Below are 72,089 nucleotides of genomic sequence, written 5' to 3' on the forward strand. Positions count from 1 at the left end.
AAGGGAGCAGGCCCTACTGTCGGGAGAAGGAAGGAGGCCCTACTGGGGAGAAGGAAGGGAGCAGGCCCTACTGTCGGGAGAAGGGGAGCAGGCCCTACTGTCGGGAGAAGGAAGGGAGCAGGCCCTACTGTCGGGAGAAGGAAGGGAGCAGGCCCTACTGTCGGGAGAAGGAGGGCAGGCCCTAGCAGGCCCTACTGTCGGGAGAAGGAGGGGAGCAGGCCCTACTGTCGGGAGAAGGAGGGGAGCAGGCCCTACTGTCGGGAGAAGGAGGGGAGCAGGCCCTACTGTCGGGAGGGAGGGGAGCAGGCCCTACTGTCGGGAGAAGGAGGGGAGCAGGTCCTACTGTAGGGAGAAGGAGGGGAGCAGGTCCTACTGTAGGGAGAAGGAGGGGAGCAGGTCCTACTGTAGGGAGAAGGAGGGGAGCAGGTCCTACTGTAGGGAGAAGGAGGGGAGCAGGTCCTACTGTAGGGAGAAGGAGGGGAGCAGGTCCTACTGTAGGGAGAAGGAGGGGAGCAGGTCCTACTGTGGGAGAAGAAGGGGAGCAGGTCCTACTGTCAATCAATCAAGGCCCTACTGTCGGGAGAAGATTTATAAAGGCCCTACTGTCAGGAGAAGGAGGGGAGCAGGCCCTACTGTCGGGAAACCACAAACAGCAGGCCCTATGTCGGGAGAAGGAGGGGACAGGCCCTAGTCGGGAGAAGGAGGGGAGCAGGGAACCAGGATCTGAGGGGTGGGCCAGTCCCTTCTGGCTGTGCGGGTGGAGATTATAGGGGAGAACATGCCCTACTGTTCGGGAGAAGGAGGGGAGCAGGCCCTACTGTCAGGAGTGGTTGTAGAGGGAGCAGGCCAGCACTGTCGGGAGAAGGAGTTGGCTTTTCAGCAGGTCCTACTGTCAGGGAGAAGGAGGGGAGCAGGTCCTACTGTAGGGAGAAGGAGGGGAAAACAGCAGGTCCTGGGACTGGTAGGGAGAAGGAGGGGAGCAGGTTCCTATTGCCGGGAGAAAGGAGGGGAGCAGGTCCTACTGTAGGGAGAAGGAGGAGTCATCAGGCCAGGTACTGTAGGGAGACCCTAGGGCTCAGGTCCTACTGGAGGGAGAAGGAAGGGAGCAGGCCCTACTGTCGGGAGAAGGAGGGGAGCAGGCCTTACTGGCCCTACTGACGGGAGAAGGAGGGGAGCAGGCCCTGAGACAGGTATGGACACTGTCGGGAGAAGGAAGGGAGCAGGCCCTACTGTCAGGGAGAAGGAGGGGAGCAGGCCCACTTTGCCAAGAAGGAGGGGAGCAGGCCCACTGTCGGGAGAAGGAGGGGAGAGGCCCTACTGTCTGGACAAGGCTGGGAGCAGGCCCTACTGTCGGGAGAAGGAGGGGAGATCAGGCCCTACTGTCGGCAGAAGGGGTCAGGGGAGCAGGCCCTACTGTCGGGAGAAGGAGGGCAGTTCGTCGCAGTGCCCTACTGTCGGGAGAAGGAGGGGAGCAGGTCCTACTGTAGGGAGAAGGAGGGGAGCAGGTCCTACTGTAGGGAGAAGGAGGGGAGCAGGTCCTACTGTAGGGAGAAGGAGGGGAGCAGGTCCTACTGTAGGGAAAAGGAGGGGAGCAGGTCCTACTGTAGGGAGAAGGAGGGGAGCAGGCCCTACTGTAGGGAGAAGGAGGGGAGCACGTCCTACTGTGCCATCAGAATCTATCAATCAATCAATCAATCAAATGTATTTATAAAGCCCTTTTTACATCAGCCGATGTCACAAAGTGCTGTACAGAAACCCAGCCTAAAACCACAAACAGCAAGCAATGCAGGTGTAGAAGCACAGTGACTAGGAAAAACTCCCTAGAAAGGCCGGGAACCTAGGAAGAAACCTAGAGCGGAACCAGGATCTGAGGGGTGGGCCAGTCCTCTTCTGGCTGTGCCGGGTGGAGATTATAACAGAACATGACCAAGATGTTCAAGTGTTCATAGACGACCTGCAGGGTCAATAATAATCAGAGTGGTTGTAGAGGGAGCAACAGGTCAGCACCTCGGGAGTAAATGTCAGTTGGCTTTTCATAGCCGATCATTCAGAGATAGAGACAGAAGGTGCTGTAGAGAGAGAGAGAGTTGAAAACAGCAGGTCTGGGACAGGTAGCACGTCCGGTGAACAGATCAGGGTTCCATTGCCGCAGGCAGAATAGTTGAAACTGGATCAGCAGCACGACCAGGTAGACTGGGGACAACCAGGAGTCATCAGGCCAGGTAGTCCTGAGGTATGACCCTAGGGCTCAGGTCCTCCGGGAGGGGAAGGAGAAAGGGAGAGAGAGAGAATTAGAGAGAGCATACTTAAATTCACACAGGACACAGAATTACACCAGATAGGACTTACTGACCCTAGCCCCCCGACACATAGACAATTGCAGCATAAATACTGGAGACTGAGACAGGTATGGACACTGTGGCCCAGTGGACACTGTGGCCCAGGATCCTGGACGATACACCAGGACAGGGCCAACCAGGCAGGTTATAACCCCACCCACTTTGCCAAAGCACAGCCTCCACACCACTAGAGGGATATCAACAGACCGCCAACTTACTAGCCTGAGGCAAGGCTGAGTATAGCCCACAAAGATCTCCTCCACCGTAGGAGCACAAGGTGACACAAAACTGGACAGGAAGATCACGTCAGTGACTCAACCCACTCAAGTGACGCACCCCTGTTATGGGGTCAGAGGCAGAGAATCCCAGTTGAGTCGACCAGGTAGAGACAGCAAGGGCAGTTCGTCGCTCCAGTGCCTTGCTGTTACCTTTGCACCCCTGGGCCAGACTACACGCAATCATAGGATCTTCTGAGTCTTCAGTAAAGACTTAAAGGTTGAGACTGAGTTTGCGTCACTCACATGGGTAGGCAGATCATTCCATAAAATTGTAGCTCTATAGGAGAAATCCCTGCCTCCAGCTGTTTGATTAGAAATTCTAGGGACAATAAGGAGGCCTGCGTCTTGTGACCATAGCGTACGTGTAGGTATGTACGGCAGGACCAAATCAGAAAGATGTAATGCTTTGTAGGTTAGCAGTAAAGCTTTGAAATCAGCCCTAGCCTTAACAGGAAGCCAGTGTAGAGAGGCTAGCACTGGAGTAATATGATCAAATGTGTTGGTTCTAGTCAAGATTCTAGCAGCCGTGTTTAGCACTAACTGCAGTTTATTTAGTGATTCAACCACACCCCTCTACTCCCACCACCCCCACACCACCCCCCACCACCACCCCACCACCACCCCTCTACCACCCACCACCCCCCACTACCACCACCCTCTACTCCCACCACCACCACCCCACCACCCCTCTACTCCCACCACCACCACCACCACCACCCCCACACCCACCACCCCCCTACCCCACCACCACCACCCCCCCCACACCACCACCACCCCCCTCTACTCCCACCACCCCACACCACCACCCCTCTACTCCCACCACCACCACACCACCACCACCCCTCTACTCCCACCACCACCACCCCCACACCACCACCACCCCCACTACCCCCACCACCCCCCCACACCACCACCACCCCCACTACTCCCACCACCACCCCCACCACCACCCCCCCCCACACTACCACCACCCCCACTCTACCACCACCACACTACCACCACCACCCCCCACCACCCCACTACCACCACCCCTCTACTCCCACCACCCCCACACTACCACCACCCCCCACACTACCACCACCACACCACCACCACCACACCACCACACCACCACACTACCACCACCCCCCACACCACCACCCCCACCACCCCCACCCCACACCACCACCCACCACCACCACCCCCCACACTACCACCCCCCCCACACTACCACCACCACCACCACTACCACCACCACCACACCACCACCCCCCCACACTACCACCACCCCCACTACCACTACCACCACCACCACACTACCACCACCACACACTACCACTACCACCCCACACTACTACCACCCCCACACTACCACCACCCCCCCACACTACCACCACCCCCACACTACCACCACCCCGACACTACCACCACCCCACACCACCACCACCCCACACTACCACCACCCCCACACTACCACCACCCCCACACCACCACTACCACCACCACCACACCACCACCACCACACTACCACCACCCCCACACTACCACCACCCCCACCACCACCCCCACTCTACCACCACCCCACACTACCACCACCACCACCCCCACTCTACCCCCCACCCACCACCACACCCCCACACTACCACCCCACCACCCCCCCACTCTACCACCACCCCCACACTACCACCACCCCCCACCACCACCCCCACACTACCACCACCACCACCACCCCACTCTACCACCACCCCCACACTACCACCACCCCCACACCACCCCACCACCACCCCACACTACCACCACCCCCACACTACCACCACCCCCCCCCTCTACCACCACCCCACACTACCACCCCACACTACCACCACCCCCACACTACCACCCCCACCCCCCCACCCCCCACCCCCACTACCACCACCCCCACCACCCACCACACTACCACCCCCCTCCACACTACCACCACCCCTCTACCCCACCACCCCACCCCCACCACCACCCCACCACCCCCACACTACCACCACCCCCCCCACACTACCACCACCCCTCTACTCCCACCACCCCCACCACTACCACCACCACCACCCCCTACTCCCACCACCACCCCCCCACTACCACCACCCCCACACTACCACCCCCACCCACCACCACCCCTCTACCCCACCCCCACCACACCACCACCACCCCACTCCCACCACCCCCCACCACCACCACCCCACCACCCCCACACTACCACCACCCCCACACTACCACCACCACCACACTACCACCACCCCCCACACTACCACCACCACCACACTACCACCACCCCCACACTACCCCCACACTACCACCACCCCCCACACTACCACCAAACTACCACCACCCCCACACTACCACCACCCCCACCACCACCACCACCCCCACCACCACCCCCCACACTACCACCACCACCACACCACCACCACACCCACCACCACTCCCACCACCCCCACACTACCACCACCCCCACTCTACCACCACCACACTACCACCACCACCCCCACCCCACACTACCACCACCCCTCTACCCCACCACCCCCACCACCCCACTACCACCACCCCACACTACTCCACCCCCACACTACCACCCCCCCACACTACCACCACCCCCACTACTCCCACCACCCCCACCCCCACTACCACCACCCCCACACTACCACCCCCCCCCACCACCACCACCACACCACCACCACCCCACACCACACTACCACCACCCCCACCCCCACCACCCCCACTACCACCACCCCCACCCCCCACCCCACACTACCACCACCCCCACACCACCACCACCACCCCCACACTACCACCACCACCACACTACCACCACCACCCACACTACCACCACCCCCACACTACCACCACCCCCACCTACCACCACCCCCACTACCACCACCACACTACCACCCCCCCCACACTACCACCACCCCCACACTACCACCACCCCCACACTACCACCACCCCCACACTACCACCACCCCACACTACCACCACCACCACACCACCACCCCCACACTACCACCACCCCCCACACCACCCCCCACACTACCACCACCCCCCACACCACCACCCCCACACTACCACCACCACCACCACCCCACCACACTACCACCACCCCCACTACCACCACCCCCACACCACCACCCCACACTACCACCACCCCCACTACTACCACCACCCCACACTACCACCCCCACACTACCACCACCACCCCCACTACCACCACCACCCCCCACACTACACTACCACCACCCCCACACTACCACCACCCCCACACTACCACCACACCACCACCCCCCACCCCCACTACCACCACCCCCACACTACCACCACCCCCACCCCCACACTACCACCACCCCCCCCCACTATCCACCCCCACACTACCACCACCACCCACCCCACCCACACTACCACCACCCCCCCACTACCACCACCCCCACACTCTACCACCACCCCACACTACCACCACCCCCACACCACCACCCCCACTCTACCACCACCCCCACACTACCACCCCCACACTACCACCACACTACCACCCCCACACTACCACTACCGCCAGTCTTTTTATGCTATCATGCCAGCTCCTTGTCACTCATTGTCATGTGACAAGGAGCAATAGAATTAGCTGCTGCTAGCTACTTTTCAGAACTGCTTCCAGTACCTGTCAACCAAGAAGATCCACACCAATAGAATGACTACACCTAAACTGAACTGTACTGTTTGTCAGGGTTGGGGTCAATTCCAGTCAATTCAGGAAGCACACTGAAATTACAATTCCATTTATCTTCAATGTTATTCAATGAGGAAAATGTGGAATTGGAATTTGGTTTATGTTTTGAATTGACTGAAATTTAAATGGAATTGACCCCAACCCTGACAAACAGTACAGTTCAGTTTAGGTGTAGTCATTCTATTGGTGTGGATCTTCTTGGTTGACAGGTACTGGAACCCAACCCTACTGTTAATCTGACAGGTACTGGACCCCAACCCTACTGTTAATCTGACAGGTACTGGACCCCAACCCTACTGTTAATCTGACAGGTACTGGACCCCAACCCTACTGTTAATCTGACAGGTACTGGACCCCAACCCTACTGTTAATTTGACAGGTACTGGACCCCAACCCTACTGTTAATCTGACAGGTACTGGACCCCAACCCTACTGTTAATCTGACAGGTACTGGACCCCAACCCTGCTGTTTTTCTGACAGGTACTGGACCCCAACCCTACTGTTAATCTGACAGGTACTGGACCCCAATCCTGCTGTTTTTCTGACAGGTACTGGACCCCAACCCTACTGTTAATCTGACAGGTACTGGACCCCAACCTTGCTGTTTTTCTGACAGGTACTGGACCCCAACCCTACTGTTAATCTGACAGGTACTGGACCCCAATCCTGCTGTTTTTCTGACAGGTACTGGACCCCCACCCTACTGTTTATCTGACAGGTACTAGACCACAATCCTGCTGTTTATCTGACAGGTACTAGACCACAATCCTGCTGTTTATCTGACAGGTACTGGACCCCAACGTTGCTGTTTATCTGACTGGTATTAGACCACAACCATGGTGGTTATCTGACAGGTACTGGACCCCAACCCTGCTGTTCATCAGACAGGTACTGGACCCGAACCCTGCTGTTTATCTGATTTTATCCATATACAGTATTAGATGTGTAATGATCAAATTAGTCACATTTTATTCATCACATGCTTGATAAACAACAGGTGTGGACTAACAGTGAAATGCTTACTGATGGGCCCTTCCGAATAACGCAGAGAGAAACAACATAGAAATTGAATAGAAAAACAACAAAAACATAATAATACAAGTAACAATAGATACACAATGAGTAACAATAACATGGCTACATACAAAGGGTACCAGTCAATGTGCAGGGGTAGGAGGTAATAACATGGCTATATACAAGGGGTACCAGTACTGATTTAATTTGCAGGGGTAGGAGGTAATAACATGGCTATATACACAGGGTACCAGTACTGAGTTAATGTGCAGGGGTAGGAGGTAATAACATGGCTATATACACGGGGTACCAGTACTGAGTTAATGTGCAGGGGTAGGAGGTAATAACATGGCTATATACAAGGGGTACCAGTTACAGTCGATATGCAGGGGTAGGAGGTAATTGAGGTAGATACTGTATATACAAGGGGCACCAGTTAGTCGATATGCAGGGGTAGGAGGTAATTGAGGTAGATACTGTATATACAAGGGGCACCAGTTAGTCGATATGCAGGGGTACGAGGTAATTGCGGTAGATACTGTATGTATAACTAGGAATAAAGTGACTGATAATAAACAGTAGCAGCAGCATATGTGATTGAGTCAAAAAAGTTAGCGCAAAAAGTGTCCATTCAGATAGTTAAATAGTTAACCAAATAGCTACACGGGCTAACTATTTAGCAGTCTTATGGCTTGGGGGGTAAAAGCTGTTCAGTGTCCTGTTGGTTCCAGACTTGGTACATCGGTGCTGCTTGCTGTGCGGTAGAAGAGAGAACCGTCTATGACTCGGGTGATAATGTAGTAGCAGAGAGAACAGTCTATGACTTAAGTGATAATGCAGTAGCAGAGAGAACAGTATATGACTTATGTGATAATGTAGTAGCAGAGAGAACAGTCTATGACTAGGGTGATAATGTAGTGGCAGAGAGAACAGCTATGACTGGGGTGATAATGTAGTAGCAGAGAGAACAGTCTATGACTAGGGCGATAATGTAGTAGCAGAGAGAACAGTCTATGACTAGGGTGATAATGCAGTAGCAGAGAGAACAGTCTATGACTAGGGCGATAATGCAGTAGCAGAGAGAACAGTCTATGGCTAGAGCGATAATGCAGTAGCAGAGAGAACAGTCTATGACTTGGGCGATAATGCAGTAGCAGAGAGAACAGTCTATGACTAGGGCAGAGAGAACAGTATGACTTGGGCGAGTAGCAGAGAGAACAGTCTATGGCTAGGGCGATAATGCAGAGAGAACAGTCTATGGCTAGAGCGATAATGCAGTAGCAGAGAGAACAGTCTATGACTTGGGCGATAATGCAGTAGCAGAGAGAACAGTCTATGGCTAGAGCGATAATGCAGTAGCAGAGAGAACAGTCTATGACTAGGGTGATAATGCATACCTGCTGGATTTCAATTAGGACACAGAATGCTGTATGCTTTATATGGTGCTAACTTACAATGGCAGTCATGCACTTTCTGACCGTGTGTGTGTGTGCAAGTGAATGTGTGCGTGTGTGCGTGCAAGTCAATGTGTGTGTGTGTGTTTGAGGTTTTGACTGCCCCCCTCCCTCCACCCCCACTTGAATGTCAGGGAGGCCTCACTGCACTGCCCCTCTCAACAGCACCAGTCATCTATTCCTGCCCGTCTCCCAAATGACACCCTATCCTATATAAAGTGCTAACATTTTCACCAGGGTCCATAGGGCCCGAATCTGGTTAAAGGTAGTGAACTATATAGGGTTTAGGATGCATCCTATTTCTGCACTATGTTTAGCTTTTTTATAATCATCATTATTATCAATGATTATTATATTATTATGACTATTGTTATTTTCTTAATTTGAGTTTAAATTAACTTATATTTTTTTATACAAAGAAAAAAAAAAGATGTTGGAGAGAAACAGAATGGTTTAGACATGTTTTAATAATTGTTATAAGAATGGTCTAGTACATGTTATAACTGTTATATGAATGTCTAAGACATCTTATGATGACTGTTATACGAATGGTCTCGATATGATGTAACTGTTATAAGAATGGTCTCAACGTGTCTTAAGAATGGTCTAATACATGTTATAGCTGTTATATGAATGGTATCAACAAAGGTTATAATAACCGTCTTAAGAATGGTCTTGGACGTGTTATAGCTGTTATATGAATGGTATCAACAAAGGTTATAATAACCGTCTTAAGAATGGTCTTGGACGTGTTATAGCTGTTATATGAATGGTATCAACAAAGGTTATAATAACCGTCTTAAGAATGGTCTTGGACGTGTTATAGCTGTTATATGAATGGTATCAACAAAGGTTATAATAACTGTCTTAAGAATGGTCTAATACATGTTATAGCTGTTATATGAATGGTCTAATACATGTCTTAAGAATGGTCTTGGACGTGTTATAGCTGTTATATGAATGGTATCAACAAATGTTATAATAACCGTCTTAAGAATGGTCTAATACATGTTATAGCTGTTATATGAATGGTATCAACAAAGGTTATAATAACCGTCTTAAGAATGGTCTTGGACGTGTTATAGCTGTTATATGAATGGTATCAACAAAGGTTATAATAACCGTCTTAAGAATGGTCTTGGACGTGTTATAGCTGTTATATGAATGGTATCAACAAATGTTATAATAACCGTCTTAAGAATGGTCTTGGACGTGTTATAACTGTTATATGAATGGTCTAGACATGTTATAATAACTATTATAATAATTGTCTAGACATGGTATAACTGAGGAATGACTCAACGTGTTATAACTGTTATATGAATGGTCTAGACATGTTATAATAACTATTATAATAATTATTATTATTAGTATAACTGAGGAATGACTCAACGTGTTATAACTGTTATATGAATGGTCTAGACATGTTATAACTATTATAATAATTATTATTATTAGTATAACTGAGGAATGACTCAACGTGTTATAACTGTTATATGAATGGTCTAGACATGTTATAACTATTATAATAATTATTATTATTAGTATAACTGAGGAATGACTCAACTGTAAATGTAAGAGAGCAGGAATGAGGATGAGTTTTATAAAAAATATTGAAAAAATATTGAAAACACTCAATATCATTTCCTGTGTGAGTTTTTATGACTGTTTTACAGTGCTTCAAAACTGTATGTCTGTTTTAGCTATTAAAAAACGAGAATGATAAGCTGTCGCACGGCGTGCAACCATTCTGGAGGGACACCGCTCATTGCAAACTGGGATAAATCAAATCGTATTTGTCACATGCTCCGAATACAACAGGTGTAGTAGACCTTACAGTGAAATGCTGAATACAACAGGTGTAGTAGACCTTACAGTGAAATGCTGAATACAACAGGTGTAGTAGACCTTACAGTGAAATGCTGAATACAACAGGTGTAGTAGACCTTACAGTGAAATGCTGAATACAACAGGTGTAGGTAGACCTTACAGTGAAATGCTGAATACAACAGGTGTAGTAGACCTTACAGTGAAATGCTGAATACAACAGGTGTAGTAGACCTTACAGTGAAATGCTGAATACAACAGGTGTAGTAGACCTTACAGTGAAATGCTGAATACAACAGGTGTAGGTAGACCTTACAGTGAAATGCTGAATACAACAGGTGTAGTAGACCTTACAGTGAAATGCTGAATACAACAGGTGTAGGTAGACCTTACAGTGAAATGCTGAATACAACAGTGTCGTCAGGTGTAGTAGACCTTACAGTGAAATGCTGAATACAACAGGTGTAGTAGACCTTACAGTGGAATGCTGAATACAACAGGTGTAGTAGACCTTACAGTGAAATGCTGAAAACAACAGGTGTAGTAGACCTTACAGTGAAATGCTGAATACAACAGGTGTAGTAGACCTTACAGTGAAATGCTGAATACAACAGGTGTAGTAGACCTTACAGTGAAATGCTGAATACAACAGGTGTAATCAATTTTTCCATTATTGAAGTGGCTGGAGTTGAGTCAATATGTTGGCAGAAGCCACTCAATGTTAGTGATGGCTGTTTAACAGTCTGAAGGCCTTGAGATAGACGCTGTTTTTCAGTCTCTCGGTCCCAGCTTTGAAGCACCTGTACTGACCTCGCCTTCTGGATGATCGCGGGGCTAACAGGCAGTGGCTCAAGTGATTGTTGTCCTTGATGATCTTTTTGGCCTTCCTGTGACATCGGTTGGTGTAGGTGTCCTGAAGGAGGTAGTTTGCCCCCAGTGATGCGTTGTGCAGACCTCACTACCCTCTGGAGAGCCTTATGGTTATGGGTGGAGCAGTTGCCGTACCAGGCGGTGATACAGCCCGACACGATGCTCTCGATTGTGCATCTGTAAAGGTTTGTGAGTGTTTTTGGTGACAAACCGAATTTCTTCAGCCTCCTGAAGTTGAAGAGGCGCTGCTGCATCTTCTTCGCCACGCTTTGTCTGTGTGGGTGGACCATTTCAGTTTGTCCGTGATGTGTACGCCGAGGAACTTTAAACTTTCCACCCTCTCCACTACTGTCCCATCAATGTGGATAGGGGGGTGCTCCCTCTGCTGTTTCCTGAAGTCCACGATCATCTTCTTAGTTTTGTTGACGTTGAGTGTGAGGTTATTTTCCTGACACCACACTCCGAGGGCCCTCACCTCCTCCCTGTAGGCCGTCTCGTCGTTGTTGGTAATCAAGCCTACCACTGTAGTGTCGTCTGCAAACTTGATGATTGAGTTGGAGGCGTGCATGGCCATGCAGTCGTGGGTGAACAGGGAGTACAGGAGAGGGCTGAGAACACACCCTTGTGTGGCCCCAGTGTTGAGGATCAGCGGGGTGGAGATGTTGTTACCTACCCTCACCACCTGGGGGCGGCCCGTCAGGAAGTCCAGGACCCAGTTGCACAGGGCGGGGTCGAGACCCAGGGTCTCGGGCTTGATGACGAGCTTGGAGGGGACTATGATGTGAAATGCTGAGCTATAATCGATGAACAGCATTCTTACATAGGTATTCCTCTTTTCCAGATGGGTCAGGGCAATGTGATTGCGATTACGTCGTCTGTGGACCTATTGGGGCGGTAAGCAAATTGGAGTGGGTCTAGGGTGTCAGGTAGGGTGGCGGTGATATGGTCCTTGACTAGTCTCTCAAAGTACCTCATGATGACGGAAGTGAGTGCTATGGGGCGGTAGTCATTTAGCTCAGTTACCTTAGCTTTCTTGGGAGCAGGAACAATGGTGGCCCTCTTGAAGCATGTGGGAACAGCAAACTGGGATAGGGATTGATTGAATATGTCCGTAAATACACCAGCCAGCTGGTCTGCGCATGCTCCGAGGACACAGCTGTGGATGCCGTCTGGGCCTGCAGCCTTGCGAGAGTTAACACATTTAAATGTTTTACTCATGTTGGCTGCAGTGAAGGAGAGCCCGCAGGTTTTGGTAGCGGGCCGTGTCAGTGGCACTGTATTGTCCTCAAAACGATCAAAGAAGTTGTTTAATCTGTCTGGGAGCAAGACATTGTGGTCCGCGACTGGGCTGCTTTTTATTTTGTAGTCTGTGATTGACTGTAGACCCTGCCACATACAGTGCCTTGCGAAAGTATTCTGCCCCCTTGAACTTTGTGACCTTTTGCCACATTTCAGGCTTCAAACATAAAGATATAAAACTGTATTTTTTTTGTGAAGAATCAACAACAAGTGGGACACAATCATGAAGTGGAACGACATTTATTGGATATTTCAAACTTTTTTAACAAATCAAAAACTGAAAAATTGGGCGTGGCAAAATGTGGCAAAAGGTCGCAAAGTTCAAGGGGGCCGAATACTTTCGCAAGGCACTGTACCTCTTGTGTCTGAGTTATTGAATTGCGACTCCACTTTGTCTCTATACTGACGCTTAGCTTGTTTGATTACCTTGCGGAGGGAATAGCTACACTTTTTGTTTTCGGTCATGTTTCCGGTCACCTTGCCCTGATTAAAAGCAGTGGTTCGCACTTTCAGTTTTGCATGAATGCTGTCATCAATCCACGGTTTCTGGTGAGGGAATGTTTTAATAGACTCTGTGGGTACAACATCACCGATGCACTTGCTAATAACCTCGCTCACCGAATCAGCGTATTCATCAATGTTGTTGTCCGCCGCTATTCGGAACATATCCCAGTCCACGTGATCGAAGCAATTTTGGCTTGGAACAACAAAATGGAGTCGTGGTCAGCTTTTCCAAAAGGAGGGCGGGGGAGGGCCTTATATGCGTCGCGGAAGTTAGAATAACAATGATCTAGGGTTTTGCCAGCACGGGTTGCTCAATCGATGTGCTGATAGAATTTAGGAATCCTTGTTTTCAGATTAGCCTTGTTAAAATCCCCAGCTACAGTTAATGCAGCCTCAGGATATGTGGTTTCCAGTTTACATAGAGTTGAATTAAGTTCTTTCAGGGCTGTCAATGTGTCTGCTTGGGGGGGGGGGAATATACACGACTGTGATCATGACTGTGATCGAAGAGAATTCTCCTGGTAGATAATGCGGTCGGTATTTGATTGTAAGGTATTCTAGGTCAGGTGAACAAAAGGACTTGAGTTCCTGTATGTTGTTATGATCACACCACGTCTCGTTAATCATAAGGCATACCTCCCCGCCCTTCTTCTTACCAGAGAGATGCTTGTTTCTGTCGGCGCGATGCGTGAAGAAACCAGGTGGCTGTACCAACTCAGATAACGTGTCTCGAGTGAGCATGTTTCTGTGAAACAAAGAACGTACAGTCTCTGATGTCTCTCTGGAAGGCAACTCTTGCTCGGATTTCATCTACCTTGTTGTCAAGAGACTGGACATTGGCGAGTAGTATACTCGGGAGCGGTGCGCAATGTGCCTGTCTACGGACCCTGACCAGAAGACCGCTCCGTCTGCCCCTTCTACGGCGCCGTTGTTTTGGGTCGCCGGCTGGGATCCGATACATTGTCCTGGGTGGTGGGCCAAACAGAGGATCCGCTTCGGGAAAGTCGTATTCCTGGTCGTAATGTTGGTGAGTTGACGTTGCTCTTATATCCAATAGTTCCTTCCGACTGTATGTAATAAAACCTAAGATTTCCTGGGGTAACAATGTAAGAAATAACACATAAAAAAACTAAATACTGCATAGTTTCCTAGGAACGCGAAGCTTGGCGGCCATCTCTGTCGGCGCCGGAGGTTGATATACACCGCCTGGAATAGAGGTCCTGGTTGCAGAAAGCTTGGCCCCAGTGATGTACTGGGCCATACGCACTAACCTCTGTAGTGCCTTGCGGTCGGCGGCCGAGCAGTTGCCATACCAGGCAGTGATGCAACCAGTCAGGATGGTCTCGATGGTGCAGCTGTAGAACTTTTTGAGGATCTAAGGATCCAAATCTTTTCAGTCTTCTGAGGGAGAATAGGCATTGTTGTGCCCTCTTCACGACTGTCTTGGTGTGTTTGGACCATGTTAGTTTGTTGGTGATGTGGACACCAAGAAGTTTGAAGCTCTCAACCTGCTTTACTATAGCCCTGTTGATGAGAATGGGAGCGTGCTTGGTCCTCCATTTCCTGTAGTCCACAATCATCTCCTTTGTCTTGATCATGTTGACGGAGAGGTTGTTATGCTGGCACCACACTGCCAGGTCTCATTGTTGTCGGTGATCAGGCCTACCACTGTTGTGTTGTCTGAAAACCACCTGGGGGCGGCCCATCAGGAAGTTCAGGATCCAGTTGCAGAGGTAGGTGTTTAGTTGCAAAGTCCTTAGCTTAGTGATGAGCTTTGAGGACACTATGGTGTTGAACGCTGAGCTGTAGTCAATGAATAGCATTCTCACATTCGCACACCTCTTTTTATCCAGGTGGGAAAGGGCAGTGTGGAGTGCAGTTGGTAGTCATTTAGCCAGGTTACCTTGGTGTTCTTGGGCACAGGGACTATGGTGGTCTGCTTGAAAACATGTAGGTATTACAGACTCGATCAGTGACAGTTTGAAAATGGCATAGCGAGATGTCTTATAAGTGTCCGTGTTAGAGACCCGCTCCTTGAATGCAGCAGCTCTACCCTTTAGCTCAGTGCGGATGTTGCCTGTAATCCATGGCTTCTGGTTTGGGTATGTACGTACGGTCACTGTGGGGACAACATCATCGATGCACTTATTGAGGAAGCCAATGACTGATGTGGTGTACTCCTCAATGCCATTGGAAGAATCCTGGAACATATTCCAGTCTGTGCTAGCAAAACAGACCTGTAGCTTAGCATCTTCGTCATCTGCCCACTTCCTTATTGAGCGAGTCACTGGTACTTCCTGCTTTAGATTTAGCTTGTAAGCAGGAATCAGGAGGATAGAGTTATGGTCAGATTTGCCAAATGGAGGGCGAGAGAGAGCTTTGTATGAGTCTCTGTGTGTTGAGTAAAGGTGGTCTAGAGTTTTTTTCCCCTATAATTGTACGTGTAACATGCTGGTCGAAATGAGGTAAAACGGATTTAAGTTTCCCTGCATTAAAGTCCCCGGCCACTAGGAGCGCCGCCTCTGGATGAGCAGTTTCTTGCTTATGGCGGTATACAGCTCGTTGAGTGTCGTCTTAGAGCCAGTATCGGTTTGTGGTGATAAATAGACAGCTACAAAAAATATAGATGAAAACTCTCTTGGTGAATAGTGTGGTCTACAGCTTAGCATATCTACCTCAGGCGAGCAAAACCTTGAGACTTCCTTAATATTAGATTTTGTGCACCAGCTGTTATTGACAAATAGACACAGACCTCCACCCCTCGTCTTACGGAAGGCAGCTGTTCTATCTTGCCGATGGACCGAAAACCCAGCCAGCTGTATGTTATCCATGTTGTCGTTCAGCCACGACTCGGTGAAACATAAGATGTTACAGTTTTTAATGTCCCGTAGGATAGTGTTGATCGGAGCTCATCCATTTTGTTATTTAACCTTTAACCTTTATTTAACCATTATTTAACTAGGAGTAACGACTTTCTTCTATCTCCTCCTCTGACGAAGAGGTAGAACAAGGATCGGACCAAAATGCAGCGTGATGATGATTCATGATATATTTTAATGAAGGAAAACCTACACATACAGAAACTATAAAACTAACGAAATGAAATAATGAAAACCGAAACAGCCCTATCTGGTGCAAACACAAAGACAGGAACAATCACCCACAAAATACACAGTAAAACCCAGGCTACCTAAATATGGTTCCCAATCAGAGACAACGAGAATCACCTGACTCTGATTGAGAACCGCCTCAGGCAGCCAAGCCTATGCTAGACACACCCCTAATCAGCCACAATCCCAATGCCTACAAAAAACCCAATACGACAACACAATAAACCCATGTCACACCCTGGCCTGAACAAATAATTAAAGAAAACACAAAATACTAAGACCAAGGCGTGACACTAGGCAAGTCAGTTAAGAACACATTCTTATTTTCAATGACGTCCTAGGAACAGTGGGGTTCAGGGGCAGAACGACAGATTTGTACCTTGTCAGCTTGGGGGTTTGAACTTGAACAACCTTCCGGTTACTAGTCCAACTAACCACTAGGCTACCCTGCCGCCCCATGTTGCATGTTGACTAATAGGACTGATGGTAGAGGGGGTTCACTCACTCTCAGTTGGATCCATCTATCATTTCAGATTTGCTTATCATGGTGAAGCTCATTTTATGTGTGGGAATATTTTAATGTTGCCAGCGAGGAATACTGAAACGCTCCATTTCAGTTCTTTTACTTCTTCTTCGTGATAAAATAGTTTATCATCTGCCAAACACAATAGTTCTGTAAACCTAAAAGTGTGAAGGTGTTGGCTGCTTTGTTGAAATGGCGCGCGTGGGTTACTTAAGCAATAAGGCCAGAGGGGGTGTGGTACGTGGCCAATATACCACAGCTAAGGGCTGTTCTTAAGCGACGCAGTGGTATATTGGCCATTTACCACAAAACCCAGAGGAGTCTTATTGTTATTATCAACTGGTTACCAACGTAATTAGAGCAGTAAAAAATAAATGCTTTGTCATACCCGTGGTATATGGTCTGATATACCATGGCTGTAAACCAATCAGCTTTTAGTTTTTCTTGCACCTTAGTTGTATAAAAATCTTAAACATTTTCTGAAATGTGATGTTTTGGTGCCTCTTGGCCAATTCAGAACGCTGATTGGGGAACCTTTTTACTGATGAATGTGTCTTTCTTTCTGCTTGCATTTTGTATTTTTATTTTGTTGTGTGTATTTTTTTTTTTTTGTAATCTACATAATTCAGGGCTCATCTGTAAAAGAGACCTTGGTCTCAGTGTGACTCCCTGATAAAATAAAGGTTAAATAAAATAAACTTCCGCCACCGTGTGTTGACGCGCGGTATCCCCTGACAACCGTCTGGGGAAAACAGGAATCTTTTCTCTTCACCTCTGGGCAGACAGACGCGGGTGAGTACAATAGATTATGTTTCGGCAATATGATGTTGCTGTAGTTATTTCCTGCGAATTTACAGTGTTTATATCGTCTCAAGAAACGTTTAGCTATAGTTTACTTATTTGCGTGCCTGCGTGCGTGCGTTGCGCCAATCGCACAGCAGAATGTCTGTAAAGTCATGGATTTCACTTCACCAAATTACAGTGCTTGCTAGACAAATAATCTTTACATGATGCACATCTACCGTAAAATACAGTGTAATTATTAACAGAGCAAAATGCTAATCATGTTTCTAGGTAGAGCTTTCAATACGGTCAATGAATAGAATATGTGCAAGTTATAGGCTATAGATATTCTGAGTAGACAATATTGTCTACTCAGAATATCTATAGCCTATAACTTGCACATATTCTATTCATTGACCTTATTGAAAGCTCTACCTAGAAACATGATTAGCATTAGCAAGTCAGTTAAGAACAAATTCTAATTTACCCCACGCTGGGCCAATTGTGCACCACCCTATGGGACTCCCAATCACGGTCAGATGTGATACAGACTGGATTCGAACCAGGGACTGTAGTGATGCCTCTTTCACTGAGATGCAGTGCTTTAGACTGCTGCGCCACTCGGGAGCCCACTTGGCAATACTTTGCTACATTTAACATGCTAGTCCTTAAGCAGAAAGAGAGACTTGCTGTTGGTGCTTTCATCTTAAAGAGGCATAATATTTAGCCTACAATGACCAAACAAAAAGCACACATCTTTCCAATACCACATTCAAGTTCCTTCCCGCCCTCCTCTCAGCCAGCCATGTCTACCAAGGCTACCACCCCTAACAAGCCTCGGATGCTGAGGGTATCTGACGCACGCCGGGCGCTCCAGAGCCTTCTCCTGGGGGCAGAGATGGCTCACAAGGCTGACATCCAAACATACAGCTGTGGCCACCTGAGCCCTTACGCCCTGAGCCAGAACCAGCCCCACCGGAGGAGGACAGAGGAACCAATCTGGGGGATGTCTGAGGTCTTTCCCTCACTGTTTTCTGTCTATGTTCAGTACCATTTTGCAGAAAAATGCATTGAAAGTATAGTACAAAAAAAAGTACAAAAGTACAAGTTGTTTTACTATTATACCACTGCTTACAATGCCACAACAACAACAATAACAACATACAACAACAACAACAAAACCTAACATCAACATATTCATTATCTCTAGGTCCAGGACAGAGAGAAGGGTGAGGAGGAAGGCCTGAGTCCCTGTCCTTTTACGCAACGCCTCCAGAGACAAACCAAGATGGCCGCCAACATCGAGAAGATGACGGAAGCCATGTTTGACTTCACTGTCGCCAAGGGGCTAAAACCTACAGTCTTGAAGCCTGGGCAGCATGAGAGCCTTACTGGCACACAGAGAGGAACGAAGGGAGAGGAAGGAGAAGAAAGAGAGAGGAGGAGGAAAACAAGGCTCAAGATGGTTCTGGACACCTCTGAGCTCTTCCTGGTCAAACCCAGCATAGCATCACAGACAAAACCTCCTGGAGGTGTTGAGGGGAACCAGGACCGGTAATAATGATAATTAACACTGTAGTATCACAGACCAATCCTCCTGGAGGTGTTGAGGAGGGAAACCAGGATATGTAAGGACAATAATAATAAATATAGCGGTGAGCAGCAATGAATGGGGTTCACAGGACGACAGAAAGGACACAAGATCAGTTTGATAATAATGCAAACACTCTATCATATAGGAACTATATTCATTTATGTGTAATCAGTGAAAGCATTACTAGGGCTGTTAGGGTGAACGTATTACCGCCACTCCGGTAGTCACGAATCATGACCGCAGTCAAATTCCACGTGACTGTTTAGTCACAGTAACTAGGCTTCTCCAAGCTCTGATGCTGCTGATGGTCATTAGTAGTCTACCAAACTTGCCAACTGCCTGATACTCAGCACTCTATTATCCCTGTAATCACTCCCATCTACAGGTACTGGTTCAGTCAGTCTCACCTGGTCCATCTATAGGTACTGGTTCAGTCAGTCTCACCTGGTCCATCTACAGGTACTGGTTCAGTCAGTCTCAGTCAGTCTCACCTGGTCCATCTACAGGTACTGGTTCAGTCAGTCTCACCTGGTCCATCTACAGGTACTGGTTCAGTCAGTCTCACCTGGTCCATCTATAGGTACTGGCTCACTCAGTCTCACCTGGTCCATCTACAGGTACTGGTTCACTCAGTCTCACCTGGTCCATCTACAGGTACTGGTTCAGTCAGTCTCCCGTGGTCCATCTATAGGTACTGGTTCACTCAGTCTCACCTGGTCCATCTACAGGTACTGGTTCAGTCAGTCTCACCTGGTCCATCTATAGGTACTGGTTCAGTCAGTCTCACCTGGTCCACCTACAGGTACTGGTTCACTCAGTCTCACCTGGTCCATTTACAGGTACTGGTTCACTCAGTCTCACCTGGGGGGCCTGACCAAGAAGGACCAGATGAGGATGATGAGACACTTTGACAGACGGGTGCTGAGGAAGCAGGACCTCAGGGACAGGAACTGGATCAGCGGGAACAAGGCTGCTGAGGTCTACGAGTGGAAGCTAGAGAAGGTGGGGAAGACTAACGTGTGTCTTTTTGGTTGTACAAATTTGACCCGGTACAGTATAAACATCACGCAATACCATAACATACTAATTACACCGTAATAACCTATGGGTTACTTCTATGTTTATTTCTATGTTTCATTATTTGAAACAAGTGTTACATATCATCCATAGGTAATAATAGGCCTACGAGAGAGAATAGTATGCTGTAAATTATAGGGACGTTTTTTTCAGTCCCCTAGAGGTGTTGAGTTCCACAGTATTCTTCAGTCCCCTAGAGGTGTTGAGTTCAGCAGTATTCTTCAGTCCCCTAGAGGTGTTGAGTTCAGCAGTATTCTTCAGTCCCCTAGAGGTGTTGAGTTCAGCAGTATTCTTCAGTCCCCTAGAGGTGTTGAGTTCAGCAGTATTCTTCAGTCCCCTAGAGGTGTTGAGTTCAGCAGTATTCTTCAGTCCCCCAAAGGTGTTGAGTTCAGCAGTATTCTTCAGTCCCCCAAAGGTGTTGAGCTCAGCATAACACTAGATAGCGTTTCTCCCCATCTTCCACTTCACTTCACACAGGTACAGCTGTGGCTGAGTTATTACCGTACAATATGATATGTGTCTCCTTCCCCAGGAGCTGAGGAGGCTGTCAGACCAAAGCTGTCCCAGTAGAGACCGCCTGGGGGTGTTCAGTGACGTTTTCAACAACGTCTGTGAAGGCTCGCCAGTATTCAGAGACATCCTCAGGGAAATCAAGGTTTTTCCATTTCCTCTCACTCTCCTCATTTCCCTTACCTCCTCTCCCTCTCCTCCTCTCCCTTTCCTCCCTTACCTCCCTCCTCTCCCTTTCCTCCTCTCCCTCTCTCCCTTACCTCCCTCCTCTCCCTTACCTCCTCTCCCTTTCCTCCCTTACCTCCCTCCTCTCCCTCTCCTCCTCTCCCTCTCTCCTCCTCCCTCCTCTCCCTTACCTCCTCTCCCTCTCCTCCTCTCCCTTACCTCCTCTCCCTTACCTCCTCTCCCTTACATCTCTCCCTCTCCTCCTCTCCCTTACCTCCCATCTCTCCCTTACCTCCTCTCCCTCTCCTCCTCTGTCCTTACCTCTCTCCCTCTCCACCTGTCCTCTCCTTTCTCCCTCCTCTCCTCTCCCTTACCTCTCTCCCTCTCCTCCTCTCCCTCTCCTCTCCCTTACCTCTCTCCCTCCACGGTGCCACTCAGCAGCAGCAGCACATGGTAAGCATGTGCTATGGGATGAATTAGAGGCTAATGACTGGGAGCCTGAGAGACTGACAGTCCCCTGAATTAGAGAAAAGGGACTGGGAGCCTGAGAGACTGACAGACCCCTGAATTAGAGAAAAGGGACTGGGAGCCTGAGAGACTGATAGTCCCCTGAATTAGAGAATAGGGACTGGGAGCCTGAGAGACTGACAGTCCCCTGAATTAGAGAATAGGGACTGGGAGCCTGAGAGACTGACAGACCCCTGAATTAGAGAAAAGGGACTGGGAGCCTGAGAGACTGACAGTCCCCTGAATTAGAGAATAGGGACTGGGAGCCTGAGAGACTGACAGTCCCCTGAATTAGAGAATAGGGACTGGGAGCCTGAGAGACTGACAGTCCCCTGAATTAGAGAATAGGGACTGGGAGCCTGAGAGACTGACAGACCCCTGAATTAGAGAATAGGGACTGGGAGCCTGAGAGACTGATAGACTCCTGAATTAGAGAATAGTTTCCCTCTTATGTAAAGCGCTTTGAGTACTTCATTTGGTAGAAAGGCGCTCAAAAAATCCAATCCAAAATAAAAAATAATATTATTATTATAATATATAATATAATATATAATATATAATATTATTCTTATTATTCTTATTAGTATCATTATTATTCTTGTTATTATTCTTATTAGTATCATTATTATTCTTGTTATTATTCTTATTAGTATCATTATTATTCTTGTTATTATTCTTATTAGTATCATTATTATTCTTGTTATTATTCTTATTAGTATCATTATTATTCTTGTTATTATTCTTATTAGCATCATTCTTCTTCTTCTTCTTATTATTATTATTGTTGTTGTTGTTATTGTTATTATTATTCAATCTGTGTTTCTCCCTTCTGCTTTCCAGACAGACTATGATCTGTACCTCAACTCTATTCTGGACTCCCAGACATCTCTCGAGGACTTGGTAAATATTACAAACACATTCAGATTTTTTTCAAGTTTAATTTGTAGCCTAATTATACGGAAATCTTACTCAATTATTGTGCTTTCGCTGCATATGGAGGTCTGTACTGACACCAGTTGAGCTTTTGATTGACTACTGTAACCCCTATTTAAGACCTCTATACCCTCAAATTCAAATCAGGACCTCGAAGCCAGTTCCACTGCTTTTTGTCAATCATACCCCTCTTATCGGGGACTGATTTAGACCTGGGACACCAGGTGGGTGATTCCACACTAATCGGGGACTGATTTAGACCTGGGACACCAGGTGCGTAATTCATCTCTAATCAGGGACTGATTTTAGGCCCGGGACACCAAGTGGGTGATTCACCTCTAATCAGGGACTGATTTAGACCGGGGACACCAGGTGGGTGATTCCACTCTAATCAGGGACTAATTTAGACCTGGGACACCAGGTGGGTAATTCACCTCTAATCAGGGACTAATTTAGACCTGGGACACCAGGTGGGTAATTCCTCTCTAATCAGGGACTGATTTAGACCTGGGACACCAGGTGGGTAATTCCTCTCTAATCAGGGACTAATTTAGACCTGGGACACCAGGTGGGTGATTTTAACCTTCCTCTCTAATCAGGGACTTCACCAGGTGGGTAATCTAATCAGATTCCCCAGGGACTGATTTAGACCTGGGACACCAGGTGGGTAATTCTAATCAGGGACTGATTTAGACCTGGACACCGGGTGGGTAATTCCCCTCTAATCAGGGACTGATTTAGACCTGGGACACCAGGTGGGTGATTCCCCTCTAATCAGGGACTGATTTAGACCTGGGACACCAAGTGGGTGATTCCCCTCTAATCAGGGACTGATTTAGACCTGGGACACCAGGTGGGTACAATGAATGATCCGGTGGAATAGGAAACCAGCAGTGCACTACACTGTACTGATCTACATTGAGCATTTTATCCCTCCTCCTCTCTGTGGTGTGGTCAGTCTGAGCTGGCTCTGCTGGGTGGTCTGGCCATCGTAGGAGCAGAGGATCTGGAGGAAGCTGGCAACGAGGTGTCCAGGCTGGGAGAGGAGGCGCAGAGGGCCCTGGAGGAGAATGACAGGTATGGATGGGTCTCTGAGAGAATGGATATATATATATATATATATATATATACTGGAATACATCGTACTAGGGTCTAAATTCAGTCCGTAGGTCAGAAGATCGTCATTGTAGCACAATTTAAATTTAAAGGGCAGGTAGCATAAACGTAACCACGTGTAACATTATGGATTTGCATTAGTTGACGCATCAAAAGTCCCAATGCAAAGTTGCACTTCACATCTCTATTTTTCGAGTTATTGCATAAAACCAATCAGAATGCCAAAGTCATGCCGGAAACTGTCTTTGCGGGGTGTGACGTAATATGGAGGACCTGCAAAGTCAGCCTATTCCCGATAATGTGAACAGAAATAACTTCAAATGTACAACTTCAAATTAAACCAAATCTTTGCACTCATTGACTACTGGTTTCAATAACATTTTTAGACAACGTACAAGCTAATACTTTATGAATTTATTGTTGCAAATCAGTTTGCATGGTTGCAAGCCAACTAGCCTGCTAACGTTAACCCTACCCGCCTGCTAACGTTAACCTCTTGGTACTAGGGGGCAGTATTTTCATTTTTGGAAAAACAACGTTCCCGTTTTAAACGGGATATTTTGTCAGGACAAGATGCTAGAATATGCATATAATTGACAGCTTTGGATAGAAAACACTCTAACGTTTCCAAAACTGTAAAGATATTGTCTGTGAGTATAACAGAACTGATGTTGCAGGCAAAAGCCTGAGAAAAAATCCAATCCGGAAGTGCCCCAGGTTTTGAAAGCGCTGCGTTCCAATGAGTCCCTATTGAACTGTGAGTGTGCTATGAACCAGTTTACGCTTTCTACATATTCCCCAAGGTGTCTACAGCATTGTGACGTAGTTTTATGCATTTATGTTGAAGAATAGCCGTAGGCAGCCACATTGCGTAAGTGGTCACATGGTGGCTCCGAGAAAGATTCTCGCGTAAAATACAGAGGTAGCCATTATTCCATCGGTCCTAATGAAAAACTAATTGTCCCGACGGATATATTATCGAATAGATATTAGAAAAACACCTTGAGGAAGGATTATAAACAACGTTTGCCATGTTTCTGTCGATATTATGGAGCTAATTTGGAATATTTTTAGCCGTTTTCTCACTTTCTGGTCGATTTCTCAGCCAAACGTGAAGAACAAACAGAGCTATTTCGCCTACGAAAATAATATTTCGGGAAAAATGAACTTTGGCTATCTACCTGGGAGTCTCGTGAGTGAAAACATCCGAAGTTCATCAAAGGTAAACGATTTAATTTGATTGCTTTTCTGATTTGTGACAAGGTTGCCTGCTGCTAGCATGGCATAATGCTATGCTAGGCTATCGATAAACTTACACAAATGCTTGTCTAGCTTTGGCTGTAAAGTATATTTTGAAAATCTGAGATGACAGGGTGATTAACAAAAGGCTAAGCTGTGTCTCAATATATTTCATTTGTGATTTTCATGAATAGGAATATTTTCTAGGGATATTTACGTCCGTTGCATTATGCTAATTATTATCAGGCGATGATTACGCTCCCGGATCCGGGATGGGGAATATCAAGAGGTTTAACCCTACCCGCCTGCTAACGTTAACCCTACCCACCTGCTAACGTTAACCCTACCCGCCTGCTAACGTTAGGTTAGCTCTGCATGAGTCAGCCAGTTGCTATCAACACCTAGCTTACAGCTCAATTAAAGTAAATCAATGTTTTGGAAATACATAACACCATCTAACCAGTTATCAAATAATGTTACTGGTATGTGCAGTTATCTTAGCCAGCAAGCTAGCCTGCTAAAGTTAGTAAAGTTTAGCCCAGCTAGCCAACCACTACGGTCGACATGGCTAAGTAGTATCTTCAGAGGCACCGGCCAGGGGAGAGTAAGCTAATCTAAAAAGTAAATATACAAAGGTAAATCCACAGTAGATATATTACAGAGGTGCATTGAGCACAGGAGACGACGGGAAATAGTTAACATTAAGACAGTGGGGGTTCAGGGTATAGGAGGAAACGAGGGGAGAGTCAACAATAAGACAGGGTTCAGGGTATAGGAGGAGACGAGGAGAAGAGACAACATTAAGACAGGGTATAGGAGGAGACGAGGAGAAGAGTCAACATTAAGACAGGGTTCAGGGTATAGGAGGAGACGAGGAGAAGAGTCAACAATAAGACAGAGGGGGTTCAGGGTATAGGAGGAGACGAGGAGAAGAGTCAACAATAAGACAGGGTTCAGGGTATAGGAGGAGAGGAGGAGAAGAGTCAACATTAAGACAGAGGGGGTTCAGGGTAGAGGGGGTTCAGGGTAGGAGAGATGAGAGAAGAGTCAACAATAAGACAGGGTACAGGGTATAGGAGGAGACGAGGAGAAGAGTCAACAATAAGACAGGGTACAGGGTATAGGAGGAGACAAGGAGAAGAGTCAACATTAAGACAGGGTACAGGGTATAGGAGGAGACGAGGAGTCAACAATAAGACAGGGTACAGGGTATAGGAGGAGACGAGGAGTCAACAATAAGACAGGGTACAGGGTATAGGAGGAGAAGAGTCAACAATAAGACAGTGGGGGTTCAGGGTATAGGAGGAGACGAGGAGAAGAGTCAACAATAAGACAGAGGGGGTTCAGGGTATAGGAGGAGACGAGGAGAAGAGTCAACATTAAGACAGAGGGGGTTCAGGGTATAGGAGGAGACGAGGAGAAGAGTCAACAATAAGACAGTGGGGGTTCAGGGTATAGGAGGAGACGAGGAGAAGAGTCAACATTAAGACAGTGGGGGTTCAGGGTATAGGAGGAGATGAGGAGAAGAGTCAACAATAAGACAGAGGGGGACGAGGAGTCAGGACAGGGTATAGGAGGAGAGGAGGAGAAGAGTCAACATTAAGACAGTGGGGGTTCAGGGTATAGGAGGAGATGAGGAGAAGAGTCAACAATAAGACAGAGGGGGTTCAGGGTATAGGAGGAGACGAGGAGAAGAATCAACATTAAGACAGAGGGGGTTCAGGGTATAGGAGAAGATGAGGAGAAGAGTCAACGATAAGACAGAGGGGGTTCAGGGTATAGGAGGAGACGAGGAGAAGAGTCAACATTAAGACAGGGTTCAGGGTATAGGAGGAGAGGAGGAGAAGAGTCAACATTAAGACAGGGTTCAGGGTATAGGAGGAGACGAGGAGAAGAGCCAACAATAAGACAGGGTTCAGGGTATAGGAGGAGACGAGGAGAAGAGTCAACATTAAGACAGAGGGGTTCAGGGTATAGGAGGAGAAGAGCCAACAATAAGACAAAGGGGGTTCAGGGTATAGGAGGAGACGAGGAGAAGAGTCAACATTAAGACAGAAGGGGTTCAGGGTATAGGAGGAGACAACAATAAGACAGAGGGGGTTCAGGGTATAGGAGGAGAAGAAAGAGTCAACATTAAGACAGAGGTTCAGGGTATAGAGGAGATGAGGAGAAGAGTCAACAATAAGATAGGGGGGTTCAGGGTATAGGAAGAGACGAGGAGAAGAGTCAACATTAAGACAGGGTTCAGGGTATAGGAGGAGACGAGGAGAAGAGCCAACAATAAGATAGGGTTCAGGGTATAGGAGGAGACGAGGAGAAGAGTCAACATTTAAGACAGAGGGGGTTCAGGGTATAGGAGGAGAGGAGGAGAAGAGTCAACAATAAGACAGAGAGGGGTTCAGGGTATAGGAGGAGACGAGGAGAAGAGTCAACATTAAGACAGGGTTCAGGGTATAGGAGGAGAAGAGTCAACATTAAGACAGGGTTCAGGGTATAGGAGGAGACGAGGAGAAGAGTCAACATTAAGACAGAGGGGGTTCAGGGTATAGGAGGAGACGAGGAGAAGAGTCAACATTAAGACAGAGGGGGTTCAGGGTATAGGAGGAGACGAGGAGACGAGGAGAAGAATCAACATTAAGACAGAGGGGGTTCAGGGTATAGGAGGAGACGAGGAGAAGAGTCAACAATAAGACAGAGGGGGTTCAGGGTATAGGAGGAGAGGAGGAGAAGAGTCAACATTAAGACAGCGTTCAGGGTATAGGAGGAGAGGAGGAGAAGAGTCAACAATAAGACAGAGGGGGTACAGGGTGTCATGACGCTGGCCTGGGGGTAGGTTTATGACAGTCATAAATACCTCTCCCCCTTTTTTCCTCTCTCTACCCTACTGATGTGACTATTGAAAATCCCTTGGTTAACATAGGGATTCTGGGAACATCAGAATGAGGGGGGAAATTAACTATATTCTGGTATTCCGAACAATTGAACATATGCGGTGGTACTTAATGAATATGATGTCAGTTCGGTTTTCATCGGAGACATTCTCATCAATGATAGGATGACATAAACTGTACAGTGGAAAGTCTACATTATAGTTATCAGATTCACATGGAATTGTTGTGCAATTTAAATGTTTGAATATGAAATTATTTGTGACGGGATGAAATGTGATTTTAGCTTCTAAAATGTGAGAATTGGGTTTTCATGATTGAATTTGGCCCGACTCAGTGGCCCGCCCACGTGAAGAGACATTGGTTATAAACTATGAAACACGCCCTCCTCTCCTTTCCTATGTAAAGCCTTGACGACAATATAACTTCCTGTTCCGGGGACATTAAGGCGACGGCCTTGACGTTAGAAGGGCAGGTGACACCTACAGAGCAAAGCCAATCTCAGCTACCTAACAAAATTAGCATTGAATACCCACGGGATTAGGACGATCGACACATCGAATATGATGAATTTCGACAATACCAGCCAGAATATAGCATGAGCATATAAGCATGGCAACGGGGTATGAACTTTGAACTCTGATTCACTCCAGCCGCCAAGCGTGGACTGGGAAATGACAGACAGAGTATACTGTCTACCACACAACAACGTTACTAAATCGGGTACAGTTTACCACCAGAGACGTTCTTCAAAGGATGGAAGAACACTTGGGCAACTCGGCCTTCCATCTACCACCAACCTATTGAAGCGCAGCTCAGAGTAAATATTCATTGCATTTTCCTTTTCCAAATGGGCGGTAATTTAGAATGCATAAGATTCTGTATTTACGATAGAGTAGCTGCCTATGGCCCGATAGAGACATCACTTCTCCCGCTCTTTCACTCAAACCCAGCCCCCTTTTCTTTGTGTAACCAGCTGTCATATCTGCTAGGGACGTTTTCCTTTATGACATAATTTGTAATCAAGGTATGATTCATTCTGTGTATATGTAATTCTGTGTGATTAGTTAGGTATTTAGTAAATAAATAATTAAACCCAATTTTGTATTGCTGATTCAACTTGTTAGCCAGGGGTAGTGTTGATAACCAAGAATTTACAACTTACAGATGAGACTGAAATAAGGTGACGATTAATTTTGACTGCTATTGATGTAAAATATTACTAGGTCTTTAAGAGTTTATTCGGAAGATAACAGCTCTATAAATATTCTTTCGTGGTGCCCCGACTTTCTAGTTAATTACATTTACATGATTAGCTCAATCAGGTAATATTAATTACAGAGAAAGGATTTTATAGAATAGCATGTCATATCACTTAATCCGGCATAGCCAAAGACACGACAAGGGTATAGGAGGAGAGCCAACATTAAGAGGGTGATTAGAGGAAGGCTCCAGGCAGATGGAAATGATCACAACGGCACAGTGAGTCAGCTACTGTTGCACACTAGCACTGAGACAAGGTTGAAAAACTCTGGTAGCCTACTTCATGGAGATCATGCGGCCCCCACGTGTGGGGAATCTGATTGGTTGTTCACATCATACCTCCTCGTGATTGATAGATTGTAGCTCACCACTGCCAACATTCGGTCTGCATGGCTAGTGGCTAACGTTAGCCAGCTTGATAAAGTTAACGCAGAGTAGATTGTCCGTATGACTTTGAGAAATAGTGCATTGTGGGTCATTTAGAAAGTATCTGGAAATAAGTTAATAAATATGTTTGTTTTTTATTTAAAAACTATAACTATGTTTATAGGTAACCAGATCGTGAATACAACTAAGTTACTAAGTCTTTGACCACACACTGTGTTGTTACTTTGGTCAGTAAAAACTTGCTTCCTACCAATGTTCCCTCTAAACTGCGTGCGCAGGCGTACAGCTCCCCCCGGTACTGCCGCACAGAAGAAATATCAGCCCGTGCAGAGAAGCACTAGATTGAACTTCACTCAACTTTCTCAAGCCCTGATTATCTCTTGTTCCCCAGTCTACTTGAACGCGTGAACATTTATTTTAAATATCTATCCCTCTAGAACTCGACGGATTGAATCTAGCGCCAGTAGGTGATGTTAAATAAATACTTTGCTTTTGTTCAAAACATAGAATACTAAAAACCTTTTATTCCAAAAAAACTTGTATTGAATTCGTAGTTTTAAAATGTATTGGTTTCCTTTTGTAAAGTATATTGAGAGCTTGTGTGATAATGCATTTTGACAAAAAACAATTAGACTTGACATCATTTTAATTTGATTGTATTCGTGCCTATTGTCTGTTTCCCCAGAGTCAGGAATCAGTTTCAGAACGTACGTGACAGAGTCATGGAAATCCCAGATGATGAAGGTTGATTGATTTTTGTTGTTGTTTAGTTGATGTTTTGCTGTGTTTGTTTGATTGTTGATTGAATGGTTTGCGTGATGAATAATGAATTGGTTTGATTGATTGGTTTGTTTGATGTATTAATTGATTGGTTTGTTTATTAATTTGTTGAATTCATGATTGATTTATTGATTCATTGGTTGATTGATTGATGCCAGGGCTCCATAAGGAGGCCACTCTGCCAGGGCTGTTGAGGCCAGGTGAAGGGCCGATCTCCTTTATAGATCGTGTCCAGCCTAAGAGACGTCAGGTATGGAACATAATACACATAATATACATAATATATATAATATTTTATATTAATATATAATATATAAAAAATATAAATAAAATATTTTTTGTTTGTTTTTGTAAACGAGAGTAATTTATGTAATTTTAAGCTTCATTTAGACAGATAACAAACAACAGGTGGGGATACAGAGATGGAGAGACGGTGGGGAGTTGCATGTGTGTTGAGAGTGGGGAGCGTTACCACTAACTATCAGGTCCTCTGTAGCTCAGTCTACACACAGGGCTGTAGTGATACTCTGTAGCTCAGTCTACACACAGGGCTGTAGTGATACTCTGTAGCTCAGTCTACACACAGGGCTGTAGTGATACTCTGTAGCTCAGTCTACACACAGGGCTGTAGTGATCTCTGTAGCTCAGTCTACACACAGGGCTGTAGTGATACTCTGTAGCTCAGTCTACACACAGGGCTGTAGTGATACTCTGTAGCTCAGTCTACACACAGGGCTGTAGTGATACTCTGTAGCTCAGTCTACACACAGGGCTGTAGTGATACTCTGTAGCTCAGTCTACACACAGGGCTGTAGTGATACTCTGTAGCTCAGTCTACACACAGGGCTGTAGTGATACTCTGTAGCTCAGTCTACACACAGGGCTGTAGTGATACTCTGTAGCTCAGTCTACACACAGGGCTGTAGTGATACTCTGTAGCTCAGTCTACACACAGGGCTGTAGTGATACTCTGTAGCTCAGTCTACACACAGGGCTGTAGTGATACTCTGTAGCTCAGTCTACACACAGGGCTGTAGTGGTACTCTGTAGCTCAGTCTACACACAGGGCTGTAGTGGTACTCTGTAGCTCAGTCTACACACAGGGCTGTAGTGATACTCTGTAGCTCAGTCTACACACAGGGCTGTAGTGATACTCTGTAGCTCAGTCTACACACAGGGCTGTAGTGATACTCTGTAGCTCAGTCTACACACAGGGCTGTAGTGGTACTCTGTAGCTCAGTCTACACACAGGGCTGTAGTGATACTCTGTAGCTCAGTCTACACACAGGGCTGTAGTGATACTCTGTAGCTCAGTCTACAGACAGGGCTGTAGTGATACTCTGTAGCTCAGTCTACACACAGGGCTGTAGTGGTACTCTGTAGCTCAGTCTACACACAGGGCTGTAGTGATACTCTGTAGCTCAGTCTACACACAGGGCTGTAGTGATACTCTGTAGCTCAGTCTACACACAGGGCTGTAGTGATACTCTGTAGCTCAGTCTACACACAGGGCTGTAGTGATACTCTGTAGCTCAGTCTACACACAGGGCTGTAGTGATACTCTGTAGCTCAGTCTACACACAGGGCTGTAGTGATACTCTGTAGCTCAGTCTACACACAGGGCTGTAGTGATACTCTGTAGCTCAGTCTACACACAGGGCTGTAGTGGTACTCTGTAGCTCAGTCTACACACAGGGCTGTAGTGATACTCTGTAGCTCAGTCTACACACAGGGCTGTAGTGATACTCTGTAGCTCAGTCTACACACAGGGCTGTAGTGGTACTCTGTAGCTCAGTCTACACACAGGGCTGTAGTGGTACTCTGTAGCTCAGTCTACACACAGGGCTGTAGTGATACTCTGTAGCTCAGTCTACACACAGGGCTGTAGTGGTACTCTGTAGCTCAGTCTACACACAGGGCTGTAGTGGTACTCTGTAGCTCAGTCTACACACAGGGCTGTAGTGGTACTCTGTAGCTCAGTCTACACACAGGGCTGTAGTGATACTCTGTAGCTCAGTCTACACACAGGGCTGTAGTGATACTCTGTAGCTCAGTCTACACACAGGGCTGTAGTGATACTCTGTAGCTCAGTCTACACACAGGGCTGTAGTGATACTCTGTAGCTCAGTCTACACACAGGGCTGTAGTGATACTCTGTAGCTCAGTCTACACACAGGGCTGTAGTGATACTCTGTAGCTCAGTCTACACACAGGGCTGTAGTGGTACTCTGTAGCTCAGTCTACACACAGGGCTGTAGTGATACTCTGTAGCTCAGTCTACACACAGGGCTGTAGTGATACTCTGTAGCTCAGTCTACACACAGGGCTGTAGTGGTACTCTGTAGCTCAGTCTACACACAGGGCTGTAGTGATACTCTGTAGCTCAGTCTACACACAGGGCTGTAGTGATACTCTGTAGCCCAGTAATATAGTATTGTGCTTGCAATGCCGGGATAGTGGGTTTGATTCTCACGACCACACATGCGGAAAATTATACACGCATGACTGTCAACCAGTTTGGGTAGAAGCGTCTGCTACATGGCATGTATTTTTCAGGTGTGGATCACTGTATGTACTGTTCTGTATGTACTATATGTACTGTTCTGTATGTACTATATGTACTGTTCTGTATGTACTGTTCTGTATGTACTATATGTACTGTTCTGTATGTACTGTATGTACAGTTCTGTATGTACTATATGTACTGTTCTGTATGTACTGTGCTGTATGTACTGTACTGTTCTGTATGTACTGTGCTGTATGTACTGTGCTGTATGTACTGTACTGTTCTGTATGTACTGTGCTGTATGTACTGTACTGTATGTACTGTTCTATATGTTCTGTAGGTACTGTATGTACTGTACTGTATGTACTGTACTGTATGTACTGTTCTGTATGTACTGTTCTGTATGTACTGTACTGTGTTCTGCTCTGTATGTACTGTATGTACTGTACTGTATGTGCTGTACTGTATGTACTGTTCTGTATGTACTGTACTGTATGTACTGTTCTGTATGTACTGTACTGTATGTACTGTACTGTATGTACTGTACTGTATGTACTGTACTGTATGTTCTGTATGTACTGTATGTACTGTACTGTATGTGCTGTTCTGTATGTACTGTACTGTATGTTCTGTATGTACTGTATGTTCTGTATGTACTGTATGTACTGTACTGTATTGTATGTTCTGTATGTACTGTTCTGAATTTACTGTATGTACTGTATGTACTGTTCTGTATTTACCGTATGTACTGTATTGTTCTGTTCTGTATGTACTGTACTGGATGTTCTGTATGTACTGTACTGGATGTTCTGTATGTACTGTTCTGTATTTACCGTACTGTATGTACTGTATGTACTGTATTGTTCTGTTCTGTATGTACTGTACTGGATGTTCTGTATGTATTGTATGTTCTGTATGTACTGTATGTACTGTACTGTATGTGCTGTACTGTATGTACTGTACTGTATGTACTGTTCTGTATGTACTGTTCTGTATGTACTGTACTGTATGTACTGTACTGTATGTACTGTTCTGTATGTACTGTTCTGTCTGTACTGTTCTGTCTGTACTGTATGTGCTGTACTGTATGTACTGTACTGTATGTACTGTTCTGTCTGTACTGTATGTGCTGTACTGTATGTACTGTTATGTATGTACTGTTCTGTGTGTACTGTACATTATGCACTGTACTCTATGTACTGTACATTATGTATTGTACTGTTCTGTATGTACTGTATTGTACTGTTCTGTATGTATTGTACTGTATGTACTGTATGTACTGTACTGTATGTACTGTTCTGTATGTACTGTACTGTATGTTCTGTATGTACTGTACTGTATGTACTGTATTATCAGGTGTGGATTACTCTGTACTATGTACTGTACTGTATGTACTCTACTGTATGTACTGTTCTGTATTATCAGGTGTGGATCTCTGTATGCGCTGTGTGTACTGTATGTACTGTACTGTATGTACTGTACTGTATGTTCTGTAGGTACTGTTCTGTATGTACTGTACTGTATGTACTGTTCTGTATGTACTGTTCTGTATGTACTGTTCTGTATGTACTGTACTGTATGTACTGTTCTGTATGTACTGTTCTGTATGTACTGTTCTGTACATGCTGTACTGTATGTACTGTACTGTATGTACTGTTCTGTCTGTACTGTATGTGCTGTACTGTATGTACTGTTATGTATGTACTGTTCTGTCTGTACTGTATGTGCTGTACTGTATGTACTGTTATGTATGTACTGTTCTGTGTGTACTGTACATTATGTATTGTACTCTATGTACTGTACATTATGTATTGTACTGTTCTGTATGTACTGTATGTACTGTTCTGTATGTACTGTATGTACTGTACTGTATGTACTGTATGTACTGTTCTGTATGTACTGTACTGTATGTACTGTACTGTATGTACTGTTCTGTATGTACTGTTCTGTATGTACTGTTCTGTATGTACTGTTCTGTATGTACTGTACTGTGTTCTGCTCTGTATGTACTGTATGTACTGTACTGTATGTGCTGTACTGTATGTACTGTTCTGTATGTACTGTACTGTATGTACTGTTCTGTATGTACTGTACTGTATGTACTGTACTGTATGTACTGTATGTACTGTATTGTATGTTCTGTATGTACTGTATGTACTGTACTGTATGTACTGTTCTGTATGTACTGTACTGTATGTACTGTTCTGTATGTACTGTTCTGTATGTACTGTACTGTATGTACTGTACTGTATGTACTGTACTGTATGTACTGTTCTGTATTTACCGTATGTACTGTATGTACTGTATTGTTCTGTTCTGTATGTACTGTACTGGATGTTCTGTATGTATTGTATGTTCTGTATGTACTGTATGTACTGTACTGTATGTGCTGTACTGTATGTACTGTACTGTATGTACTGTTCTGTACTGTACTGTATGTACTGTACTGTATGTACTGTTCTGTATGTACTGTACTGTATGTACTGTACTGTATGTACTGTTCTGTATGTACTGTACTGTACTGTTCTGTATGTACTGTACTGTACTGTATGTACTGTTCTGTATGTACTGTACTGTATGTACTGTTCTGTATGTACTGTACTGTATGTACTGTTCTGTATGTACTGTTCTGTATGTACTGTTCTGTACATGCTGTACTGTATGTACTGTACTGTATGTACTGTTCTGTCTGTACTGTATGTGCTGTACTGTATGTACTGTTATGTATGTACTGTTCTGTGTGTACTGTACATTATGTATTGTACTCTATGTACTGTACATTATGTATTGTACTGTTCTGTATGTACTGTATGTACTGTTCTGTATGTACTGTATGTACTGTACTGTATGTACTGTTCTGTATGTACTGTATGTACTGTACTGTATGTACTGTACTGTATGTACTGTATGTACTGTATGTACTGTTCTGTATGTACTGTACTGTATGTTCTGTATGTACTGTACTGTATTATCAGGTGTGGATCACTCTGTACTATGTACTGTACTGTATGTACTCTACTGTATGTACTGTTCTGTATTATCAGGTGTGGATCTCTGTATGCGCTGTGTGTACTGTATGTACTGTTCTGTATGTACTGTACTGTATGTACTGTTCTGTATGTACTGTTCTGTATGTACTGTTCTGTATGTACTGTTCTGTATGTACTGTACTGTATGTACTGTTCTGTATGTACTGTTCTGTATGTACTGTACTGTATGTACTGTACTGTATGTACTGTTCTGTATGTACTGTTCTGTCTGTACTGTTCTGTCTGTACTGTATGTGCTGTACTGTATGTACTGTTATGTATGTACTGTTCTGTGTGTACTGTACATTATGTATTGTACTGTATGTACTGTACATTATGCACTGTACTCTATGTACTGTACATTATGTATTGTACTGTTCTGTATGTACTGTATTGTACTGTTCTGTATGTATTGTACTGTATGTACTGTATGTACTGTACTGTATGTACTCTACTGTATGTACTGTTCTGTATTATCAGGTGTGGATCTCTGTATGCGCTGTGTGTACTGTATGTACTGTACTGTATGTACTGTACTGTATGTTCTGTAGGTACTGTTCTGTATGTACTGTACTGTATGTACTGTATTATCAGGTGTGGATCACTCTGTACTGTATGTACTGTACTGTATGTACTGTTCTGTATGTACTGTTTTGTATGTACTGTTCTGTATGTACTGTTCTATATGTACTGTACATTATGCACTCTATGTACTGTTCTGTATGTACTATATGTACTGTACGTACTGTATGTACTGTGTTATCAGGTGTGGATAATGTGGGAGGAGGTCCAGCTGCTGCAGAAGGAACTCAAGGAGAAGATGGTGTCCATCATCACCACAGGAGCTACAGAGAGATGCATCAGAGACTCTAAGGTACAGACGCAAATCAGAGACTAGTCTTAAGAGACATGCAGCAAAGTCCAGGCCCAGACGAGGTATTAACCACGGCACCAATAGGGATTTACAACAAGGGGAGCCCCAGACGGGGTATTAACCACGGCACCAATAGGGATTTACAACTGGGGGAACACCAGACGGGGTTTTAAACACGGCACCAATAGGGATTTACAACTGGGGGAGCACCAGATGGGGTATTAACCACAGCACCAATAGGGATTTACAACTGGGGGAACACCAGACGGGGTTTTAAACACGGCACCAATAGGGATTTACAACTGGGGAGCACCAGACAGGGTATTAACCACGGCACCAATAGGGATTTACAACTGGGGAGCACCAGACAGGGTTTACAACTGGGGGAGCACCAGACAGGGTTAACCACGGCACCAATAGGGATTTACAACTGGGGGCACCAGCAACACCAGACAACTGGGGTTTTAAACACGGCACCAATAGGGATTTACAACTGGGGGAGCACCAGACAGGGTATTAACCACAACACCAATAGGGATTTACAACTGGGGGGCAGGACCAGACCAGGGTATTAACCATGGCACCAATAGGGATTTACAACTGGGGAGCACCAGACAGGGTATTAACCACGGCACCAATAGGGATTTACAACTGGGGGAGCACCAGACAGGGTATTAACCACGGCACCAATAGGGATTTACAACTGGGGAGCACCAGCATGGGTATTAACCACCAGACGGCACCAATAGGGATTTACAACTGGGGGAGCACCAGACAGGGTTTAAACACGCACCAATAGGGATTTACAACTGGGGGAGCACCAGACAGGGTATTAACCACGGCACCAATAGGTATTTACAACTAGGGGAGCACCAGACGGGGTATTAACCACGGCACCAATAGGGATTTACAACTGGGGGAGCACCAGACGGGTTATCAACCACGGCACCAATAGGGATTTACAACTAGGGGAGCACCAGACGAGGTTTTAACCACAACACCAATAGGGATTTACAACTGGGGGAGGACCAGACGGGGTATTAACCACGGCACCAATAGGGATTTACAACCAGGGGAGCACCAGACAAGGTATTTAACCACAGCACCAATAGGGATTTACAACTGGGGGAGCACCAGACGGGGTATCAACCACGGCACCAATAGGGATTTACAACTGGGGAGCACCAGACAGGGTATTAACCACGGCACCAATAGGGATTTACAACACCAATGGGGGGAGCACCAGACGGGTTTTAACCACAACACCAATAGGGATTTACAACTGGGGGAGGACCAGACGGGGTATTAACCACAGCACCAATAGGGATTTACAACTGGGGAGCACCAGACAGGGTATTAACCACGGCACCAATAGGGATTTACAACTGGGGGAGCACCAGCCGGGGTATTAACCACGGCACCAATAGGGATTTACAACTGGGGGAGCACCAGACGGGGTATTAACCACAGCACCAATAGGGATTTACAACTGGGGGAGCACCAGACAGGGTATTAACCACGGCACCAATAGGGATTTACAACCAGGGAGCACCAGACAAGGTATTTAACCACAGCACCAATAGGGATTTACAACTGGGGGAGCACCAGACGGGGTATTAACCACAGCACCAATAGGGATTTACAACTGGGGGAGCACCAGACGGGGTATTAACCACGGCACCAATAGGGATTTACAACCAGGGGAGCACCAGACAAGGTATTTAACCACAGCACCAATAGGGATTTACAACTGGGGGAGCACCAGACGGGGTATCAACCACGGCACCAATAGGGATTTACAACTAGGGGAGCACCAGACGGGGTATTAACCACGGCACCAATAGGGATTTATAACTGGGGGAGCACCAGACGGGGTTTATTAACCACAGCACCAATAGGTATTTACAACTAGGGGAGCACCAGACGGGGTATTAACCACAGCACCAATAGGGATTTACAACTAGGGGAGCACCAGAGCGGGGTATTAACCACAGCACCAATAGGCATTTACAACTAGGGGAGCACCAGACGGGGTATTAACCACAGCACCAATAGGCATTTACAACTAGGGGAGCACCAGACGGGGTATTAACCACAGCACCAATAGGCATTTACAACTAGGGGAGCTCCTAGTGGCTTAACATAGGCGTATGGTTGTTATAGTTCTTAACATAGGCGTATGGTTTTTATAGTTCTGTGTTGGATGAACTGGGTAAAATACTACTGTCAACGTATTTTCACAGTTATTTAATGTGCCCTTCAGAGATTGACATCTCTTTTCCAGTCAGCCCTCCCTGCCCAATTAAAGCAGCACACACGTTTTACTCACACAGTAGAATGACTTCTCTCTACGACTCACTTTCACCAAAACACACACACACGTTGGATAGCCTTATGTCCTGCTGTACTCTCCACGTATGTTATGACCTTGCATGCCCTTCTACAAACAGCTTATCATCGGTAATGTACAGACTGACTCCCTTTATCGTAGGGCATTTCACTGGAGTACTGTGTGTGTGTGTGTGTGTGTGTGTGTGTGTGTGTGTGTGTGTGTGTGTGTGTGTGTGTGTGTGTGTGTGTGTGTGTGTGTGTGTTTGTCTGTTATCTCCTGCAGGGAGAGATCATGAGACTACTGGCCTCAAATGAACGCTTCAGAAACACCAACAAGGCAAGCCATTTAGTACTTTGACCTAGTTGAAATATTATCATATTTTTCCTTGACTGTCTGTACTGTATATGCTGTATGTACTGTATGTACTGTGCTGTATGTGCTGTATGTACTGTGCTGTATGTGCTGTATGTACTGTGCTGTATGTTCTGTATGTACTGTATGTACTGTACTGTATGTACTGGCTGTACTGTATATGCTGTATGTGCTGTATGTACTGTACTGCATGTACTGTCTGCACTATATGTGCTGTATGTACTGTACTGTATGTACTGTCTGTACTGTATGTGCTGTATGTACTATGCTGTATGTGCTGTATGTACTATGCTGTATGTACTGTGTGTACTGTGCTGTATGTACTGTCTGTACTGTATGTACTGTGCTGTATGTACTGTATGTACTGTACTGCATGTACTGTCTGCACTATATGTACTGTATGTACTGTGCTGAATGTACTGTATGTGCTGTCTGCACTGTATGTACTGTATGTACTGTGCTGTATGTACTGTATGTGCTGTGCTGTATGTACTGTATGTATGTACTGTATGTACTGTATGTGCTGTATGTACTGTATGTATGTGCTGTATGTACTGTGCTGTATGTGCTGTGCTGTATGTATGTACTGTGCTGTATGTACTGTATGTATGTACTGTATGTATGTGCTGTATGTGTTGTATGTACTATATGTACTCTGTGTAGGTGGACCAATAGTCAGAGATGATAATGTACCAATATATTTCAATGCAATACACTACAATTCACTACAATACACTACAATACACTGGCCACCCCTCAGGCCTGGTTCCTCCCTTCAGGCCTGGTTCCACCCCTCAGGCCTTGTTCCACGCCTCAGGCCTTGTTCCACCCCTTCAGGCCTGGTTCCACCGCTTCAGGCCTTGTTCCACCCCTTCAGGCCTGGTTCCTCCCCTCAGGCCTGGTTCCTCCCCTCAGGCCTGGTTCCACCCCTCAGGCCTTGGTCCTCTTTAGGTTTCTAGGGAGTTGTTCCAAACCACTCTGCTTCTGCCTCTGCATTGCCCAGGATGGGTATCCTTAAAGCTCTTTGGGGTTTTAGGATGGGTATCCTTAAAGCTCTTTGGGGTTTTAGGATGGGTATCTGTAAAGCTCTTTGGGGTTTTAGGATGGGTATCTGTAAAGCTCTTTGGGGTTTTAGGATGGGTATCTGTAAATAAAATACATTTGATTTAAATTGTATTGAATACACAATGCATTTTCTATACTCATTGGTCTCACTGTGTCTTGAAGGATCTGGAAAGCAACCTCGACATGATCGTGAACAGAGTGACAACAAGCGAGGATGTGAAAGCGTACGTCTCCTCATTTTAAGACTGTCACCAATCTCACTATGTATCTTCTGTGTAAATCTGTTGAATGGTTGACATTGGTTTTTTTTTTTTTTTTGGGGGTCCCAATTGGGACAGTTAAGATATTGATTGATTGTTCCCCATTCTCATCATCCTCATCATCCTCATCCCAATTACACATTGATTCAGAAATGTTAACAATGTTAATGTGTTGGATTCAGCCTGTAGATACTTAACCCCTAACCCTTAACCCAGCACCCCATAACCCCTAACCCTTAACCCCTAACCCAGCACCCATAACCCTTAACCCTTAACCCAGCACCCCATAACCCTTAACCCCTAAACCTTAACCCCTAAACCTTAACCCCTAAACCTTAACCCAGCACCCCTAACCCAGAACCCCTAAACCTTAACCCTTAACCCCTAAACCCAACCCAGAACCCCTAAACCCTTAACCCAGAACCCCAACCCTTAACCCCTAGAATCCCTAACTCTTAACCCAGAACCCCTAAACCTTAACACAGAACCCTAACCCAGAACCCCTAAACCCTTAACCCAGAACCCCTAAACCTTAACCCAGAACCCCTAAACCTTAAACCCAGAACCACAACCCTTAACCCAGAACCCCAACCCTTAACCCAGAACCACAACCCTTAACCCAGAACCCCAAACCTTAACCCAGAACCCCTAAACCCTTAACCCAGAACCCCTAAACCTTAACCCAGAACCCCTAACCCAGAACCCCTAACCCATAATACCTAACCCAGAACCCCTAAATCTTAACCCAGAACCCATAACCCTTAACCCTAACCCAGCACCCCATAACCCTTAACCCCTAAACCTTAACCCTTAACCCCTAAACCCAACCCCTAAACCTTAACCCAGAACCCCTAACCCTTAACCCAAACCCCATAACCCTTAACCCCTAAACCTTAACCCAGAACCCCTAAACCTTAACCCAGAACCCCAACCCTTAACCCAGAATCCCTAACTCTAACCCAGAACCCCTAAACCTTAACACAGAACCCTAACCCAGAACCCCTAAACCCTTAACCCAGAACCCCTAAACCTTAACCCAGAACCCCTAAACCTTAACCCAGAACCACAACCCTTAACCCAGAACCCCAACCCTTAACCCAGAATCCCTAACTCTTAACCCAGAACCCCTAAACCTTAACCCAGAACCCTAACCAGAACCCCTAAACCCTTAACCCAGAACCCCTACACCTTAACCCAGAACCCCTAACCCAGAACCCCTAACCCATAATACCTAACCCAGAACCCCTAAATCTTAACCCACAACCCATAACCCATTACACCTTACCCATAACCCCTAACCCATAATCCCTAACCCAGAACCCCTAAACCTTAACCCACAACCCCTAACCCAGAACCCCTAACCCAGAACCACTAACCCAGAACCACTAACCCAGAACCCCTAACCCAGAACCACTAACCCAGAACCCCTAAACCTTAACCCAGAACCACTAACCCAGAACCCAGAACCATTAACCCAGAACCCCTAACCAAGAACCCCTAAACCACTAATCCAGAACCCTTAACCCAGAACCACTAACCCAGAACCACTAACCCAGAACCCCTAAACCACTAACACAGAACCACTAACCCAGAACCACTAACTCAGTACCCCTAACCCAGAACCCCTAAACCACTAACCCAGAACCCCTAACCATAATGTTAGATCTTCCCTGAATATACAGTACACATACCTGTTGCTGGCATGGTCCAGGGCTTGTAGCCACAAAGTGTCTCAGATCTAGGATCTGCCCATACAATATTTTTTCCATGATGATCTGAAAGTTGAAACTGATGCTAGATCAGCACTCCTACTCGAAGACGCGTTGTGGATACGGGCCCTGGTCTCTCTTGGCAAAATATATGACTAAATACAGGCCAAATTAAAACAACCTAAATTATTAGTAGAGAAATTATTTCTCTCACCGTTGGCTCTGTGATCTGGTTCTATTCACAGGGAGGTGTGGGACAAAATATGGACCGCCCTGCGACACGAGGACGATAGAACACAACCTCTCGTAAATTAGTAGCGTTTGGAACAGTACCTCTTTTTGTCCACTAGGGGGTAGTGTTTAACAAGCTGACCTGAAGGCCATGACTAGATATTATGGACGGGATGATTACTCATTCGCCAAGCTTCACATCACTTTAAATCATTGTTATTCGAGCTGACATTAAAATATCTCCGATGGTAACAGAAGTACGATGGCATTAGTTACAACAGCAACAACCACACTGTATGTAGTCCTCACAAGAGTCAATTGTGCTGTAGTGACATCATTGAAATATCTTATTTGACTTATCAGAGTATTTAATAGTCTTTTAACAATAAAGATATAATTGAGGAGGATGTGGTTAAATGTAGTGATGATTATAGTAAATATGGCTTTGATGTCATACAAGCAAACCATACAACCGCCGATCCAAATAAATAGTGACGTGATTTGATTTGACTGTTTATCCTTTTACTATATAATCTGGGTCCAATCCCTTGGCTGTCCTTCGTCCTACCAGTCCAGACCTGTCCACGTCATCACACCTATCATCACCTGCAGCCTACTGCTGTACACAACACACACAGATCCATCTTCTCCACATAGGCAGTATATACTGTTCTGTTGCTAAAGGTCTGCTATCTGATATTCATTCTGTCACAAAAGATTGTAGATTCTAGACCAGGGCACTCCAGCCCTGTTCCTGGAGAGAGATCCTCCTGTAGGTTTTAACTCCAACCCTGTTCCTGGAGAGAGACCCTCCTGTAGGTTTTAACTCCAGCCCGGTTCCTGGAGAGAGACCCTCCTGTAGGTTTTAACTCCAGCCCTGTTCCTGGAGAGAGACCCTCCTGTAGGTTTTAACTCCAACACTGTTCCTGGAGAGAGACCCTCCTGTAGGTTTTAACTCCAACCCTGTTCCTGGAGAGAGACCCTCCTGTAGGTTTTAACTCCAACCCTGTTCCTGGAGATGACCCTCCTGTAGGTTTTAACTCCAACCCTGTTCCTGGAGAGAGACCCTCCTGTAGGTTTTAACTCCAACCCTGTTCCTGGAGAGAGACCCTCCTGTAGGTTTTAACTCCAACCCTGTTCCTGGAGAGAGACCCTCCTGTAGGTTTTAACTCCAACCCTGTTCCTGGAGAGAGACCCTCCTGTAGGTTTTAACTCCAACCCTGTTCCTGGAGAGAGACCCTCCTGTATGTTTCAACTCCATGTCATTTAAACAAAATAATAAAATGTGATGTGATGACGTTGAATCAATGTGTCTTTTTTTCCACCCAACTTTTGACCTAAATCTCACATAACATGGTGAGATTATTCTTTGATTTCAAATTGACAATTCACATTAGATGACAAACTCAACCAAATGTTTTATGAAAACTAGACGTTGAACTGACGTCTGTGCCCAGTGGGCTTTATCTAGACCAAATGAGGTGCTTGTTGGCAGTGATACTAATGACTAAACTGCCACTCAGAGGAACTGATTGTATCATTATCTCCCTTTCCCACAAGGAGGTCTGTACTGCAAACAAGGTGATAGATATAGTGCACTATTTTTCATCAGGGGCGCATAGGGCTCTGGTCAAAATTAGTGCGCTAAATAGGGAATAGGGTGGCCTTTGTGACGCAGTAGAGAGTAGCGATAATGGGGTACTGTATCAGCAGGAACATGAGCATAACTCTCAATAAACACCAGAGGGCAGCAGAGAGGCGTGCTCTATCACAATGGTGGAATGGGTTGATTATTGGATTTTTATAAACATACTGACAAACTCATTTCCCCTTGGGCGTTAATGAGGTATCATCTCATTTCAGTCGTTTGCTTGTTTGAGATATTGTGTTACATGTCACCAGGGATGGAATTTCAGGACTTTGGGCACCGGACTGTTGGACGAGTAGACTGTGATTTCTACTAGCCCGGGTAAGATTCGCCCCACAAATCTGTGCCTTGCGATATTTGAAAAGGGCCATCTTATTTTCCATTCCTGGTAATAATATTAATTTTCAATATGAATACAAATAATTGATTGAAATAGTACAAATGGAATACAAGACAACTTTATGGAATGCCTGAAACCAATAAAATATAGAAATACAATCTAGTCAGTCTACCTCTATGTCTCAAATATAGAAATACAATCTAGTCATTCTACCTCTGTCTCAAATATAGAAATACAATCTAGTCATTCTACCTCTGTCTCAAATATAGAAATACAATCTAGTCATTCTACCTCTATGTCTCAAATATAGACATGTAATCTAGTCATTCTACCTCTGTCTCAAATATGGAAATATAATCTGTTCATTCTACCTCTGTCTCAAATATAGAAATACAATCTAGTCATTCTAACTCTATGTCTCAAATATAGAAATGTAATCTAGTCATTCTACCTCTGTCTCAAATATGGAAATATAATCTGTTCATTCTACCTCTGTCTCAAATATAGAAATACAATCTAGTCATTCTACCTCTGTCTCAAATATAGAAATACAATCTAGTCATTCTACCTCTATGTCTCAAAGACATATATGATTGGCTAATCAGAGACATGATTCTGAGATCACCTTATCACAAATGTGATTTTGTTACTTATAAAGCTACACATTGGAGTCAATGTGATCTTAATTAGTTCACACTGATTAAATGTAAGGGATGAGATAACTTAAAACAAGTTATAGGGGAGCATGAAGTCAACAGGAGATCAACGGGATCAACAAAACTAAGGTGATATACACATCCTAAACTTTCTGGGAAAATAATTATACCGTAGCTAAATAATATGGTAACCAATCAGCAACGCTTATCCTCAGTCCTGCTGGACAGTCCACTACACCTCAGCACACACACGTCATTACACTGCGTGCAACCATGTTTCCAATCCTCAGTCTATATTAATTACGAGTGAAATGGCGGTGGAAACGACTTCCTGCGCAAATATTGATCAAAATAACCTTTATATCCGGGTAAACTTGGGAGTCACGCGATGATATGGTGTGTGGTCCTCCCGTTACGTCTCGGGGAAAGCTTTCATTTAGGCTATAGATTAAATAAATTATGAAACACTTCACACGGTGGTGAAGAGGATGCTACTTTCCAATAGAGATCGAGGGTCTAATTCTGGTGACATGATGATCGATTCTTGGCTACCATTTGATATATTCTCGCTCGTATCCATAATAATGTAATTATGCAGGGAACTAGCCTACCTACACTGTATCTGTCAACTGTTAGCTAGAGCGCACGTGCCAAAACCACAGTGGGCACATTTGCTATATAACACAACAGTTTTAGTGACAAACACTTTCGGTAGAGTTGAAAATGTGATGGAAACACTTTGAACATTCGGTTTGTACATGAACAAGTACATTTGTGTGCGCTATGTCATCACGCACTGATATTTATCCGCAACAAATCAGTTTGGTGGAAACAGGCTAATTCTTTAATCGGAAATTTAGAATACTTGCATGAAAATCTGTCACCAATTGGTGGAACCAACCATAGAAGTTTAACTTTGGTTGAGATGGAGACATGAATCCAAGTTATCAATTACTATTTTGAAGACAACCTGGATATTTCATTTACCTGTTTGTTTTTTAACATAGGCAAGTCAGTTAAGAACAAATTCTTAATTACAATGACAGCCTACCCCGGCCAAACCCGGACGACGCTGAGCCAATTGTGCGCTGCCCTATGAGACTCCCAATCACGGCCGGTTGTGATACAGCCTGGAATTGAACCAAGGTCTGTGAGACTTAGACCACTGCGCCACTCGGAAGCCTCCAAAATTGAATTGTGTTTGGTTGTCAACACAACCACATAACTACATTTGAATTATATGTATCTTCTGCTTGGACAAAATCAAATCAAACTTTAAATGCACTTGAAATAAAATTTGATTGGATTTAGTCCTATTCTTTAGCTTTGACTCTTGGTTGAGATGGAGACATGAATCCAACATATAATTTATTAATTTGTAGACAAACTGGAATTAAAGCCAGTCAGTGGCACAAGAGATACATCTCCTTCAAATACTGACATGTTGCGTTGACAACCAAACACAATTCAATATCACTTTCGCAAGACATTAAATAGACTATTAACTTGTTAACAAATGATATGTTGGATTTATGTCTCCAACTAAATCAAAAAATACAAGTTCAAGAATAGGATGAAGCAAGTGGCTCAGATTAAACTATCCAAGTCTTAGATATCCTTGATATTTTGGTTGCATTGTAAACCAAACACAATTCAATATTACTTTTGTAAAACAGAAAAATAGACTAAAGTTAAGGCTACCTTACAAACGAATGTAACATTATTTATTCAACCTTAAAAATGAGTATCATCTATGACCACATTTTGAGGTTGAGGTTAGTCTGTTGTAACTATAAAATGTTGTTTTTATGTAATCATAGAAAGTGTTCATGTTCAAGATGGCGTGGAAAGGTTGCAGTTCTTTGTAAATCTTCACAATTTCTATGATATAATCTGTACAGAATCTCCAACAGCATTGATCACTTGCACAATGTACTTTTTAATGTGATCTCAACTGTAATCGTTTGGTTCTGCTATTAGATGAAGCACAGTGATAACACATTAAGTTGTTGTATAAGTACAAAATACCTGACATTGTTTTTCCATTGTTATTCGGTTGTGCTTTTAGATGGTTGAAAACATAGTGATATTAGGATAATATCAATAAATAAATCAATAAATAGCATTAGGATTTCAACAAACTTCAGGCTGTCTTTTTGAGTGGGTGAAAAAAACATTTAAATCTCATTGGATCAACGTCTTAATTAAATATTACCCAATTTTCCACGTTGAAATGATGTGGTGTGCTCAGTAGGAAAGGATTATTGACCTTTGAACCCAGCATCGATTTGTCTGTGCCTTGCTGTCTCCCTGACCTAATCAGTGGCCAAAGTCCTCTCTGCCTCTCACACAGACACAGTCAGTACTCTCAGAGTCTGTTTAAATGTGGACGTCTACTCCTCAGACGAACCTGCGCAGTGACTTTCTACCAGGCCACCATGCTTCCCCGTACCGTATCCTTCCTCCTGCTCTTCATCTTCCTCTCCTCTGGGATGTCTGCTTCTCTGGTCAGCAGGACAACCCGCGAAGAGGACGGCCCTCCTGCTGTTCCGACCACGTTCAGGGTTGACATCTCTGCTGCTGTAGGTGTTCCGTCTGAGGTTGATACCGTGCAGGCAGGTGGCCCGGTTGTTGATGATACTCCTTCAGCTGAGGCTGTGGCAGAAGCCCTAGTGACAAATGAGCCTGTTACAGATGCCGCTGTAGCTGACGAGGTTGTAGCCGAAGAGCCGGTTGAGGACACCCCAGTTGCTGATGCTCTGGTAGCAGATGCCCCTGTAGACGCCTTTATCATAACAGAAGAAGAAAAAGAGGCCCTGATAACAGAAGCAATGATTAAAGAGTTGTCTGCCCAGGTGGAGAAGGAAGACCTCGCTGAAGAGACAGAGATTCAAGACGCCACCTTGAAAGAGTTGACAGACCGGGAGACCCTTGAGAAGGCAGTGGAGGAGCCCATTGTAGAGGCAGCAGAGGCATATGCTCCAGAGGAGGATCCAGCCAGCTCTGAGATACTTGTCTTCGAAGCCCAGGAAGAGGACTCTGGATGGGGGTTGGCTTCCATCAGAGAGAGCCTCCAGGCAGCCAACGGATACTTTGACTCTCTTGTGGAACTGATGGGGGGACGCAATGGAGTGTGTCAATACAAATGCAAATACGGTACGGATGAGACGGGGGGGTTGTGTGTAATTGAAATTTAAAGGTAATTTCAGATTGAGCCGACATATGCAGCATTTACCAGCGTTGACCGTGTGAATGCAGTCTCCGCAAATGCGATAACATTGCCTTTACTTCCGCGATGAATTCAAGCCCCGAATGAAACTAAAACCAAGATGCTGAATGTAACTAAAACCAAGATGCTGAATAAAACTAAAACCAAGATGCTGAATGAAACTAAAACCAAGATGCTGAATGTAACTAAAACCAAGATGCTGAATGAAACTAAAACCTAGATGCTGAATGTAACTAAAACCAAGATGCTGAATATAACTAAAAACCAAGATGCTGAATGTAACTAAAACCTAGATGCTGAATGTAACTAAAACCAAGATGCTGAATATAACTAAAAACCTAGATGCTGAATGTAACTAAAACCAAGATGCTGAATGTAACTAAAAACCTAGATGCTGAATGTAACTAAAACCAAGATGCTGAATGTAACTAAAACCAAGATGCTGAATATAACTAAAACCTAGATGCTGAATGAAACTAAAACCTAGATGCTGAATGTAACTAAAACCAAGATGCTGAATATAACTAAAAACCTAGATGCTGAATGTAACTAAAACCAAGATGCTGAATGTAACTAAAACCTAGATGCTGAATGTAACTAAAACCAAGATGCTGAATGTAACTAAAACCTAGATGCTGAATGTAACTAAAACCAAGATGCTGAATATAACTAAAAACCTAGATGCTGACTGCTATCCTTGATCCAGTATAGAGTCAAACTTAATTTCCTAAATAACAGATCACATTGTACCCATTCAGGCTATTACAAATAAAGACCACCGGTTAGGCTTCTCTCTTTCTCTCTCTCCCCTCTGTGTTCATCTGTTTATCATACTTATGGTCAATAGTAATTGATTGAACTGTTTGGCTGTTTACTAACATGAGGCCCATTCGTCAATAGACATATATTCTCATGTTATCCTATTGATGAGAGAGGTATAGCCGAGGTCAGTGTTAACATGTTTAAATTCCTTTAATAATAGATCACTTCAGTGAGTATCAGTGATATAGATTGACCAGATGACTGAGGTATAGTACCCATCAGACCATAGTTAGTACAGCATGACCTACAGGTTCAATTCCAATATCCACACTAGCCTAATACATTTCTCCATATCCTAAAGTTAAGGCTATTATGGATATCAGTAGAGTAGCATACCCAACACATTGCGGTCATTATAAGAATGTGCTAGGATATAATCACCATGGCTACGCTAAGTTCCAATATCCGCACTAGCCTAATACATTTCTCCATACCCTAAAGTTAAGGCTATTATGGATATCAGTAGAGTAGTACCATATACTAGGATGGACACTGGAATGGGGATAACTAATAGAACTGTAAAATAGATATTTTGCTGAAGTACTTTTAAAAGGTCCCATCAATAAATGTCACCATAGAGTGCTGAACGTTACATTTGTGATTATTGATAACAACTTCTCTTAATTAATATTTGGATAATATGCACAAGGGTTGGATTAAAAGTTGTTTATATTTCCTTATCAGGTAAAACACCTGTGCATCGCTATGGTTACGTGACCCCAGAGCCCAACGGTTGCAGCTCCAACCTCCTAGGATTCCAGGTACCAGACGGTGTATGTTTCCTGTCACTAACTACAGGCTGTTTGTTATACAGTACTAATACGTAAACTGAAGCCTGCTGTTACTTCATACAATACATATTAGACGTCTAGGGCTGTATATAGAACCCTCTGTGGAAAGGGTTCTACATGGAACCCAAAAGGGTTCTACATGGAACCCAAAAGGGTTCTACCTAGAGTCAAAAGGGTTCTACCTGGAGTCAAAAGGGTTCTACCTAGAGTCAAAAGGGTTCTACCTGGAGTCAAAAGGGTTCTACCTGGAGTCAAAAGGGTTCTACCTGGAGTCATAAGGGTTCTCCTATGGTGACAGCTGAAGCTTTTTAAATATGTAGAGTATACATCACTATATAGTGTATAAATCCGTATGTATAAATTCCCATGTAGTGTATAAATCCCTATATAGTGTATAAATCCCTGTATAGTGTATAAATCCCTATATAGTGTATAAATCCCCATGTAGAGTATAAATCCCTATATAGTATATAAATTCCTATATAGTGTATAAATCCCTATATAGTGTATACATCCTTATATATACATCCCGTCTGAGATCCCCAAAGATTGGAAAGCTGCCGCGGTCATCCCCTCTTCAAAGGGGGAGACACTCTAGACCCAAACAGTTATAGACCTGTATCCATCCTGCCCTGCCTTTCTAAAATCTTTGAAAGTTAACAAACAGATCACCATCCATTTCGAATCCCACCGTACCTTCTCCATGATGCAATCTAGTTTCCGAGCTGGTCACGGGTGCACCTCAGCCACACTCAAGGTCCTAAACGACATCATAACCGCCATCGATAAGAGACAATACTGTGCAGCTGTATTCATCGACCTGGCCAAGGCTTTCGACTCTGTCAATCACCACATTCTTATCGGCAGACTCAACAGCCTTAGTTTCTCAAATGATTGCCTGGTTAACCAACTACTTCTCAGAGTTCAGTGTATCAACCTGGAGGGCCTGTTGTCCGGACATCTGGCAGTCTCTATTGGGGTGCCACAGGGTTCAATCCTCGGGCCGACTCTCTTCTCTGAATACATCAATGATGTCCCTCATGCTGCTTGTGATTTTCTGATCCCCCTCTACACCATTCTGTATACTTCTGGCCCTTCTTTGGACACTGTGCTAACAAACTTCCAAACGAGCTTCAATGCCATACAACTCTCCTTATGTGGCCTCCAACTGCTTTTAAATGCTAGTAAATCTAAATGCATGTTCTTCAACTGATCGCTGCCCGCACCCTCCCGTCCGACTAGCATCACTACCCGGGACGGTTCTGACCTAGAATATGTGGACAACTACAAACACCTAGGTGTCTGATTAGACTGTAAACTCTCCTTCCAGACTCACATTAAGCATCTCCAATCCAAAATGAAATCTAGAATTGGCTTCCTATTTCGCAACAAAGCCTCCTTCACTCATGCTGCCAAACACCCTCGTAAAACTGACCATCCTACCGATCCTCGACTTCGGCGATGTCATTTACAAAATAGCCTCCAACACTCTACTCCGAAAATTGGATGCAGTAAATCACAGTGCAATCCGTTTTGTCACCAAAGCCCCATATACTACCCACCACTGTGACCTGTATGCTCTCGTTGGCTGGCCCTCACTACATATCTGTCACCAAACCCACTGGCTCCAGGTCATCTATAAGTCTTTGCTAGGTAAAGCCCCACCTTATCTCAGCTCACTGGTCACCATAGCAACACCCACCCGTAGCACGCACTCCAGCAGGTATATTTCACTGGTCATTCCCAAAGCCAACACTTCCTTTGGTCGCCTTTCCTTCCAGTTCTCTGCTGCCAATGACTGGAACAAACTGCATAAATCTCTGAGGCTGGAGTCTTATATCTCCCTCTCTAACTCTAAGCATCAGCTGTCATAGCAGCTTACTGTTCACTGTACCTGTAGATAGCCAATCTGTAAATAGCACACCCAACTACCTCATCCCCATATCATTACTTATCCTCTTGCTCTTTTGCACCCCAGTATCTCTACTTGCACATCATCATCTGCACATCTCTCACTCCAGTATTAATGCTAAATTGTAATTATTCCGCCTCTATGGCCTATTTATTGCCTTACCTCCCTAATCTTCTACATTTACACACACTGTACATAGATGTTTCTATTTTTATTTTCTACTGTGTTTTTGACTGTATATTTGATTATATATTACTCTGTTTTTGTCGCACTGCTTTGCTTTATCTTGGCCAGGTCGCAGTTGTAAATGAGAATGTGTTCTCAACTGGCCTACCTGGTTAAATAAAGGTGAAATATAAATAAAATAAATAAAAAAATATAGTGTATACATCCCTATATAGTGTGTAAATCCCTTAATAGTGTATACATCCCTATATAGTGTGTAAATCCCTATATAGTGTATAAATCCCTATATAGTGTATAAATCCCTATATAGTGTATAAATCCCTATATAGTGTGTAAATCCCTATATAGTGTATAAATCCCTATATAGTGTATAAATCCCTATATAGTGTATAAATCCCTATATAGTGTATAAATCCCTATATAGTGTATAAATCCCTATATAGTGTATAAATAAAGCCTTCTCTTGTGCACCAGAGGCATGGAATAGTCAATAATCCATGCTTCATCTAGATATGTTAGTGCCCCTGAATGAATTTAAAATATTGACGTGAGACTCTGTTACAGACTAGTGGAAATGCTTTTTTTTTAGGCTGGATCATGTTGTTGTATTGTATTGTATTGTATTGTATTGTATTGTATTGTTGTATGTTTTAGTTCTGTAATGTACTGATTGTTGCTGCCTTCTTGGGCAGGTCTCACTTGAAAAATAGACTCTTTTCCTGGTTAAATAAAGTATAGAATGTATAAATGCCTATATATAGAATGTATAAATCCCTATATATAGAATGTATAAATCCCTATATATAGAATGTATAAATCCCTATATATAGAATGTATAAATCCTATATATAGAATGTATCAAATCCCTATATATAGAATGTATCCTCTGTCTGATATAGACTGGATGTTTATCATGCAGCCTCCTCCGTCTGACAGAGACTGGACTCTGTTTATCATGCATCCTATTATAGAATGTCACTCACCCACCATTGCTCATTGAATGGTAGGTTGGACATCAATTTATACATGTAGAATGATACATTTGTATGTGTTCATCTATAAAGAATGTATGAACTCCTCTTTACCTCTGTAGTCTGGTCTCCTTCACCACCAGAATGTTAAATCCTGGTATATAGAATGTATAAAGTTCCCAGGACATTCACAGTATGTATAAGACTGCCTTCTCTTGTACCAGAATGGAATAGTCAATAATCCATGCTTCATATAGAATGTATAAATGCCCCTGAATGAATTTAAAATGTATAAGACTCTGTATATAGACTGTGGAAATGCTTTTTTTAGAATGGATAAATTGTTGTATATAGAATGTATTGTATTGTATTGTTGAATGTTTTAATTCTGTAATGTATAGATTGTTGCTGCCTTCTTGGGCAGGTCTCATGAAAAATAACTATTTTCCTGGTTAAATAATAAATGTATAAATCCCTATATATAGAATGTATAAATCCCTATATATAGAATGTATAAATCCCTATATATAGAATGTATAAATCCCTATATATAGAATGTATAAATCCCTATATATAGAATGTATCAATCCCTATATATAGAATGTATCAATCCCTATATATAGAATGTATCAATCCCTATATATAGAATGTATAAATCCCTATATATATAGAATGTATAAATCCCTATATATAGAATGTATAAATCCCTATATATAGAATGTATAAATTCCTATATATAGAATGTATAAATCCCTATATATAGAATGTATAAATTCCTATATAGAATATTTAAATCCTATGTATTATCCCAAAACAGTTTGACATTGGCATCCCAGCCATGACTCAGTGCTGTAACCAGCTGGACAGTTGTTACGACACCTGTGGCTCCAACAAGTACCGCTGCGACTCCAAGTACCGCTGGTGTCTCCACGCTATCTGCTCTGACCTGAAGAAAAGCTTGGGTTTCGTGTCAAAGGTCAAAGGTGAGTTACTGTAGCCACGGGAGTATATACTCTCCTCCGCTCACTGACGTAGGCACTCACTCACTCTCTTGAGCCAGCATGTTGGAAAAATCTGCCGTTCTGCCCTTGAGCAAGGCAGTTGACCCCCAACAACAATTGCTACCCAGCAGCCGATGACGTGGACGTCGATTAAGGCAGCCCCCCCCCCACACATCTCTCTGATTCAGACACATTTCAGTTGAATTCATTCAGTTGTACAACTGAATAGGTTTCCCCCTTCCCCTTCTTCTCCCTCAGTCAGCCAGTCAGCCAGTCAGCCAGCCAGTCAGTCAGCCAGTCAGCCAGTCAGTAGGGTTATTCCCCATGTAATATGTTACAGTACAAGTAACTGATAAAAACAATTATTTAAATTGTAATCCGTTGTTCCCAGCAAAACTATTGTAATCAGATTACAGATACTTCTCAAAAAACAAATGATTACTTCTAGGATTACTTTAAATTCAGAAAGGATGTCGGCGAAAAATCCATTATCACACCTTTCTGTTTTCTTAATGAGATCCAATTCAGCATTAAAATAAAAAGGTTTCAAGTTGAAGTTTGTGCAGCCTGGTCACACATGACACAAGTCAGTATTAAACGTCCGTCCATGTCTGAGGACGTTGGGAGATGAGGTGGAAACCGGCCACTAGAGGCAATAGTGAGCACTGTTACCTTCCAGTAGGTTTGGGTAAGCATCTGCCTCTGGTGCCAAAGGTCCGAATCCAGCAATAGAAAGTTATTTTTGAGATTTTTGTTTTAAGCCTATCTCAAACCGTAACCCCTAACCCCTAGCCACTTAGCTAATGTTAGCAAAAGCCACTTAGCTAATGTTAGCAATAGCCACCTAGCTAATGTTAGCCACAACAAATTGGAATTCGTAACATTTCATACGTTTAGCAAATACGTAACATAATGTACGAATTGCAATTCGTAACATATCATACGAATAGTATGATGGACAGCCACAAATTAATACATACCATACAAAACGTAACATATCATACTAATTGGAGTGTTTCGGAGTTACATTTACTATGTTACGTCTACCCCTGAGTCCAGGTTGTTTCAACTCGAAGCAATGAGCCCAATCAGTCCATGTTAACAAAATCATGAACAGAGTAAGCTAATAAATCCTTATATTTGGGGTTATGCTCAGGTAAAACAGTTTGGCTAATCTATATTTCCAAGTCCTATTCTTGAAGATCAAGGGGTATAACATATTAGAGTTGAAAGCGAAAAACGATTAGGCAACAACAAATTCAATCCCCTCTAGACAACTTCCTGAACAAACCATGTCAGAAATCAGCTCAATGTAATGGATGAATCCATAGACTCTAACCACTTCTGGGAAAATTGGAAAACGCTAAACAAACAACAACATGAATAGTTATCTATCCAAAATGGAGATGTATGGATAAACCACTTCTCCAATCTTTTTGGCTCTATAACACAGAACAAACAACAAAAACCTGAACATGATCAAATACAAATCTCTCTCCCTCTCATCATAGCCCCTCTCCCTCTCATCATAGCCCCTCTCGCTCTCATCATAGCCCCTCTCCCTCTCATCATAGCCCCTCTCCCTCTCATCATAGCCCTCTCCCTCTCATCATAGCCCCTCCTCTCATCATAGCCCCTCATCATCAGCCCCTCTCTCTCATCATAGCCCCTCTCATCATCATAGCCCCTCTCCCTCTCATAGCCCCTCTCGCTCTCATCATAGCCCCTCTCCTCTCATCATAGCCCCTCTCCCTCTCATCATAGCCCCTCTCCCTCTCATCATAGCCCCTCTCCCTCTCATCATAGCCCCTCTCCCTCTCATCATAGCCCCTCTCCCTCTCATCATAGCCCCTCTCCCTCTCATCATAGCCCCTCTCCTCTCATCATAGCCCCTCTCGCTCTCATCATAGCCCCTCTCTCTCATCATAGCCCCTCTCGCTCTCATCATAGCCCCTCTCGCTCTCATCATAGCCCCTCTCGCTCTCATCATAGCCCCTCTCGCTCTCATCATAGCCCCTCTCGCTCTCATCATAGCCCCTCTCGCTCTCATCATAGCCCCTCTCGCTCTCATCATAGCCCCTCTCGCTCTCATCATAGCCCCTCTCCCTCTCATCATAGCCCCTCTCGCTCTCATCATAGCCCCTCTCGCTCTCATCATAGCCCCTCTCGCTCTCATCATAGCCCCTCTCGCTCTCATCATAGCCCCTCTCCCTCTCATCATAGCCCCTCTCCCTCTCATCATAGCCCCTCTCGCTCTCATCATAGCCCCTCTCCCTCTCATCATAGCCCCTCTCCCTCTCATCATAGCCCCTCTCATCATAGCCCCTCTCCTCTCATCATAGCCCCTCTCGCTCTCATCATAGCCCCTCTCCCTCTCATCATAGCCCCTCTCCCTCTCATCATAGCCCCTCTCCTCTCATCATAGCCCCTCTCCCTCTCATCATAGCCCCTCTCCCTCTCATCATAGCCCCTCTCCCTCTCATCATAGCCCCTCTCCCTCTCATCATAGCCCCTCTCCCTCTCATCATAGCCCCTCTCCCTCTCATCATAGCCCCTCTCCCTCTCATCATAGCCCCTCTCCCTCTCATCATAGCCCCTCTCCCTCATCATAGCCCCTCTCGCTCTCATCATAGCCCCTCTCCCTCTCATCATAGCCCCTCTCATCTCATCATAGCCCTCTCCCTCTCATCATAGCCCCTCTCCCTCTCATCATAGCCCCTCTCGCTCTCATCATAGCCCCTCTCGCTCTCATCATAGCCCCTCTCGCTCTCATCATCATCATAGCCCCTCTCGCTCTCATCATAGCCCCTCTCCTCTCATCATAGCCCCTCTCGCTCTCATCATAGCCCCTCTCGCTCTCATCATAGCCCCTCTCGCTCTCATCATAGCCCCTCTCGCTCTCATCATAGCCCCTCTCCCTCTCATCATAGCCCTCTCTCATCATAGCCCCTCTCATCATAGCCCCTCTCGCTCTCATCATAGCCCCTCTCGCTCTCATCATAGCCCCTCTCGCTCTCATCATAGCCCCTCTCGCTCTCATCATAGCCCCTCTCGCTCTCATCATAGCCCCTCTCGCTCTCATCATAGCCCCTCTCCCTCTCATCATAGCCCCCCTCTCATCATAGCCCCTCTCCCTCATAGCCCCTCTCCCTCTCATCATAGCCCCTCTCCTCTCTCATCATAGCCCCTCTCCCTCTCATCATAGCCCCTCTCCCTCTCATCATAGCCCCTCTCATCATAGCCCCTCTCCCTCTCATCATAGCCCCTCTCGCTCTCATCATAGCCCCTCTCGCTCTCATCATAGCCCCTCTCGCTCTCATCATAGCCCCTCTCGCTCTCATCATAGCCCCTCTCGCTCTCATCATAGCCCCTCTCGCTCTCATCATAGCCCCTCTCGCTCTCATCATAGCCCCTCTCCCTCTCATCATAGCCCCTCTCGCTCACTCTCAATTCAATTTAAGGGCTTTATTGGCATGGGAAAACGTATGTTAACATTGCCAAATCAAGTGAAGTAGATAATATACAAAAGTTAAATCAACAATAAAAATGAATAGTAAACATTACACTCACAGAAGTTCCAAAAGAATAAAGACATTTCAAATGTCATATTATGTCTATATACAGTGTTGTAACAATGTGCAAATAGTTATTAAAGTACAAAAGGGAAAATAATCTCTCTCAACCCTAACCTTCCATATCTCTCCCCCCCGCTCAGCCTGTGAGACCGTAGCAGATGCTCTGTACAACACTGTGTGGACGCTGGGCTGCAGATCCTTCATGAACAGCCAGAGGGAAGCATGTTACTGTGAGGGAGAGGAGAGGGACGAGCTGTAGAGGACCAGGCTGGAACACAACACAACACTACTCAACACGAGAGAAAGCTGGGAGGAGAGGGACGAGCTGTAGAGGACCAGGCTGGAACACAACACAACACTACTCAACACGAGAGAAAGCTGGGAGGAGAGGGACGGACACAACACAACACTACTCAACACGAGCTGTAGAGGACCAGGCTGGAACACAACACAACACTACTCAACACGAGAGAAAGCTGGGAGGAGAGGGACGAGCTGTAGAGGACCAGGCTGGGACACAACACAACACTACTCAACACGAGAGAAAGCTGGGAGGAGAGGGACGAGCTGTAGAGGACCAGGCTGGGACACAACACAACACTACTCAACACGAGAGAAAGCTGGGAGGAGAGGGATGAGCTGTAGAGGACCAGGCTGGGACACAACACAACACTACTCAACACGAGAGAAAGCTGGGAGGAGAGGGACGAGCTGTAGAGGACATGCAGGACAATATCCTCTTGTGAGAATCATCAACGGAAAGGGTGCTTGGAACTCAACATGGATTCATACAGTGGGACTTCACACCGCACAAATTAGAATATTACTTTATTATTAACTTAGAAAATATAACCCTTTTTCTATTACCACATGAAAACACGACAGAGGCTTTACGCTTGATGAGGAAAGCCCTAACAAGACTTTACCAATGAGTTAATAGTGGTTATTATGTAGAATAAATAATACTAACCGTATGTAGCGTCGTGTCACACTGTCTTTATCTAATTTCTATTTTCTGAAACTTGACAGCGGATATTTATATTTCAAATATATTTTCAGGAAAAGACTATGACTCCATTAACATATTGTTGTGTTATTATTTTATTAACATAACTCAAACCCCCCCAAAAAATCCTGATAGAGAGAAGACCTTTCAGTCAGCATCATATCCCACATAAGAATACAAATGTCCCAAAAGGCAACCTATTCCCTACAAAGTGCACTACTTTTGACCACGGACCATGAGGCTCTGGTCGAAAGTAGTGCACTTTGTAGGGAATAGAATGTCATTTGGGACGCAGCCCCAAAATAACCTAGTCTAACACAACACAAACACCAGTTAGTTGGACCTGTGCCGTTACTGACAGGCTACTTCCACAGCGCAGAAATAAGTGTGCTATGTTGCGCTGTATGTTATTATGTGTGTTGAGGTCCATTGACTGATGGGGATTTCAGGCTTTTTTTGTTGTTACTTTTCGATGAATAAATGAATAACTAATTATACAATGTTGATGTGATAAGTTCACTTAAGGTACTGTAGGTACAGTAGTGGTACAGAGTAGTGGTATCGAGTAGTGGTATACTGTAGTGGTATAGAGTAGTGGTATACTGTAGTGGTATACAGTAGTGGTATAGAGTAGTGGTATACTGTAGTGGTATACTGTAGTGGTATACAGTAGTGGTATCGAGTAGTGGTATACTGTAGTCGTATACAGTAGTGGTATAGAGTAGTGGTATACTGTAGTGGTATACTGTAGTGGTATACTGTAGTGGTATAGAGTAGTGGTATACTGTAGTGGTATAGAGTAGTGGTATACTGTAGTGGTATAGTAGTGGTATACTGTAGTGGTATAGAGTAGTGGTATACTGTGTGTATACTGTAGTGGTATACAGTAGTGGTATACTGTAGTGGTATACTGTAGTGGTATACTGTAGTGGTATACAGTAGTGGTATAGAGTAGTGGTATACTGTAGTGGTATACAGTAGTGGTATAGAGTAGTGGTATACTGTAGTGGTATAGAGTAGTGGTATACTGTAGTGGTATAGAGTAGTGGTATACTGTAGTGGTATAGAGTAGAGTAGTGGTATACTGTAGTGGTATACAGTAGTGGTATAGAGTAGTGGTATACTGTAGTGGTATACTGTAGTGGTATACAGTAGTGGTATCGAGTAGTGGTATACTGTAGTGGTATACAGTAGTGGTATAGAGTAGTGGTATACTGTAGTGGTATACTGTAGTGGTATACTGTAGTGGTATAGAGTAGTGGTATACTGTAGTGGTATACTGTAGTGGTATACTGTAGTGGTATACTGTAGTGGTATACTGGTATACTGTAGTGGTATAGAGTAGTGGTATACTGTAGGTATACTGTAGTGGTATACTGTAGTGGTATACTGTAGTGGTATACAGTAGTGGTATACAGTAGTGGTATACTGTAGTGGTATACTGTAGTGGTATAGAGTAGTGGTATACAGTAGTGGTATACTGTAGTGGTATACTGTAGTGGTATAGAGTAGTGGTATACTGTAGTGGTATAGAGTAGTGGTATACTGTAGTGGTATACTGTGGTGGTATAGAGTAGTGGTATAGAGTAGTGGTATAGAGTAGTGGTATACTGTAGTCTTATACTGTAGTGGTATACAGTAGTGGTATAGAGTAGTGGTATACTGTAGTGGTATACTGTAGTGGTATAGAGTGGTGGTATAGAGTAAGTGGTATACAGTAGTGGTATAGAGTAGTGGTATACTGTAGTGGTATACTGTAGTGGTATACAGTAGTGGTATACTGTAGTGGTATACTGTAGTGGTATAGAGTAGTGGTATACAGTAGTGGTATAGAGTAGTGGTATAGAGTAGTGGTATACAGTAGTGGTATACTGTAGTGGTATACTGTAGTGGTATACTGTAGTGGTATACTGTAGTGGTATAGAGTAGTGGTATACTGTAGTGGTATACTGTAGTGGTATACTGTAGTGGTATAGAGTAGTGGTATACAGTAGTGGTATAGAGTGGTGGTATACAGTAGTGGTATACAGTAGTGGTGGTATACTGTAGTGGTATAGAGTGGTGGTATACTGTAGTGGTATAGAGTATGGTATACTAGTGGTATACTGTAGTGGTATACACAGTGTTTTCAGTTAATACTCATCAGGGTTTTTATACAAGTGGCTACTCCTGGTGTCAGTGGTATGCTGGTGGTATTTATTAACCCGTGGTGGTATCTGCTGATTTTATTAACCCATGTTTTCAGTTAATACTGCTCAGGGTTTTTATTAACCCTCCTGGTGTCAGTCGTTCTGCTCTCTTTATTAACCCGGGGTGTCAGTCGTTCTGCTCTCTTTATCAACCTGGGGTGTCAGTCGTTCTGCTCTTTATTAACCCGGGGTGTCAGTCGTTCTGCTCTCTTTATTAACCCGGGGTGTCAGTCGTTCTGCTCTCTTTATCAACCTGGGGTGTCAGTCGTTCTGCTCTCTTTATTAACCCGGGGTGTCAGTCGTTCTGCTCTCTTTATTAACCCGGGGTGTCAGTCGTTCTGCTCTCTTGTCAAGCCAAACACGACAACTCTATAAGAAGTTGGCAAGAGAGCATAAACAGACTGGCAGTCAGGCTAGCTCTCCATACATCGGTTATATACTGTAAATTACACTGTTTGTCTATGGATATTACATATGTTCTTACTACACTTACACTGCATTCGGAAAGTATTCAGACCCCTTGACTTTTTTCACATTTTGTTACGTTACGATTATTCTGAAATGTATTAAATTGTTTTTTTCCCCCTCATCAATCTACACACAATACCGCATAATGACATCACAATACCCCATAATGACATCACAATACCCCATAATGACATCACAATACCCCATTAAAAAAAAGCAAAAACAGGTTTAGAATGTATTTTTATTTAATTTTTATACACAGAAATATCAGATTTACAAATTCAGACCCTTTCCTCAGTACTTTCTTGAAGCACCTTTGGCATCATTGAGTCTTCTTGGGTATGATGCTACGAGCTTGGGACACCTTTTTTTGGGGAGTTTATCCCATTCTTCTTCACAGATCCTCTCAAGCTCTGTCAGGTTGGATGGGGAGTGTCGCTGCACAGCTATTTTCAGATCTATCCAGAGATGTTCGATCGGGTTCAAGTCCGGGCTCTGGCTGGGCCACTCAAGGACATTCAGAGACTTGTCCCGAAGCCACTCCTGCGTTGTCTAGGCTGTGTGCTTAGGGTCGTTGTCCTGTTGGAAGGTGAACCTTCACCCCAGTCTGAGGTCCTGAGCGCTCTGGAGCAGGTTTTCATCAAGGATATCTCTGTACTTTGCTCCATTCATCTTTCCCTCGATCCTGACTAGTCTCCCAGTCCCTGCCTCTGAAAAACATCCCCACAGCATGATGCTGCCACCACCATGCTTCACCGTAGGGATGGTGCCAGGTATCCTCCAGACGTTACGCTTGGCATTCAGTCCAAAGAGTCTAATCTTGGTTTCATCAGATCAGACAATCTTGTTTCTCATCTCATCTGAGACCTTTAGGTGCCTTTGGGCAAACTTCAAGTAGGCTGTCATGTGCATTTTACTGAGGAGTGGCTTCCATCTCGCCACTATCATAAAGGCCTGATTGGTGGAGTGCTGCAGTGGAAGGTTCTCCCATCTCCACAGAGAACAGCCTGATTACTGGAGTGTAGCAGAGATTGTTGTCCTTCTGGAAGGTTCTCCCATCTCCACAGAGAAACTCTGGAGCTCTGTCAGAGTGACCATCAGGTTCTCAGTCACCTCCCTGACCAAAGCCCTTCTCCCCCGATTGCTCAGTTTGGTCAGCTCTAGGAAGAGTCTTGGTGGTTCCAAACTTCTTCCATTTAATAATAATGGAGGCCTATTGTGTTCTTGGGGATCTTCAATTCTGCAGAAATGTTTTGGTACCCTTCCCCAAATCTGTGCCTCGACACAATCCTGTCTCGGAGTGCTACGGACAATTCCTCATCGCTTGGTTTTTGCACTGTCCACTGTGGGACCTTATATAGACAGGTGTGTGCCTTTCCAAATAATTTACCACAGGTGGACTCCAAGTTGTAGAAACATCTCAAGGATGATTAATGGAAACAGGATGCACCTGAGCTCAATGTCGAGTCTCATAGCAAAGGGTCTGAATACTTATGTCAATAAGGTCTTTCTGTTTTTATTATTAATACATTTGCAAAAAATGTCTAAAAACCTGTTTTTGTTTTGTCATTATAGGGTATTGTGTGTAGATTGATGAGAAAAAAAAGGGATTTTAATCCATTGTAACGTAACAACATGTGGAAAAAGTGAAAGACACTGTATAAACCAGTACATTGTCATGAAATAAATCTACATTTTCTAACCTTTATATTTAACTAGGCAAGTCAGGCATCTCATACAGGCCTGTAAACAAGTCATCAGGCTTGAGAAACGCATCTTGCAAAACTCACTGACCTAGTTGAGGATCTGTCATCTTGTAGTACGACTGACAAATTGCAAACCCCCAGCTCCTCAAGCCTTTCAAACGATTTCTAATAGAACTGCCAATCACTTTAATGTGTGAGGAGATTGTGCTCGAGGGCCAAGTGGCTAAGATATAGGAATGCGTTTCGATTTGGCACCCTATTCCCCTATGGGCCCTGATCAAATGTAGTGCACTATATAGGAAATAGGGTGCGATTTGGAACGTAAGCATATATATATATATATATATATATATACTGATGTGCTGTATTTACCAGAGAGACTGACATAAGGGAGTCAGAGGATACAGTGCATTACTGAGGGATGTGTGGCCTGGCCTACATCAATGACTGAAAGTCAGGACTTGATTTGACTATTTGATTTGGTTTAACCAGGAGAGTCTCTGATGGTTCTCTTGACCTTCTGAGTTGTGTAAGTGGTCATGGTAAATTAGTGACAGGTGGATGTTATCATGTCCTTTCCGACTGAACCGCGAGGCCTCTCAAACTCAACTCTGGACCTAGATGCCAGTTCCACTGCTTTCCCCCATAGTGCCCCTCTAATCAGGGCCTGGTTTAGACCTGGGACACCAGGTGGGTGATTCCCCTCTAATCAGGGACTGATTTAGACCTGGGACACCAGGTGGGTGATTCCCCTCTAATCAGGGCCTGGTTTAGACCTGGGACACCAGGTGGGTGATTCCCCTCTAATCAGGGCCTGGTTTAGACCTGGGACACCAGGTGGGTGATTCCCCTCTAATCAGGGACTGATTTAGACCTGGGACACCAGGTGGGTGATTCCCCTCTAATCAGGGCCTGGTTTAGACCTGGGACACCAGGTGGGTGATTCCCCTCTAATCAGGGACTGGTTTAGACCTGGGACACCAGGTGGGTGATTCCCCTCTTATCGGGGACTGATTTAGACCTGGGACACCAGGTGGGTGATTCCCCTCTAATCAGGGACTGATTTAGACCTGGGACACCAGGTGGGTGATTCTCCTCTAATCAGGGACTGATTTAGACCTGGGACACCAGGTGGGTGATTCCCCTCTAATCAGGGACTGATTTAGACCTGGGACACCAGGTGGGTGATTCCCCTCTAATCAGGGACTGATTTAGACCTGGGACACCAGGTGGGTGATTCCCCTCTAATCAGGGACTGATTTAGACCTGGGACACCAGGTGGGTGATTCCCCTCTTATCGGGGACTGATTTAGACCTGGGACACCAGGTGGGTGATTCCCCTCTAATCAGGGACTGATTTAGACCTGGGACACCAGGTGGGTGATTCCCCTCTAATCAGGGACTGATTTAGACCTGGGACACCAGGTGGGTGATTCCCCTCTAATCAGGGACTGATTTAGACCTGGGACACCAAGTGGGGGAAATGAATGATCAGGTAGAACAGACAACCAGCAGACTCCGGAGCTGTATGGGTCCTCACACAGAGCATTGTTGATTCTACAGCGCTTCACGTGGTGGCCTGGTGGTGGTCTTGTGGTGGCCTGGTGGGGGTGGGGGTGGTGGTGGTCTGGTGGTGGTCTGGTGGTGGTGGTGGTGGTGGTGGTGGTGGTGGTCTGGTGGCCTAGTGGTGGTGGTGGTGGTGGTGGTCTGGTGGTGGTGGTGGTGGTCTGGTGGTGGTGGTGTTGGTGGTCTGGTGGCCTAGTGGTGGTGGTGGTCTGGTGGTGGTGGTGGTGTTGGTGGTGGCCTGGTGGTGGTGGCCTGGTGGTGGTCTGGTGGTGGCCTGGTGGTGGTGGTGGTCTGGTGGTGGCCTGGTGGTGGTGGTAGTCTGGTGGTGGTGGTGGTGGTCTGGTGGTGGTGGTGGTGTTGGTGGTGGTCTAATGGCCTAGTGGTGGTGGTCTGGTGGTGGTGGTGTTGGTGGTCTGGTGGCCTAGTGATGGTGGTGGTCTGGTGGTGGTCTGGTGGTGGCCTGGTGGTGGTGGTGGTCTGGTGGTGGCCTGGTGGTGGTGGTAGTCTGGTGGTGGTGGTAGTGGTGGCCTGGTGGTGGTGGTGGTGGTGGCCTGGTGGTGGTGGTGGTGGTCTGGGGGTGGTGGTGTTGGCCTGGTGCTGGTGGTGGTGTTGGCCTGGTGCTGGTGGTGGTGGTGGCCTGGTGGTGGTCTGGTGGTGGTGGCCTAGTGGTGGTGGTGGCCTGGTGGTGTTAGTGGTGGGGACGGCCTGGTGGTAGTGGTGGTGGCGGCCTGGTGGTGGTGGTGGTGGCCTGGTGGTGGTGGTGGTGGTAGTGGTAGTGGTGGTGGCCTGGTGGTGGTGGCCTGGTGGTGGTAGTGGCCTGGTGGTGGTGGTGGTGGCCTGGTGGTGGTCCGCTGGTGGTGGTGGTGGCCTGGTGGTGGTGGTGGTGGTGGTGGCCTGGTGGCCTGGTGGTGGTGGTGGTGGTGGCCTGGTGGTGGTGGTGGCCTGGTGGTGGTGGTGGTGGTGGTGGTGGTTGTCTGATGTCTCAGTCTGGCAGAATGTGTATGGGTCCTCCACTCAGGAGACAATGCTGGTCATGCTCCTACAATATCTATCTCTATTGTATCTATTTCTATGTTTGCAGTGGTGAGATGGCCTGAAGGTGGTATGGAGCTGCCACGACGGTCTGATGTCTCAGTCTGGCAAGATGCGTATGGGTCCTCCACTCAGCACGTGATGCTGGTCCCAGTCCTCCTGTTCCTCCTCAGTCCTCCACAGTTCCCGACGCAGACGCCCTCTACAGCCCTGAGAACAGCGGGAGTCTCCTGCCCCACACACCAACACACGACAATGCAGGAACACCTCCTGTTGACACACACGCAGATAGACACGTGGATACGCACGTAGATACAGAACATAGACACGCACACACATCAGACACACACACACACACACACACACATACATACTGAACTGGCCAGCTGGCTCCCGGGGTGTCTGTTCTTACTGACCTTGTTGTCCTTGCCAACAAACTTGAAGACAGGAACCTGGTAGTGTTTGGATAGCTGGTCCTTAGCAGAGTACTGACGCACCATTTCATCTGAGATACACCTAAACACACAATATAGGGTTAGAGAGGAGGAGAGAAGAGGAAATAGGGGAGAAGGGGAGGAGCGAGAGAGGAGGGGAGGAGCGAGAGAGGAGGGGAGGAGCGAGAGAGGAGGGGGAGGAGCGAGAGAGGAGGAGAGAAGAGGAAATAGGGAGAGAGGGGAGGAGCGAGAGAGGAGGGGAGGAGCGAGAGAGGAGGGGAAGTGGGAAGAGAAGAGGAAAGGGGAAGGAGGGAAGGGAGAAGGGGAGGAGCGAGAGAGGAGGGGAGGGGGAAGAGAAGAGGAAAGGGGAAGGAGGGAAGGGAGAAGGGGAGGAGCGAGAGAGGAGGGGAGGGGGAAGAGAAGAGGAAAGGGGAAGGAGGGAAGGGAGAAGGGGAGGAGCGAGAGAGGAGGGGAGGGGGAAGAGAAGAGGAAAGGGGAAGGAGGGAAGGGAGAAGGGGAGGAGCGAGAGAGGAGGGGAAGTGGGAAGAGAAGAGGAAAGGGGAAGGAGGGAAGGGAGAAGGGGAGGAGCGAGAGAGGAGGGGTAGGGGAGGCGGGAGAGAGGAGGGGAAGTGGGGAGAGAAGAGGAGGGGGAGGAGAAAGGGAGGAGGAGAAAGAAGAGAAGTGGAGGAGGGAGAGGGGAGGAGAGGAGGGGGAGGGGAGGAGGCAGAGAGGAGGGAGAGAGGAGGGGGGGGGGAGGGAGAGAGGAGGGGAGGGGAGGAGGGGAGAGGAGAGAAGGGGAGGAGGGAAAAGAAGAGAGAAGGGGAGGAGGGAGAGGAGGGGAAAGAAGAGGGGAAGGGGAGGGGAGGGGAGGAGGGAGAGTGGAGGGGAGAGAAGAGGGGAAGGGAAGGAGGGAGAGAGGTGGTGAGGAGGTGAGGAGAGAAGATGAGTGCTTTCACTCTAGTGGTAGCATGAGACGGAGTCTACAACCCACACAAGTGGCTTAGGTAGTGCAGCTCATCCAGGATGGTACATCAATGCGAGCTGTGGCAAGAAGGTTTGCTATGTCTGTCAGCGTAGTGTCCAGAGCTTGGAGGCGCTACCAGGAGATAGGCCAGTACATCAGGAGACGTGGAGGAGGCCATAGGAGGGCAACAACCCACCAGCAGGACCGCTACCTCCGCCTTTGTGCAAGGAGGAGCAGGAGGAGCACTGCCAGAGCCCTGCAAAATGACCTCCAGCAGGCCACAAATGTGCATGTGTCTGCTCAAACAGTCGGAAACAGACTCCATGAGGGTGGGATGAGGGCCCAACGTCCACAGGTGGGGGTTGTGCTTACAGCCCAACACCATGCAGGACGTTTGGCATTTGCCAGTGTACACCAAGATTCGCCACTGGCGCCCTGTGCTCTTCACAGATGAAAGCAGGTTCACACTGAGCACATGTGACAGACGTGACAGTCTGGAGACGCCGTGGAGAACGTTCTGCTGCCTGCAACACCCTCTAGCATGACCGGTTTGGCGGTGGGTCGTCATTGTGTGTGGTGGCATTTCTTTGGGGGGCCGCATAGCCCTCCATGTGCTCGCCAGAGGTAGCCTGACTGCCATTAGGTACCGAGATGAGATCCTCAGACCCCTTGTGAGACCATATGCTGGTGCGGTTGGCCCTGGGTTCCTCTTAATGCAAGACAATGCTAGACCTCATGTGGCTGGAGTGTGTCAGCAGTTCCTGAAAGAGGAAGGCATTGATGCTATGGACTGGCCCGCCCGTTCCCCAGACCTGAATCCAATTGAGCACATCTGGGACATCATGTCTCGCTCCATCCACCAACGCCACGTTGCACCACAGACTGTCCAGGAGTTGGCGGATGCTTTAGTCCAGGTCTGGGAGGAGATCCCTCAGGAGACCATCCGCCACCTCATCAGGAGCATGCCCAGGCGTTCTAGGGAGGTCATACAGGCACGTGGAGGCCACACACACTACTGAGCCTCATTTTGACTTGTTTTAAGGACATTACATCAAAGTTGGATCAGCCTGTAGTGTGGTTTTCCACTTTAATTTTGAGTGTGACTCCAAATCCTCCAAGACCTCCATGGGTTGATAAATTTGTTTTCCATTGATCATTTTTGTGTGATTTTGTTGCCCGCACATTCAACTATGTAAAGAAAAAAGTATTTAAGAAGAATATTTCATTCATTCAGATCCAGGATGTTTATTTTGGTGTTCCCTTTATTTTTTCGAGCACTGTCTGTCTGTCTGTCCGTCGTAACCAGTTGTATTTTTGTCGGCAGGATTGATCCATTGGCTTTGGAGTAAAGTATGGAGGAGAAGTGTTTTGTTGGAAACATTTTATAGATAGTCCTGACAGACAGACACCCTGCTCTCTCTCTCTCTGTCTGTCTGTCTGTCTGTCTGTCTGTCTGTCTGTCTGTCTGTCTGTCTGTCTGTCTGTCTGTCTGTCTGTCTGTCTGTCTGTCTGTCTGTCTGTCTGTCTGTCTGTCTGTCTGTCTGTCTGTCTGTCTGTCTGTCTGTCTGTCTGTCTGTCTGTCTGTCTGTCTGTCTGTCTGTCGTAACCAGTTGTATTTTTGTCGGCAGGATCCATTGACTTTGGAGTAAACACCACTGTCCCCAGTCTCGTCCTCCCGTCATGCTGATAGTATATATATATATATATATATACTATCAGCATGACCCCTCCCCTCATATATATATATAGTATATAATGTACATGGTAGTGTAGTACCCACCCGTCTTTGATGAGGTAGTATTTGAGAGCCTGGTCTGCCTTGGCACTGGGGGTAGCAAAGCAGCTCTCCACCAGAGCTGACAAACCCTCCACCTATTGTAAGTCAAGCACAAGTCAAATTTGTAAAGTGAGTAAACTTAAAGTAAAGTACAACATACAAAATTTGACACATAAAAGAGCTTATTAAAAGCCGAATGGAAATCTGAAATTGTCAAATAAATGTATCAGTCAACAAAGTATGATCCACAAGCTAACAAAAACAGAAGATCTTTATTGATCCGTGATATGGAGACAACAGACATGTGGTCACACTGGTTGAGTACCAAATGACACTCTGTTCCCTATATAGTGCACTACTTTAGACCAGAGCCCTATGGCAACCTATTCCCTATATAGTGCACTACTTTAGACCAGGGCCCTATGGCACCCTATCTCCTATATAGTGCACTACTTTAAACCAGGGCCCTATGGAACCCTATATAGTGCACTACTTTAGAGCAGGGCCCTATGGCACCCTATTTCCTATATAGTGCACTAAAAACACTCTTAGAAAAAAAAATCCAAAAGGGGTTCAAGGGTTCTATCTGGAACCAAAAAGGGTTCTTGAAAGGGTTTTCCTATGGGGACAGCCCATGAACCCTTTTAGTTTCCAGATTTAACCTATTTTTTCTAAGAGTGTAGGGCTTTGGTTAACAGCAGTGCACTACATAGGGTGCCATTTGGGATTCAGTACAGTACCTTCTCCCTGGGTTCCACCCCGAAGAACAGTGAGTCGTGTAGGCGTAGTTGGGGTGGAGCCCGGTAGGGCTCAGAGAACTCAGCACTCTTAAACAGCTCCAGAGAGAAGGGGAACAGGCCCTGGGAGTGGCCTGCTAGCTCTAGGGCGGAGCTACGGAGACTGGCCTGGAATGAGAGAGAGAGAGAGAAATTAAATTACACCTACTTAATTTAAAAATGCAATTTAAAGTTGCTCAAGCAACCTTTATAAAAAATAAAAAAAACAGAACGAAATAGATCAAATAAAACAATGAAAAAGGGATAATGATAATTAAATTGCTGAATAAAATAGCTAAAAGGTGGGTTTCCAAACATCATTTAAAGGAAAACCAATAGTTTTATTCCATATTTTCTTTTATTCCATAGCATTTTGTATGTTGGACTTTTATTTTGAATGTTGGACTTTTATTTTGAAATAACTGAGTTTAAGAGGAAGTACTAAAAAGAAGCATTCAATCACCCTCTTACCTGGTAACCGTCGGAGACCTCGTAGTGTCGTGGGAATTCACAGGTGACAGGTAACAGCAGTTTGGAGGTCCTGACAATCATATCCCGGTTACTACCGGACCACGGTCCTGGGCTGGTTTTAGGAAGACCCGTCACTAAATTGGTACCCACTATCTTGTCGTCTGTCACCTGGGATGGGAATCAATCAATCAACCAATCATTTACTCCTGAGGAGGTGAACTATTGCACCCAAAACATGTGTAACCACTGTGATTACTAGTTTGACCCTGCTGGTCATCTATGAACGGTTGAAAGTCTTGAAGAACAGTCTGGCCTTAAATGGCCATGTGCTGGTCATCTATGAACTTTTGAATGTCTTGAAAAACGATTTGGCCTAAATGACCATGTGCTCGTCATCTATGAACATTTTAACATTTTGAAGAACGATCTGGCCTAAATGCCTGTACTCTTAATTTCCACCGGCACAGCCAGAAGAGAACTGGCCACCCCTCGGAGCCTGGTTCCTCTCTAGGTTTCTTCCTAGGTTTTGGCCTTTCTAGGGAGTTTTTCCTAGCCACCGTGCTGCTACATCTGCATTGCTTGCTGTTTGGGGTTTTAGACTGGGTTTCTGTACAGCACTTTGAGATAACTATTGATGTAAAAAGGGCTTTATAAAATACATTTGATGGAATCAATGGGATGGAATCAACATCCAACATTTTAAGGCCGTAAATCAAATCCAGGTTTACCCCTCTTACTGCTTGTATTTCACTCCAGTAGTGCTGTTTCCTAATTACACTACGTGATGTCATGAAAACGATACAAGTAACTCCGTCTGTGGTCCATTGGTTCCGGTCCCCTGTTCTGAAATAAGACTGACAACCTCCGGGTACTGGACTGTAGAATCAGTCAAGACTAATTCATCCAGAGTGGAAGGTGACACAAAGAAGGTAGGTCCTCCACTAGAGGGCCGCAGGTCCTGAAGCTGAACCTGTGTAAGGGCTAGGGTCTAGGATGTAGGGTCTAAGATGTAGGGGCTAGGGGCTAGGATGTAGGGGCTAGGGTCTAGGATGTAGGGACTAGGGGCTAGGATGTAGGGGCTAGGGGCTAGGATGTAGGGGCTAGGGTGCTAGGATGGTCTAGTGGGCTAGGGTGAAGGATGTAGGGGCTAGGGTGTAGGATGTAGGGGCTAGGGTCTGGTCTAGTGTGTAAGGGCTAGGGTGTAGGATGTAGGGGCTAGGGTGTAAGGGCTAGGGTGTAGGATGTAGGGGCTAGGGTCTAGGCATGGGGCTAGGGTGTAGGGGCTAGGGTGTAAATGCTAGGGTGTAGGATGGATGTAGGGGCTAGGGTCTAGGCATGGGGCTAGGGTGTCTAGGCATGGGGCTAGGGTGTAGGATGTAGGGGCTAGGGTCTAGGCATGGGGCTAGGGTGTAGGATGTAGGGGCTAGGGTCTAGGCATGGGGCTAGGGTGTAGGGGGGCTAGGGTCTAGGGGTGTAGGCATGGGGCTAGGGTGTAGGGGCTATGTAGGGGCTAGGGTCTGGCATGGGGCTAGGGTGCATGGGAGGATGTGTAGGGGCTAGGGTCTAGGCATGGGGCTAGGGTGTAGGATGTAGGGGCTAGGGTCTAGGCATGGGGCTAGGGTGTAGGGGCTAGGGTCTAGGATGTAGGGGCTAGGGTGTAGGATGTAGGGGCTAGGGTCTAGGCATGGGGCTAGGGTCTAGGCATGGGGCTAGGGTCTAGGCATGGGGATAGGGTGTAGGGGCTAGGGTCTAGGCATGGGGCTAGGGTGTAGGGGCTAGGTTCTAGGCATGGGGCTAGGATGTAGGGTCTAGGCATGTGGCTAGGATGTAGGATGTAGGGGCTAGGGCTCGTGTTCCTTCCAGTTTTCTGCTGCCAGTGACTGGAACTAATTGCAAAAATCGCTGAAGCTGGAGACTCATATCTCCCTCACTAACTTTAAGCATCAACTGTCAGAGCAGCTAACAGATCGCTGCAACTGTACATAGTCCAGCTGTAAATAGCCCAC

General features: G+C 45.5%; 3 protein-coding genes across 5 annotated transcripts in view; 2 read left to right on the forward strand and 1 right to left on the reverse strand.

Moving 5' to 3' along the window:
- The first annotated feature begins 17,598 nt into the window (after window positions 1-17,598).
- LOC112238050 (uncharacterized protein C6orf118) lies at window positions 17,599-43,427 on the forward strand. The gene is made up of 13 exons (XM_042301379.1): window positions 17,599-17,735; window positions 18,526-18,741; window positions 18,937-19,280; window positions 20,160-20,322; window positions 20,930-21,052; window positions 22,420-22,479; window positions 23,471-23,589; window positions 30,091-30,149; window positions 30,344-30,435; window positions 36,487-36,594; window positions 39,209-39,262; window positions 40,526-40,587; window positions 42,578-43,427. Exons 2-13 carry the CDS (start codon window positions 18,532-18,534, stop codon window positions 42,645-42,647), a joined length of 1,464 nt encoding a protein of 487 aa, XP_042157313.1. The 5' UTR covers window positions 17,599-17,735; window positions 18,526-18,531; the 3' UTR covers window positions 42,648-43,427.
- A 4,117-nt stretch (window positions 43,428-47,544) lies between these two features.
- Window positions 47,545-58,090, forward strand: pla2g12b (phospholipase A2, group XIIB). Of its 3 annotated transcripts, XM_042301382.1 has the most exons (5): window positions 47,545-48,363; window positions 49,943-50,031; window positions 53,936-54,101; window positions 57,835-57,935; window positions 58,008-58,090. In XM_042301382.1, exons 1-5 carry the CDS (start codon window positions 47,646-47,648, stop codon window positions 58,023-58,025), a joined length of 1,092 nt encoding a protein of 363 aa, XP_042157316.1. In that variant the 5' UTR covers window positions 47,545-47,645; the 3' UTR covers window positions 58,026-58,090. The 3 variants fall into 3 exon arrangements, with proteins under 3 accessions (XP_042157316.1, XP_042157314.1, XP_042157317.1); XM_042301380.1 differs by having other exon boundaries at window positions 57,835-58,084; XM_042301383.1 differs by having other exon boundaries at window positions 49,943-50,019; window positions 57,835-58,084.
- Window positions 58,091-65,564: 7,474 nt separating this feature from the next.
- The window catches only part of oit3 (oncoprotein induced transcript 3), a 26,678-nt gene continuing 20,153 nt past the window's right edge, over window positions 65,565-72,089 (reverse strand). Inside the window, exons 8-12 of the mRNA XM_042301384.1 lie at window positions 70,084-70,251; window positions 69,577-69,741; window positions 68,840-68,931; window positions 66,078-66,177; window positions 65,565-65,931 (exon numbers count right to left, since the gene is read on the reverse strand). Coding sequence (XP_042157318.1) covers window positions 65,761-65,931; window positions 66,078-66,177; window positions 68,840-68,931; window positions 69,577-69,741; window positions 70,084-70,251 — 696 coding nt within the window. The 3' untranslated portion in view covers window positions 65,565-65,760. The remainder of the gene's footprint in view (window positions 65,932-66,077; window positions 66,178-68,839; window positions 68,932-69,576; window positions 69,742-70,083; window positions 70,252-72,089) is intronic.

The sequence above is a fragment of the Oncorhynchus tshawytscha genome, linkage group LG19, assembly GCF_018296145.1.
Source record: "Oncorhynchus tshawytscha isolate Ot180627B linkage group LG19, Otsh_v2.0, whole genome shotgun sequence".
Taxonomy (NCBI): Eukaryota; Metazoa; Chordata; class Actinopteri; order Salmoniformes; family Salmonidae; genus Oncorhynchus; species Oncorhynchus tshawytscha.

Excerpts from the sequence above, each read along its gene's own strand:
- LOC112238050 (XM_042301379.1), top strand. The coding sequence starts at position 18,532 with ATGTCTACCAAGGCTACCACCCCTAACAAGCCTCGGATGCTGAGGGTA. Across the intron at positions 19,281-20,159 it reads GTTGAGGGGAACCAGGACCG|GTACTGGTTCACTCAGTCTC; the intron begins GTAATAATGATA and ends GTCCATTTACAG. Across the intron at positions 30,150-30,343 it reads GGAAATCCCAGATGATGAAG|GGCTCCATAAGGAGGCCACT; the intron begins GTTGATTGATTT and ends GATTGATGCCAG.
- pla2g12b (XM_042301382.1), top strand. The coding sequence starts at position 47,646 with ATGCTTCCCCGTACCGTATCCTTCCTCCTGCTCTTCATCTTCCTCTCC. Across the intron at positions 48,364-49,942 it reads TCAATACAAATGCAAATACG|GTAAAACACCTGTGCATCGC; the intron begins GTACGGATGAGA and ends TTTCCTTATCAG. Across the intron at positions 50,032-53,935 it reads GATTCCAGGTACCAGACGGT|TTTGACATTGGCATCCCAGC; the intron begins GTATGTTTCCTG and ends ATCCCAAAACAG.